This window comes from Symsagittifera roscoffensis, chromosome 2 (assembly GCF_963678635.1).
Source record: "Symsagittifera roscoffensis chromosome 2, txSymRosc1.1, whole genome shotgun sequence".
In the NCBI taxonomy this organism is placed as follows: Eukaryota; Metazoa; Xenacoelomorpha; order Acoela; family Convolutidae; genus Symsagittifera; species Symsagittifera roscoffensis.
The window spans coordinates 22,581,397-22,653,485 of NC_087063.1; the positions used below are offsets into that span (position 1 = coordinate 22,581,397).

The window sequence follows — 72,089 nt, forward strand, 5'->3', positions numbered from 1 at the left end:
GATACACCTCAGATGAAGAGGGCACTGTGGTAGATAATGCCGCAGACGAGCTCGAGCTGATAGCAGTTTCGAAACGCCCAACCAGATTGCTGCCACATGGTACGGTCGTCCGTACCAATCTGGAACCATCTGTGCAGGAAGCGACGCCTTTGAAAAAGATATGTTGTGTCAAGTTGATGGACGATGCTCATGCCCCGGAGATAATGAGTGGGCAAATGAACTTGGTATTTGAAAGCCAGGTACAGGCTGTCGGATCTCCTAAGGGCTCAACGAAATGACAGAATGACGAGCAGTCTGAAGAGATGGATCGAGAATGGAGCACCAGACAAAAGAGATTTGGAAGAAGACAGCTACAAAATCCTGAAGCAATTCTACCTGAAGTGAAACAACTTGTTGTACCTGAACAAGGACGGAATCGTAGCCTGTAAGCGCAAGGAGGAGGACAAGGTCCTTTATAAATACAATTCAATAGTGTTACCACAGTTGTACCAGACCGAATTGCTCTTTCGTTCACATGATCAGATGGGTCATCAAGGCGTGGACAAAGTGTACAACAGGATAAAGAAACGATTTGAATGGCCGGGATTGAAGAAGGCTTGTGAGAAGTGGATCGCAGCATGCCTGTCATGTCAGCAAGCGAAGGATCCCAGGAAACTAAGGTTCCCCCTACAGTCAATAGAGTCGTCAGGTTTCAACGAAGTGGTGCAAATTGATCATCAGAAAATCTGCATGACAGCAACGGGCTATAATCAGGTGCTGGTAATGATCGACCATTTTACGAAGTATGCGGAGGCAGCACCCCGCATGACAGCATCGGCGGAAGAAACATGCGATCATCTGATAAATGTATGGATAGCGAGGCATGGCTGCCCCATCACGTTCCAATCGGACAATGGCAAAGCATTCGTGGGCGATCTCACGAAGGAGTTGATGAAGAGGTCGCAGGTAGCGCAGGCCCACTCGACCACTTATCACCCGCAAACGAATGGCCTAGTCGGGGGCAAAATCGCACACTGGTATCGATGCTGAGAGTCTATTGCTCGCGTTACATGGATGACTGGGACAAGCACTTGCCGCAAGTGATGGGTGCTTACAACAGCACGGAGCATTCCACCACGGGAATAAGTCCGCACATGATGTTAACGGGTCATGAAAAAGCGCTCCCGTTGACGTTTTTCTACCCTGAATATGAGGGGAAGAGGACAGCACCGCAAACGTACGTGCGGGATGTTATTAGAAGACAGCAGGACCTCAATGACTTATGCAGGAGGAATACGCAACAGGCGCAGGTTAGACAAAAAAGGAGGTTTGACAAAAGGACAGCTGATGCGAAGGCCTACTCAGTTGGCGACTACGTCTGGGTGTTCCAGGAAGTGGTTCCACCAAAAGGAACCAAGAAATTATTAAAGAAATGTCGTGGTCCATTTCAGATAACAGAGGTGCACCAAGGAGGTCGTTTTTATCGGCTGAGCACTGGAAGAGCGGCTCATTACGAGAATATCAAACCCCACAATGCCTCGTCAGAGGATTGGTGCATCCCAGCGGACATGCAAGAGGGAGACTATTTGATAGTGGATCCTGCTTGTGAGGTGAATGAAAGGGGTACTCGCGACAAGAACGACGGGAATGAGGTGGTGGACGATTGCGATCTACCACTGGATCTCGAGTTGACTGAACGAGTAGAGGTGGACGATGAAACTCTACCCTATGCCGAAGAAGACTGGGATTGCCCGGAACAAACCGAATTTGACAAAGGAATACAGCCTGACTTTCCTCTCACTATGGAAACACGCCAAAGCAAGAGAGGAAAAAACCAGAAGAAATACAATCCGTATGGCGAGGACTTCGTTGTAGACAGGATAGTAGTCAGTGATGTCATAGACTCGCTGGTGGGACTGGACGAAGTGGCGATGCTAGAAGAAATCGACCTTGTGAACGATATGGATCAAGATTGGATCGACGATCGATCAGAACCGGAAGTGGAGTTCGAACCAGAAGCGGAACAGACTCATGAGCAAGAACTAACAAACTTGCGCGTGCTCGAATGATTTCATGATCTGCCGACAGATCCAAAAAAGACGATCCTGACGATTCAGGACGTCGATAGAGACGGCGTCAAATACATCAGTCATGACAATACCGAGTCCAACTGGGTCGCCCCAGATGGTCCTCTACGTGTTCCACAATCCAACCTTGGTCTCCTAGACTTTGGGCGATCGACGGGGACGTCGATGGATATTTTTGTCCGGGGAGTGGGGGTAGGACTCACCCACACCGAAAATCTCATAATAAAAAAATTGAAATGGGCAAGAGAAACCGGAGAACTAGAGACAGAGGGCGAGAATGCTAAGAAACCACCTTTTGGACGAATCTTTGAATCGTATTTTGATCTACCGAACCATTATTCGAACAATATCGTCATAACGGACAGCGATTTCATACTCACGGAACGCACGTGCGCCATAGCGATAACGGCGGATGTAAGCTTCAAAACAGCACTAGCAGCTGACTTTAAAAGAGAGTACAAGAATATCGAGTTTTTGTGGAAACAGAGGCCTGGTATAGGAGGAATGATAGCGTTGCCCCCTGTCGCATCACAGATACCAGGGAAATATTTGTGTTTTTTGGTTACGAAAGCTACTGATAGGCAACACATGAATCCGGAGAGCTTGGTATTGGCCTTGACTCGACTTAGGGATTTCCTGGTTGAGAGAGGTGTGACCTCTCTCTCGTTACCAGTTTATGATCCCAATAGAGGGAAGCTACACCCGAGAGAGTTGTACGCTCTTGTACATGTGATATTTTCAGAGACTGACATAGAAGTTTACTTACATAAAAAATACTATCTGAGCATATGCTAAGAAATGCGCTCGGCGATAAGTGTTTTTTTTTATTTAAGTTATTCGATAGGAATTGGAGTCAAGTTTAGGTTAGGTTAAGTTTTAGGTACAGTATTAGGGACTATGTTTTTATGTGATAGTGTAGGTGTGTGATGTTTATGTGTTTATGTTATGTTATTGTTATGATTATGTTTTATGTTTTATGTCATAAAAGACCTGGGGCACTCCAGGTCATCAAGGTGACAGCGCACATTCGTGCTACTCTCATAAAAGGTAAAGGTGGACGATCCACCCTGGTGCTAAATTTTAAATCAGAATTGTGAAAAGAATTTTAATGGAGAGTTTTAAAGAATTGATTGATGTTGTATCCAAAAATGATGATTCTAAGTCGCGACTTGTTTTTTAGATCTTGATTGATCGAAAATTGTTTACTGAACACTGAATCAGACGAGACAGAAAGGAATTACACGACACGACAACAAGAATCAAGACGATAAGAAATGGGTGACACGAACGAACTCATGGAATTTCTCTCAGCGAGTCTAGGAGCGACTCTAGACGAGATCTATCAGCGGCTGATCGATTGTGATTTCACACGAGAAGACCCGGGGTTGGCGATGTTTGTGGTCGCACTCCTCAATGCACTAGGACGAGAGGGTCGAGGGAATCGCCCTACAGAAGTCGTGTTGATGTTGGCCTTCGGTGAGTCCGGGACCGCCGAGAGATGCCGAAACCGATTGATGAGATGGAGGCGTGGAGAAATGTCTGGCCACGACCTGGCTCGTGAGCCAGGACTAGGTGAGCAAAGGGACCACCGGCTAGGTGAGATGCCCTTACCCGTCCAACCTGCGCAGCCACTCATCGGAGCGAAGAGACAACGTGATGGGCCAGGCCCGTCACACTCGGTCGACTCTCCAACAGCTGCTCCTCCCCCGAAGAGAGTGAGAGTGAGCGAGATAGAGATCCAGACGTCGGAGACGATTGAGACACTGGAGAAGAAGGAGAGAGATCAGAGCGAGCTGTGTGCCAAACTTCAGGAGTACAGGGCGATAGCTCGAGAGAGAGACGAATGGAAAAAGAAATTTGAAGATCTGCAGGTGGCCTACAAGGAGGATGAGATAAAGCACCTGAAGGAGCTGTATATGGTGAAGGTGAGCCAAGTGTCACCGGAAGTCCTAGCGAGCATGAGATCCTCGGAGGGATCCAACGACACGCGCCCCAAGACAACAGCGCAGGAGCTATGCGCATCGAGAGGACCTGAGGTTCTGGATTTGCGTGCATCAAGGGGGCCCGAGGCTCCTCAGCAGACACGACCGTCTGCTTCGAGTCAAAGGTTCACGATACCAGACCCTTCTGACACCTATCTAGCTCCTCAATTCCAGGAATCATTTAACCAAGTGGCCAGAGCCGCAATGGATGAGATCAACAGAGGCACTGAGCGGACACTGGTTAGGATCGTTCCTTCCCAACGTCGTGATCATTCATCAAATAGCTCGGAGCGAACAACCCGCACGATAGCGTGTTCTGCGCCTGGTGGAGTCTTTGAGAAGTCTCGCGTGGTAGACATCAGGAAGAATCTGATGGCACGTCATCAGTTCACGCAAGTGCCAGCCGAGCATCCTCGAGCCTGCCTGAATGACATGAGCTGGAACCCCGCCACGAACGACCAGGTAATTCCCCCAGGGAGTCGCCATTTGATCATTGGAGACAGTTTGGCGAGAGATCTGAATGAGATCTTCGTCTATGGTCAGACTACCATTCTGTCCTTTGAAGGAGCCTCAGTGGCTCAGGTCATCAAAATGATGGAATTCCAGAGCGAGGATCATCTGGATACATTAATAATAATGCTGGGGACCAATGACGTCTCGAGAGCCCCCGTGACTCCGGAGAACAAGTGGGAACCTCTATTGGTGTGTCTCTTGCACGAATTGAAAGAAAAGTACAGACCCAAGCTCGTGATCTTGTGCACGATACCACCAAATCCTTTGGTGGGCACCATAGCTGCAGATTTCATGAATGGCAACGTGACGCGGTGGAATGAAATGACCCGCAGTCTGGTGAGAAACAACCCTGGCGAGTTGCGACTCCTGGATCTCGAGAACATGCTGCGCATGACTGACCACATCGCGCTCACTAAAGATGGAGTGCACTTCAATACCCAACGAGGGAGGCATTGGATTAATGATGTGTTTCAGACGCAATTGAGGGAAGCGGAGCAAGAGTCGAGGGCGACCGGTTCTTTGGCTCGGACCAATTCGACCGGAGAGAGTAGAATAAGGGCAACCGTGCCCGAATCCCTTGCCAACCGTCTAGGGCCCTTGGCAACGGAGACGGCTGGAGCCGCAACCGTTGCTCCAAGTTCAAACGTGAGAGACAGGCTAGGGACTGCTCCTCCTCCCAGGCCGCAATCGATTGGAAGCCGACTCGGGAGATCAGTTGAACAGAACAACAGGAATAACTCCCAGACCGCGTCTAGGAGGAACGATCCGCCTGCCACGACAAATCCTGCTTCGATAGCAGGACCGTCTACAAGCCCCGTGCCAGCGGAGGGAATCGAATCAGGCAGCGGGCTGCTTTGGAATAGATCAGATCCTAGTCATTGGGGTCAGTATAAGACGGACATGTCGGCGAAGTTGAACATGAATACCTTGACGTGTCGGGAGGACGTGATGAGAATGACTGGCGGAGAAAGTCCTACAGTATCGCGACTTTATCGGATACCGGGCGTGGATTGGCTGCTAGCAGAGCAGGAGAAATTCAGCTCCTCGACCTCACTCCGACATGTAGACTTGAATGGATTACCTCATGACAATACCTTTGGACCTTTGAACACCCGGTCGCTCACCGATGTTCGAGATAGGACCCGGGAAAGGACACCACCTGCTCGCAAGGGCAAATTCCAGACAGAGAACAAGCCCAATAACAAACATCACAAGATGTACAGGCAGTTTGCTAAACCACCCGGTCAGACGCCTGGCGAGTATTCAAGGGACTACCCCCGAACGACAACGGTGGTTGGAGACGATAAGAGATATCCTGCTGAATCGTTTCGGCTCTGGAGTACAAGGGCACCAGGCTATGGTGAAGTTCGAGAAGAGGCGTCAGAGAGATGAAGAATCAATAGATAAATTCTTGGACGACCTTGAATTGCTCAGGAGGAGAAGCAACCCGGATGAGAGAATATCCGAGCGAAACTTGGCGATTGCTTCGAAGTTCATGGATGGAGTAAGGAGTGAGGAGTTGAAGACGATGTTGGCCACTCACTTCACCCTGTCGCTTGACCAGGTACCCACGCCTGACGACTTGCGTATGAAGTCACGCGAGTATTTACTCATAAAACCGAGGGCGCAAAACCGTTACAGCAATTATGGCAACTATAGCGGGACAAACACTGGTGCGAATTCCAGTTGGTACAAACCTCGCGATGACATGGACAAGAGGAGGTCGTGCGCGAATTGTGGTTCGATTGACCATCACGTCTCTGCGTGTTCTGCATACAAACAGAACATGAAGGCCATAGGCTACTTTCTCGAGGACGCCGACGCGACCGACGAGGATCATGAGGAGTACGTCAGAGGGCTCATCATGAAATATGGTCCGAGGTGTTTCTTCTGTAATCTGGAGGGACACTTCAAGTCGGATTGTACTCAATTTTGGGACGCAGTAGCGGACGCGAAGCATCCCCGCCACGAAGAGGCGCTTTCGGGTGTCAAGGCCAGTCGAGCACGTCTGATGAACGAGGCTGAATCTCGGAGAAAGGAGACGACACCGAGCACCTTTACGACCAAAAAGGTTAAGACATGGCCTGACGAGGTGGTAGCCTCGAACCTCGAAGCAGAGTCGTCTAGCCCACTCAAGGTGGATTACGGCCTGGCGGCAAGGACAGCGCTGCAGAATGTCAAACAGGACCTAGCCACGAAAGAAGTGGAGCAATGGGTAAGGTCGGAGCTGGAGAGCACAGATCTTCGGGAAAGTCTTAATGTCCTGAGTAAAACGACAGAAGCAGAAGACAAAGAGGAACCCAAGAAACAGGGACTAAAACTGAACGTTATATCTGGTAAGACTTTCGGCATCACGAAGGCGGGGACAAAAATAATGTCCATCATCTCAGTCGCAGGGCACCAGGTGGTCAAGAACTTGAGTGAGCCATCCGAGATTACACTAGTCCACCTGGACATCTATGCCGACTACCTGAAGGAAAAGGATCCCAAACTGGACTCCAGGGCATTGCGAGCGCTGCTCACAACGGGAGGTCCGAGGCTGATGAAAGTGGACGGACATTATATCCATGTCCATGGCCCTTACCCGATCCTGATGAATGTGGATGGCATCAATATCTACACGAAAGCTCACATAACTGATGCGAACGATCAGGTTGGCCGGATATACATTGGTCAAGAGGAGCTGAAGGTTAGACGAATCGGACACAACGCGATGCTCGAACAAGATGCGGTGAATATTGGTTGTGAGGCCGATCTGGCCGCACACGTTCTGGACGTGCAAGGCAGACAACTTTCAGTAAAGGGACTGCTAGACACGGGAGCAGTGGTTAGTGTCATGCCAGTCAAAACTTGGACTGACATGGGTTTCGAAAGGTCGGATCTCATACCGACAAACATCAGGTTGGCAGCTGCCAATCAGGGAGCGATCTATGTTACCGGACGAACCCCGATCATTTCACTGCAGCTCGGAGGAAGACATCTTTGGATGAGCTTCCTAGTAGTAGAGAATTTGGACAAATCCGATCAGTTCATCTTAGGAAGGGATTTCGTTCGCAACTTTGACGTCACGATCGATCTCAATGACGGATTGATTAGGATCAAGGATCCTGAGATAAAGTATGAGAAAAAACCCCTTAATAAGATCTTAATTAATCAGGCCAAGGTGCCGATTTTTCTGGATCGAAAAGTTAGAGTAAAACCAAACCAAGCCGTAGTAGCGACGTTTAGGATGAGGAACTTGAATGAACTCAGCAATGACAGACAGGTGTGTCTGGTACCGAATCCAAACAGTAAAAGCTCGGCTATTTTAGGAAGAAGCTTCTCACTCACTCAGAGCGGACTGTGTGTGAGTGTGTTATTGAACACAGAAGCAACAACAGTGACAATACAGAGGGGAAAGAAACTTGGCTACGCTTTGCCTCTGAACACAGACTTTCAGAGTGTGGAGAACTTGAAAAAGTTTGATGTAACTAAATGTCCATTGCATGCGAACCAAGAATGTATAATGAAAAGAGTGAATGAATTGAAATCTTCTAGGAAATTGTTTTCAATGAAGTCGGAAACAGATGATGGGCTGTCTAGTCGTTCCAACTTTCCTGAGAGGCCGACGAAAGCAGAGTTAGCAGCGAATAAGCCTGTCCTACCTGAGATAGAACACCTGAAGGGTAAAATATCAGATAAGGAATTAGATTCGCTCAGAGCGGTGCTAAATCGGAACGCAGACGTTTTTTCAAAGCATAAGGCCGACATAGGTTGTTGCAATTTTGTAGAGCACGAGATTGAGATAGAAGAGGGCTCGGTACCTCATAGGGAAGGGGCGAGAAGAATGACCCCAAACAAGTCAGAAGCGTGTAGGAAGGAAATCGAGATGTTAATGGAGTACGACATGATCGAGCCGTCGAAGTCTCCATGGGCTTGTGGTGTGGTCATGGCGAAAAAGAAAGGGGGACAACTCAGATTTTAGTGTGATTTCCGTTATCTGAACGCAGTGACTATAAAGGACGCATACCCGATTCCCCGCATCGATGAGAGCCTATCCAAGCTGGGAGACGCGAAGTTCTTCACGACGTTGGATTTGGGCTCTGCATTCTGGCAAGTGCCACTTAGAAGGCAAGATCGAGAGAAGACAGGCTTCGCGTGTGAGCTGGGACTGTTCCAGTGGAAGAGGATGCCATTCGGATTGTGCAACGCAACGGCCACATTCCAGCGACTGATTGCCCAGGCACTCACGAGCGTCACTAAGAAATATGGGAATCTCATCATGTGTTATGTCGATGATGTCGTGATTGCAACACCAACCTTGGAAGACCACATAGAGAGGTTGGAGGAGGTGTTTTCTTGCATGAAGCAGGCGGGTCTGAAATGTAAACCCTCTAAGTGTGAAATCCTCAGGGATTCCATAAAGTATCTGGGCCGCCTGGTTGACAAACATGGAGTGAGACCAGATCCCGAAGCGGTTGAAGCGGTGCTGACCTGGAAGGCACCTAAAACAGATACACAGCTGATGAGTTTTCTGGGATTCGCAAATTATTATCGAGAGTTCATCAAGGGGTATGCTGACAAAATATACCCCATGCAGAGGTTGATGAGAAACAAGGGCAAAAAGTTCACTTGGACTGATGAGGCACAAGTTTCATTTGAAAACATCAAGCGTGAACTTTGCGAGGCACCGGTCCTCGGCATGCCAACAGAGAAAGGGACGTTCGTACTGGACACGGATGCATCAGTGGTTGCGATATCGGGCATACTTCACCAAGAGCAGGAGTGGAACGGGAGAACGGTTCTTCGTCCGATAGCTTACGGAAGTAAAGTCCTGAGTGATACTGAGATGAAGTACGGCGCACCAAAAGCGGAGATGTTTGCTGTGATCACGTTCGTGGAAAAATACAGGGCCTACCTGGGGAGTGCTCTTTTCAAGTTACGTGTGGATAACCGTGCCCTTGCCTGGCTGAAAACCTATTCGATGGACCAAAGCTATATTGGTCGTTGGATCGTGCGCCTGGATGGATACCACATGATCATAGAGCACCGTACTCGTGACAAGCACCAGAACGCAGATAGCCTCAGTAAAAAGACAGAATTTTATGAGCGCCTCGAGGAGAAACAGGCTAACCAATCAGAGATCAAAGACGGGTTTTCCTTTCTGGATAAAGAAACCTACGACAAGCTGCCACTTACTAGGTGGTTAGATAAGTCAGGACATCCTATACCTGGACACCCTGAACTTCCAGTGGAAACAGCCGCTAAGATAAAGCTTTTAGCCAGAGGCGAGCCCGTTCCGTTGGATCTGCTAGTCCGATCCAACTTGGTGCAGCAAGAACTAACCAGGCTGGGTATAAACAGCATGGCTCTATTGAACAGGACGGTGAACGTGGCGCCGGACGTCATGGGAAAACTCCGTGACTTGTTGGACAGGGAAGTGGATAGGCATGATCGTGAATGGATGGAGACAATGCAGCGGTTGACTGTCACCGAGAGAACAGAGAAGAGGCCAGTGTCCATTCGCAGCCGAGGCGTTGAACGGGATTGCAGGTCGATCGTCAACCAGCTGGTGAGCTCGATGCCGAAAGAGGTCTTGTTGAGAACTTCGTTCACTGAATATGGAACATTGAATCAGAACCAAACTACTGAGGAAGTCAGGATCAGGTCGAAATCTAGCTTCACGAGGAGAGTGCACTTCACGGATGCAAAAGAGGAATACGAGCCAAGCCCAGATTGTTCGTCCGTGGACGAGACAATGTCCGGGGAGTCTGACACCTTCGAGCCAGTCAAGGACGACTCGTCTGAGGAGTCAGACACCTTTGAGCCCGTGCAGGACGACTTGTCCGGGGAGAGGTTGACTAGACCACCTAGGGGCAGAATTTTGTCCGGGGAGTCGGGTTCGAAGCGACCGATGGACAGAGTTTTGTCCGGGGAGTCAAGAAACATCTCAGACAACTTGGAATATGATGTTGGGGAATCAGTCGACTCAAGTGTTGACTCGAGACCCCAGTCCTGGGACAACACGTCTGAAACAGCTTCCAATTCCGATAAGTCAGAGATCGCAATCCACTCCTTATTGGTAGACTGGAAGCAGCGTGGGCTGGACCGAGAAACACATCAGGATCCAGACAGGGACAGATACACCTCAGATGAAGAGGGCACTGTGGTAGATAATGCCGCAGACGAGCTCGAGCTGATAGCAGTTTCGAAACGCCCAACCAGATTGCTGCCACATGGTACGGTCGTCCGTACCAATCTGGAACCATCTGTGCAGGAAGCGACGCCTTTGAAAAAGATATGGTGTGTCAAGTTGATGGACGATGCTCATGCCCCGGAGATAATGAGTGGGCAAATGAACTTGGTATTTGAAAGCCAGGTACAGGCTGTCGGATCTCCTAAGGGCTCAACGAAATGACAGAATGACGAGCAGTCTGAAGAGATGGATCGAGAATGGAGCACCAGACAAAAGAGATTTGGAAGAAGACAGCTACAAAATCCTGAAGCAATTCTACCTGAAGCGAAACAACTTGTTGTACCTGAACAAGGACGGAATCGTAGCCTGTAAGCGCAAGGAGGAGGACAAGGTCCTTTATAAATACAATTCAATAGTGTTACCACAGTTGTACCAGACCGAATTGCTCTTTCGTTCACATGATCAGATGGGTCATCAAGGCGTGGACAAAGTGTATAACAGGATACAGAAACGATTCGAATGGCCGGAATTGAAGAAGGCTTGTGAGAAGTGGATCGCAGCATGCCTGTCATGTCAGCAAGCGAAGGATCCCAGGAAACTAAGGTTCCCCCTACAGTCAATAGAGTCGTCAGGTTTCAACGAAGTGGTGCAAATTGATCATCAGAAAATCTGCATGACAGCAACGGGCTATAATCAGGTGCTGGTAATGATCGACCATTTTACGAAGTATGCGGAGGCAGCACCCTGCATGACAGCATCGGCGGAAGAAACATGCGATCATCTGATAAATGTATGGATAGCGAGGCATGGCTGCCCCATCACGTTCCAATCGGACAATGGCAAAGCATTCGTGGGCGATCTCACGAAGGAATTGATGAAGAGGTCGCAGGTAGCGCAGGCCCACTCGACCACTTATCACCCGCAAACGAATGGCCTAGTCGGGGGCAAAATCGCACACTGGTATCGATGCTGAGAGTCTATTGCTCGCGTTACATGGATGACTGGGACAAGCACTTGCCGCAAGTGATGGGTGCTTACAACAGCACGGAGCATTCCACCACGGGAATAAGTCCGCACATGATGTTAACGGGTCATGAAAAAGCGCTCCCGTTGACGTTTTTCTACCCTGAATATGAGGGGAAGAGGACAGCACCGCAAACGTACGTGCGGGATGTTATTAGAAGACAGCAGGACCTCAATGACTTATGCAGGAGGAATACGCAACAGGCGCAGGTTAGACAAAAAAGGAGGTTTGACAAAAGGACAGCTGATGCGAAGGCCTACTCAGTTGGCGACTACGTCTGGGTGTTCCAGGAAGTGGTTCCACCAAAAGGAACCAAGAAATTATTAAAGAAATGTCGTGGTCCATTTCAGATAACAGAGGTGCACCAAGGAGGTCGTTTTTATCGGCTGAGCACTGGAAGAGCGGCTCATTACGAGAATATCAAACCCCACAATGCCTCGTCAGAGGATTGGTGCATCCCAGCGGACATGCAAGAGGGAGACTATTTGATAGTGGATCCTGCTTGTGAGGTGAATGAAAGGGGTACTCGCGACAAGAACGACGGGAATGAGGTGGTGGACGATTGCGATCTACCACTGGATCTCGAGTTGACTGAACGAGTAGAGGTGGACGATGAAACTCTACCCTATGCCGAAGAAGACTGGGATTGCCCGGAACAAACCGAATTTGACAAAGGAATACAGCCTGACTTTCCTCTCACTATGGAAACACGCCAAAGCAAGAGAGGAAAAAACCAGAAGAAATACAATCCGTATGGCGAGGACTTCGTTGTAGACAGGATAGTAGTGAGTGATGTCATAGACTCGCTGGTGGGACTGGACGAAGTGGCGATGCTAGAAGAAATCGACCTTGTGAACGATATGGATCAAGATTGGATCGACGATCGATCAGAACCGGAAGTGGAGTTCGAACCAGAAGCGGAACAGACTCATGAGCAAGAACTAACAAACTTGCGCGTGCTCGAATGATTTCATGATCTGCCGACAGATCCAAAAGAGACGATCCTGACGATTCAGGACGTCGATAGAGACGGCGTCAAATACATCAGTCATGACAATACCGAGTCCAACTGGGTCGCCCCAGATGGTTCTACGTGTTCCACAATCCAACCTCGGTCTCCTAGACTTTGGGCGATCGACGGGGACGTCGATGGATATTTTTGTCCGGGGAGTGGGGGTAGGACTCACCCACACCGAAAATCTCATAATAAAAAAATTGAAATGGGCAAGAGAAACCGGAGAACTAGAGACAGAGGGCGAGAATGCTAAGAAACCACCTTTTGGACGAATCTTTGAATCGTATTTTGATCTACCGAACCATTATTCGAACAATATCGTCATAACGGACAGCGATTTCATACTCACGGAACGCACGTGCGCCATAGCGATAACGGCGTATGTAAGCTTCAAAACAGCACTAGCAGCTGACTTTAAAAGAGAGTACAAGAATATCGAGTTTTTGTGGAAACAGAGGCCTAGTATAGGAGGAATGATAGCGTTGCCCCCTGTCGCATCACAGATACCAGGGAAATATTTGTGTTTTTTGGTTACGAAAGCTACTGATAGGCAACACATGAACCCGGAGAGCTTGGTATTGGCCTTGACTCGACTTAGGGATTTCCTGGTTGAGAGAGGTGTGACCTCTCTCTCGTTACCAGTTTATGATCCCAATAGAGGGAAGCTACACCCGAGAGAGTTGTACGCTCTTGTACATGTGATATTTTCAGAGACTGACATAGAAGTTTACTTACATAAAAAATACTATCTGAGCATATGCTAAGAAATGCGCTCGGCGATAAGTGGTTTTTATTAAGTTATTCGATAGGAATTGGAGTCAAGTTTAGGTTAGGTTAGGTTTTAGGTACAGTATTAGGGACTATGTTTTTATGTGATAGTGTAGGTGTGTGATGTTTATGTGTTTATGTTATGTTATTGTTATGATTATGTTTTATGTTTTATGTCATAAAAGACCTGGGGCACTCCAGGACATCAAGGTGACAGCGCACATTCGTGCTACTCTCATAAAAGGTAAAGGTGGACGATCCACCCTGGTGCTAAATTTTAAATCAGAATTGTGAAAAGAATTTCAATGGAGAGTTTTAAAGAATTGATTGATGTTGTATCCAAAAATGATGATTCTAAGTCGCGAGTTGTTTTTTAGATCTTGGTTGATCGAAAATTGTTTACTGAACACTGAATCAGACGAGACAGAAAGGAATTACACGACACGACAACAAGAATCAAGACGATAAGAAATGGGTGACACGAACGAACTCATGGAATTTCTCTCAGCGAGTCTAGGAGCGACTCTAGACGAGATCTATCAGCGGCTGATCGATTGTGATTTCACACGAGAAGACCCGGGGTTGGCGATGTTTGTGGTCGCACTCCTCAATGCACTAGGACGAGAGGGTCGAGGGAATCGCCCTACAGAAGTCGTGTTGATGTTGGCCTTCGGTGAGTCCGGGACCGCCGAGAGAGGCCGAAACCGATTGATGAGATGGAGGCGTGGAGAAATGTCTGGCCACGACCTGGCTCGTGAGCCAGGACTAGGTGAGCAAAGGGACCACCGGCTAGGTGAGATGCCCTTACCCGTCCAACATGCGCAGCCACTCATCGGAGCGAAGAGACAACGTGATGGGCCAGGCCCGTCACACTCGGTCGACTCTCCAACAGCTGCTCCTCCCCCGAAGAGAGTGAGAGTGAGCGAGATAGAGATCCAGACGTCTGTACTTTTCTTTCAATTCGTGCAAGAGACACACCAATAGAGGTTCCCACGTGTTCTCCGGAGTCACGGGGGCTCTCGAGACGTCATTGGTCCCCAGCACAAGAAGGAGAGAGATCAGAGCGAGCTGTGTGCCAAACTTCAGGAGTACAGGGCGATAGCTCGAGAGAGAGACGAATGGAAAAAGAAATTTGAAGATCTGCAGGTGGCCTACAAGGAGGATGAGATAAAGCACCTGAAGGAGCTGTATATGGTGAAGGTGAGCCAAGTGTCACCGGAAGTCCTAGCGAGCATGAGATCCTCGGAGGGATCCAACGACACGCGCCCCAAGACAACAGCGCAGGAGCTATGCGCATCGAGAGGACCTGAGGTTCTGGATTTGCGTGCATCAAGGGGGCCCGAGGCTCCTCAGCAGACACGACCGTCTGCTTCGAGTCAAAGGTTCACGATACCAGACCCTTCTGACACCTATCTTGCTCCTCAATTCCAGGAATCATTTAACCGAGTGGCCAGAGCCGCAATGGATGAGATCAACAGAGGCACTGAGCGGACACTGGTTAGGATCGTTCCTTCCCAACGTCGTGATCATTCATCAAATAGCTCGGAGCGAACAACCCGCACGATAGCGTGTTCTGCGCCTGGTGGAGTCTTTGAGAAGTCTCGCGTGGTAGACATCAGGAAGAATCTGATGGCACGTCATCAGTTCACGCAAGTGCCAGCCGAGCATCCTCGAGCCTGCCTGAATGACATGAGCTGGAACCCCGCCACGAACGACCAGGTAATTCCCCCAGGGAGTCGCCATTTAATCATTGGAGACAGTTTGGCGAGAGATCTGAATGAGATCTTCGTCTATGGTCAGACTACCATTCTGTCCTTTGGAGGAGCCTCAGTGGCTCAGGTCATCAAAATGATGGAATTCCAGAGCGAGGATCATCTGGATACATTAATAATAATGCTGGGGACCAATGACGTCTCGAGAGCCCCCGTGACTCCGGAGAACACGTGGGAACCTCTATTGGTGTGTCTCTTGCACGAATTGAAAGAAAAGTACAGACCCAAGCTCGTGATCTTGTGCACGATACCACCAAATCCTTTGGTGGGCACCATAACTGCAGATTTCATGAATGGCAACGTGACGCGGTGGAATGAAATGACCCGCAGTCTGGTGAGAAACAACCCTGGCGAGTTGCGACTCCTGGATCTCGAGAACATGCTGCGCATGACTGACCACATCGCGCTCACTAAAGATGGAGTGCACTTCAATACCCAACGAGGGAGGCATTGGATTAATGATGTGTTTCAGACGCAATTGAGGGAAGCGGAGCAAGAGTCGAGGGCGACCGGTTCTTTGGCTCGGACCAATTCGACCGGAGAGAGTAGAATAAGGGCAACCGTGCCCGAATCCCTTGCCAACCGTCTAGGGCCCTTGGCAACGGAGACGGCTGGAGCCGCAACCGTTGCTCCAAGTTCAAACGTGAGAGACAGGCTAGGGACTGCTCCTCCTCCCAGGCCGCAATCGATTGGAAGCCGACTCGGGAGATCAGTTGAACAGAACAACAGGAATAACTCCCAGACCGCGTCTAGGAGGAACGATCCGCCTGCCACGACAAATCCTGCTTCGATAGCAGGACCGTCTACAAGCCCCGTGCCAGCGGAGGGAATCGAATCAGGCAGCGGGCTGCTTTGGAATAGATCAGATCCTAGTCATTGGGGTCAGTATAAGACGGACATGTCGGCGAAGTTGAACATGAATACCTTGACGTGTCGGGAGGACGTGATGAGAATGACTGGCGGAGAAAGTCCTACAGTATCGCGACTTTATCGGATACCGGGCGTGGATTGGCTGCTAGCAGAGCAGGAGAAATTCAGCTCCTCGACCTCACTCCGACATGTAGACTTGAATGGATTACCTCATGACAGTACCTTTGGACCTTTGAACACCCGGTCGCTCACCGATGTTCGAGATATGACCCGGGAAAGGACACCACCTGCTCGCAAGGGCAAATTCCAGACAGAGAACAAGCCCAATAACAAACATCACAAGATGTACAGGCAGTTTGCTAAACCACCCGGTCAGACGCCTGGCGAGTATTCAAGGGACTACCCCCGAACGACAACGGTGGTTGGAGACGATAAGAGATATGGGAAACTGAAGGCCCCAATAGGCGATGGCCTTTTTGCAGCTTATGATCCCTTGGATATGAAGGCTGCCAAGTATCTGATTGAGGCCGGCTCCGATTATCTCTACACGCCCCGTTCTCTCTTTTGGCCCGATGTGATTTTCTTGACGGCGCCTAAATTGGACTGGGGACAAGCAATCGGCATGATGATAAGTGTGCAAAGGGTGGTCAGTATGGAGCCACAGGTAATAGTGGTTGCAGGCTCAAATGATCATCTGCAAAGCAGGGGCTTATTGTCACGTCTGACGGATGGGTCGATCCCGAGTAACGAGGTTATAGGGGAGGCGATAATGACACTGCTCTCGGCGATGGCCGAGGTAGAGGCAGCAGCAAGACAACGCTTCACCATGAATGTGGTGAAGGTGATCTTTGTATTGTCACCAGGCTACGCTGCGTTGCCAGAACCCCTTCAATTTGTGTACACAATGGTCACAACGATAGCAGAGGGGATATTCAACGTGATAATTCCTGCCCCGAACAGAGTAGTAGACCCAGATAATTACTACCCATCCCGATCTGAGCTTCCCGCTGTTTGGGCTGACATTTCCAATGCCATACAAGGGCTCAGAGATTGTAGCACGACTCGGTTGGTGCTAGATGAAATTCTGGGGTTGGAGCTGTCCAACTTCGCCAGATTACTGAAGTTAAGACCAGGGGTAGATGACGATCATCTGTTAGTACAACAGGTGGCTGATGATCTCTGGTTCAGACAGATGGATCTTGCAGAGAATGAGCAGGGAAGGATGATCAGAAAGAACATGACGTCAGCGGAGGAGGACCTCATGGCAATGGCTTTGCGTACGAAGCCGCACAACAACGTATGGTTGTATTTGTCACCGAGGCTGTGCACCTTGGGTGAGGACGCGTTCGAGCATGCGCCGGCAATAATTAAAGAGATACGCGTGTATCTGAAGAATCTATTTGATGCCCGGGAGTTGGCTGGACGCAAGATGTTGAAACTGATGCAAGACGTTAACACGATGTCGCTGGACAAGTTCCAAGCTGACGTGCTGGCCACGAAGGCACAGTATGAACGATCAGATGCTATCTTGGGTGGAATGGGAGTGGGATGGACGCCATCTTTCCTATCGACGTGCTATCCGAAGGCATCTAGGAACCTGATCGCGAGTTTCGTCAAGGACATCAGGAAGTTGTCGATTGGCCTGGTGCTAGCCTTATACGTGACATTTGGTCATGAACACTTTGTGAAAGGACCGGCAAACCTCTTTACCCAAGCGTTGGCAGATTTGAGATTGGATGGACTCCTGACTCTGATTGCCATGACCTACGGTCGACTGGGTGACTTGCTTGTGCTGTTGCGTTACCCTGAACAACTGCAGGGACCCAGTCGTGAGTTCAATGCACAGTTGGAAACCGCCTCGCTCAAGAAGATGAAAGACTGGAGGACTCTCCTGCTTCAATACCTCTTGCAACAGAACAGAAGCGTCACGGGAGAAGACAAGGTGGCGACGAACGCAAGCGAATGTAAGCAGTATTGTGGCATGCCCTTACTGACGGACTTGGCTGTCTCGATGCGGATTGATCCGTTGGCTCCGGTCCACGGGCTGAGGGAATTCGTCACAGTGGTGTATGGACCGGTGATGTCTTTTGCGTTCCCGGATGTGCAAGTTAAAGCGTACAGGAATTCGGTGTTGTACGTCAACCTGGTCTCAGTTGTGGATTGTTCCGTGCTGAATTGGGTAGAGCAGAGTGAACTGAGAAGGCTGGCTAGCGACGATAGGCTGTTCGGAAGAATAGCAGAGCCAGGCTGGGTGTTGATGGACTTCAACAACCACTTCAAGTGCCGAATGGGCCGTGAGGATCTGTCCCACATCCAGTTTAACCCAAAACTTTGGAATTTGAGACCAGTGGTGAAAGATACAGGAGAGGCTGTGGGAGTACCTCAATTGCCAGGAGCCTACACCCACGCGAAAGAGAATCAGCAAACATGGCTTCCTGGGTCCAGGCCGCTGCCGGACCAATGCCCTCGATATCCACCGATGAGGAGGATGTTGTTGGGAGTCACATCTCCCATCATTGCCCCTCGCATCGGAGCAGCTCGTGACGCAGAGAAGAGAATGCTGAAGTGGAGTGGAGGGATGGAGCCGCGCTTCATCAGCTGGAACGCTGCCGCCGCGCACACGTTTGACTTCTCATTCCCTGATGCTTGGAGCAGGAAAAAGATCAAGGCACTACCCTCCAGGAGACCAGAGGTCTCGGCTGAAACGTGGAACGAAGTGTATTCTCCCACGGATGACTTATCGAGACTGAAGTGGTCAGGAGAAGCGAAGGTAGTGATGCTGGAGGTAGCAAGGGAGAGCAGAGGAGGCTCATATATAACGATAGAAGACCTGGCTCCACATGGCGAGGAGTTAGTAGAATTCCTGGTGGATGGTGAATGGTGAATTGTTTTATCACGCAGGAGACATGACCGTCCCGGCTCGGCCGGACTCGGACATAGCCTCACGACAAGGACCTTCAGGACCCAGGCCGAAACTTGATGCAGGTGATGATGAATTGATGGATCAGGACGATAATGATGACGAGACCGGAAGTAAGACTGAAAAACCGGGAGAGACCGATCTAGGAGCGTTGGAGAGGGACTTGCTAGAATACCGGTTCAGTGAAGACGACGATGGGGAAGTCGATGGGAGTTTATTGCTGATGGCACCATCGTCCTTCATGTCTCCTACAAAGGAGGCATCGGCCGATCTATCTCCGATGGACCCAATAAGCCAGGCTAGAGAGTGCCGAAGCAGGGATCCGCAGAGACTGCTTCATGAATCACCGAGGAGGAGGAAAATAGAAGAGTCAATGAAGATATCATTCCTCAGTACGTTACCAGAAGAGGAATGGGAAAGATATCAAATGGAACTGGAAGGCAAGACAGGAGCAACCTGGAGCCGAGTGAACTTCATGGAAAAATCATGGGACGTGATACGACGATATGGGACACAATCCATAATGAAGTTGGGATTGAATCAACCCATCATGCGTGAGGTCCTGGAGAAAATAGTGAACTCCATGGAGTCGGATGTTCTGACCGAGTCAGTTACAGAAGACAGTGCCGATGATCAGCAGGGCACAAAGAAGTTACTTGTTAGACGAGCCAAAAAAGGGCTGAAGAGACTGAAAGGAAAGACAGGGAGTCGAGTCGTGAACCAGAGGGTGGTGAAGTCAAAAGCCAAGACCGTGGTGACCTCTCTGATTAGTACGGGTCGGTCAGGCGAGAGCGGGCAAGGAGATGGTGCGACACCAGCCGGGGGAGAAAAAGAAAACCTGATACCCCCTATGCTCTTGGTAGGTCTGACCATAACCGCCACGAGGTCGAAGAAGACGGCGCGAACCCTGGCAGACACTAAGTTAGAAATGGAAATCCTCAGTCAATGTGGATCTGGAGGACTTGAAGATTATAGACCCTCGCGAATCAACATGGCCAAGTTAAAACTGGAAGGACAACTCGACGTGGTCGAGTACAGTCGAATAACTGTGCCGGAATCGGTCCACATGGGAGATCCGGCAGGGGGTTATGTGGAGATGTTGAAAGCGAGGAACTCCGCGAGAGGGCACCTGATGGCTTGGAGCGAGAAGCGAGTCATGCAGGAATATCTGAAAGAGCTCACGGAGAATTCGAACTTAAATCGAAAAGAATACGGAACGGTAATGTCCTCTAAAGCGAACGAAGTCGGATTGGAAAAATTGCTAGAAATCTCCTGGAGGGCGGCCCTCCAGAGATACTTCGACGAGGCGATGCATGCACCTGCTACGGTGGCGGCATACCTGGCTCATCCTTGCGTGAGAACTGATCTGCAAGTACGGTTGGCTTGGTGCTTGATGGGCATCAAGAGAGCGGAGTATGAAGCCAGTAATGATTCGAAATCACGGGAACAGGAACTGGAGTTGATGGAAGCTCTGCGAGCGTTGATTTCGAAAGACGATTCTGCGATAGCATGGGCTAAGCGTAAGGATGCCCTTTGCTTTGTCAGGTTCGTGGTGGATCGTATCCCCACTCCTGTTTTGGGAGAATGCATAAAGATCATTCGGCAGGAGGGAGTTGATTGTGAAAGGAACTTCCTTAGGGCACTCCTGGAACTATATCAGGACATGCCATTGACTGTGCCAAGCAAGGAGTCGAGTGATATGGAAAGCTATCGCAAGTTGGAAGAGGTGAGAAGATATTCCAACAAAGAATTGAAAGTGAGCCGAGAGTTGATTGAAGCGGTCAGAGGACAAAAAGAGTTTGCAACACTAGGGAAACTGAAGTCGTTCCAATATGTGTCTGGCATACCGGGGATGGCGTATAATCCCTTCGTGAATGAAGAAGCCAGGGAAGCGTACTTCGACTATGAGCAAGTCATAGTACTCAATTTCTGGGTCGAACGTATTAAAGAAACTGGGATGCTGATGGTGGAACAACCCAAGCTGGGAATTATTTTGGAAGAACGAGTGGTCGAACCCTCGGTTCCCGAGCTAAAGGGGCAAGTGAGTTTTGATTGTGGTTCTTGGGACGGTCCCTTGAAAACCAGTCTAGTGACGATGTGGGAACTCATGAAGCCTTCTTGGTGCCCTCATCCTAATGCCGGTTTAATCTGGGACATGACGGCGGATATCACGTTAGACCTAGATGATGACGCGAGTTCACATGATCTGGCCATGATACACCATCTGCTGGCCATGAAGTCGACGAAGCGGAAGAGCAATCCATCCACGGAGCTGCCTGAGGAAAGTCCATCGAGCGATTGGTTGAAGCAAGGCACATGCTTGGCTCAACAATGTAGGATGGAAGGGCGTGTTTGCAACTTGGGACACTGCCTGATTACGCTGAGCGAGCAGCATCGACAACTGGCACGATTGTACGGAAGATTGAGCATGTCAGATAAGAGTGCCATGGAGTTGGTTGCAGACTGCCATGGGGTGACGGACGTGAACCTGATCACAGCCTTGGGATTTTGTAGCATGACGAGTTCGATAGAATCACTCGAGCGCCTGGAGCGTGCCCATGAGCTAGTGACGTCCCTCAGCGTGGAAATATTCCCTTGAGCATTACAAACAGAGCAGAAGATTGGAGGCTGGCGAGAAGCTCTAGAAAACGAAATGAATCTGAAGGATAGTGAAGCCTATCACAGACCTACTGGTTCAAAATATATGGTGGGTTCAAGCTCCGCGCCATATTGTAATAGCAAGTATCCTACGCACATGGTAGTGATGGATGCTAGGACGCAACAAGTGTTGGTTGACCAACTTTTCTCTGTGCCAAAGTGCGTGAGGTTGGCCAGAATGTCAGAAAGGTCATATGACTTGTTGGCAAAGATCTTTCGGGCAGTCCCGAAAAGATCTGAAGGCAAGTTGCAAGACGTTGTGGGTGAAGAGTTCATGAGACTGAACGAAGGTAACGTGAGTGAGTTCCAGAAACAGAAAGCGAGTGGAGCGTTACCCACTGAATTCCCCACAATAGAAGAAAAAGACGACTTACACAGAATTCTGATGGAAGTGGAACCGTTGCTGGGAGCCTCAGGGTATCGGACCCGAAGGAACATAGTGAGGACCCATGGGGAGTATCCTTGCCACTGCTTGGCGCAGACGTTGTGGTACCCCAAACGCGGGAGTCTGATCCTAGTATGGGACGTGGAGGAGTTGTACTCCACGGGGTTGCCCGATCAGAATCAACAAGTGTCAATCGTGGTGGTTAGCGCCATGCTAGCAGTGAGATGGCTGGAGGCTAACGCGGACACAAGTCAGCAGGAGACGGCCGTGCCGACTCCTGAACAGCTGAGCAACGTAAAAATGAGTCGTGAATTGGATCTTTTCAGAACCACCTGCAAGGTTCTGAGGATACCTAAAGCCATTGAAAGAATATGGTCAAGGCAAAGATTGATGCCTTGGTTCCGTGCAGTGATGACATCTTGGATGTATGAACGCGCGAAGCGTCACATGTCAAGGAACACGGAAGCCTATCAATCTTTCCAGCTAGATATAGGACCAGGAGCCTATAAGAGAGCATTCTTGACGCACAGAAACGCGGTCACCACAGCGGTGAAGCGGGTAGCTGGAACGCCTTGTGTTACTGAAGAGGAGAAGAAAGAGGTCTTAAGAGCTGACCTAGAACGAAACGTGAGCCTATGTCTTCACAACAGCTTTTGCAGGAACCGGGAGCAGAAGGTGAATGTGGACTTGCTACTTTGCTGCAAACCGAGGCTGTTGGAACAGGAGAGTTGGGGCACATGCTGGAGAAAGTGTTGGAAGACAGCGAAGATCAAGATGGAGAAGTGATGAAATGAAGATGACCAAAGAAGAGAAGAGAAGGAGAGAAAACTTGATTGTATTTGTGTGCTAAAACTTAAACCAATCAACCAAGTTTTGATTATTGAACTTGTTAAACTTTTTGTTTTGATTTAGTTTGGTCAGACCAAACTTTGAAAACTGTTGCAATTGTTAAAATTGTTGAAATTATTGATTTTAGTTACTATTATCTATGTATGTATATGAGGAACCTAGGTGAGTATATTTACCTATTTATTCACGACTGAAGTTTTTAACCTGTGTAAGACACAAATTCACTGTGTGGCGACATGGCAAGTTTGAGTAAACTCGCTCTGGAAGGGTGGGTAACTCAAGAACTTTCCTAGCCACAGAGTTTCTTAGTTTTAATATTGAAAGGACCGCATAAATGACTGATTATACTTGGTGAGTGAAGTTAAGTTAATTTTTTCGGGTGCGTGGCCGTGCCACGTCCCACTTTTTAATCACGAAGAGCGAAAAGAAGTTTTATGGCAAGACGACGTAAGTAGTCAGAAAAGAAATTTTATAAGGGACACTCCTCATGGTGCAAATTTTGTGAAAATGTTGAAAGGCAGTGAGATGTAGTACGATGCCATTTGTGAACACGTTGTGAGTTGAGGTGGAGTAGATAAATTTCAATTTCTTATGCAATTTGTAAGATTGATTACAGAAAACTGGATAACTACTTGACGATAACCCGGTGTTATGCGATCAATAGGGACATTGATGGAGACTTGTCCGGGGAGTATGTGCCATTCTGCCAGATGACACAGCACAACCTTCCGGCGACGTAAAAAAGGACGGCTAAAGGCCTTATGAACAAAAAAGTGTTGCGAAGGAGTGTCAGAATGTTCTGGAATTTTTAATTTTAAAATTTCGATTGAAGAGTGAACATTTCTGAGAAATAGAAAAAAGACGGCCATTTTGAATGAAAAAGACGAGAAAAGAACAACGACAGATATTGTGAAGAACAGTCGTATCAGAGACGAAAAAATACGAAGCCTCTTATCGTGGCGATAACACACGATAAGAACCTTAGCGACGGAAATTTGTGGAGAAGGAAGCTTCAGTGGGGGAAGAAATATACCACGGGACCCTCCCGGGACACGAAATATAAGAGATAAGAGTGTATCTCAAGAATATTACGGGAGCGGAGGCTTGGTCCCCCAGAGACTGTCTATGTGAAGGGACTGTATAGACTGACTGTATAGCTGCTATAATGTCATAGATCTTAATTAACACCGTTATTGTTTAATTTTTCAGAGTATGAGTAGCTAGAATAAGGAAAGGGTCAATCCATCTCCAATGGATTTAATATAGAACTGTCACACAAAAACATATTAAAATAGGTTGTTTGAGCCGTGTTTTTAATGACAATCATGTAGTCTGAGGATCCGAGACTCAGCTATGTGGTTGTGTTCGCATGTAAACGAAAGCTGATCAAAAGTCGTTTGACTGATGGCCTGAAAATGGTAACTTTTTTACTTTGCCCTAAACAGACCAGAAAATCAACTGGCAAGGCCGAGACGGTGAAAAACGAGTAGGATTAAGGTAACTGACGCCTGCCAGTCGTTAATAGGTACTTTTTCTACGCTCCGTCGCTGTGTGATATTTGGGCGAATGTTACATAGACGTTTTTATGGCGCTCCTGGGTGGGCCTGTTAAAGGCATGCAACCATCATGATCAGCAAGCGTTTCAGCGACGAACCCTCCGCTCCGGGCGTATGCCCGAGTTAGAGGTCTTAATGACCGTTGTTGTACTAGGGGGAAGGTGCGTACCCTCCGTCTAGTACACTTTAGCTTTTTAACTCAGTTAACACCGAAAATTCCGGGGGCCGGAGGGTTAGGTGGGAAGTCATGAACCCGCTTGTCCCGAGGTCCCGGGACCAAAAACAACTAAAGAGAAAGCGTAAAACCAAACAAAAATAGTGTATAACCAAGAAAAAGCCAAAAACAAATTTATTTAAAAACAAAAAAGTACAAAAAACAGTAAAAAATCCAAAAAAGACCAAAAACAGTAAAAAACATAAAGTGACAGTTTATATGTTATTTCCGGACGGGATGTGATCTGACTTTCCTATTTGTTGTTGTTTCAGATTGATTTATATCGTTTCTGATAGAAAGGTTGTGTGTTTTGGTGAAGGGTTGGATACCCTCCCTCGAGTGTAATTTGAGTGTTTAAGCACGTTAATGGTGATTTTGCCGGTGACCGGAGGGTAGAGTGGCAAGCTGACCGACGTGTTCCACGCTCATCAGGGACATCAAGGGCAACATCTGCAACGACTGTTGGGTATCGTTGAAGCAATTTTAGTATCGTTATTTTAGAAGTAGACCTACTTTATTTCTTATTTTAGAAGTAGACCTACTTTATTTCTTATTTTAGAAGTAGACCTACTTTTTTTTCTTATTTTAGAAGTAGACATAGTTTAATTTTTATTTGAAAGTTTGCATCAAGCTAATCACTGGTCATTTTAAGATTTTACGAATTTGAACTGTGTAGTCCGTTCGTCAGTAGTTTGCGCTTCGAAAACTTATTTAGTTTTTAACAAGTTTATTAAGCAATGTCCTAAATTTTTGAACCCCCGAGCTAAACCTTTTTGCAACTCCGAGAAAATAACTAACAAGAGCAAATGACCTATTTTGAGAAAGTTTTGCATGCAAAACATAATTTTTCAGACCGACTTGTGGCTTAAAGATGTCTGAAAAATGAAATTGCATGAAAAGATTGGTCAAAATGGGACGATTGATCTTTTTAATTATTTCTGTCCGTCCAAACCTTTTGCAACTCTCTATATGCAGAGAGTTCAAAAAATTAGAACAGGCTAAATTATTTAAAAAGGTCAACTGACTTATTTTAGACAATTTTTGTATTCAAAATTTTTTTTTCGGACAAGAAGGCTGTCTCAATGTCACCTAAAAATTAAAATTTCCATGCAAAATTAGTTCAAATTTAGCAGATTGCTCTTTTTAATTTTTTTGTCTGCTCCATATTTTTGCTGCAAATTATAATAAGTAGCAAAAGTTGGAACAGACAAGTAATTAAAAAGAACAATCTGACAATTTTGAGCATTTTTGCATGCAAGTTTAAATTTTCAGGTGACCTTGAGTCGTATTTTCTTTCTGAAAAATTAGCTTTTGGATGCAAAAGTTTTCTGAAATAAAATAAGTAGCAAAAAGTTCGGAGAGACAGAATTAATTGAAAGGAGCAGTTAGTGCTTTTTGGCGCTTTTTTGCATGCAAAATCTGAAGCCGAACAACCTTGACTTGCTGCCGTGGTTATAGGCCGCCGTGATCATAGGTTTTCAGCGAAACTCGGGTCTACTTAACAATCTCCCCCCTATTGAATCTACTAAAGAATCTCCACCCCTGTAAATAAAAACTGTAATTTCGCACCAGAGCATTGTATGTAAACTCGAATTTTGCTGCATTCTGATTGGTCGAAATTTCGCTGCAAGTAATCTTATTAACGACCTCTTCCCCATTGAAAGGGAGATTGTTAAGTAGACCCCGTAACTCTGCTTTATGAACTTCCGACGTTATGTTTAATTTAGTTTTAATTTCCCATGATGTCTAGACAGTTGCTCTTTTAAATTAATTCTGTCTGTTCGAACTTTTTGCAACTCTCCATGTCAGCTTTTTTGAAGTTATAATTAGTAGCCAAAAGTTCGGGCAGACAAAATTAATTAAAAAGAGCAATTGACCTATTTTCGAGAAATTTTGCATGCAAAATCTAATTTTTCAGTCCGATTTTGTGTCTCAAGGTTGCATGAAAAAGAAATTGCATGCAAAAATCTGTCAAAATGGTACGATTGCTCTTTTTAATTATTTCTGTCTGTCCGAACTTTTTGCAACTCTCTATATAATAAGGACGTCCAATATAGAGAGTTGCAAAAAGTTCGGACAGACAGAATTAATTAAAAAGAGCAACTGCCTAGACATCAGCGGAAATAAAAACTGAAATAAACATAACGTCGAAAGTTTATAAAGCAGAGTATCACTCAAAACTTATAACCACGGCGGGCAACTGTTTCAGAAGCGGCGAATAGTAAACCTTGAAACAGGAAGATTATTCAAAAGTGGCTAAAGTTTTTCTAAATTTTGAATGATTTGGTCATCTTCTTATTTCCGTTTTTTTTTGGAACGGCCTAATCTGTTTTTTTTTGTTCAAAATAACCTTAGATTTCTATTTTTAAACTAATTTCGCTATATTTTATAGTAAATCTAGATGTTGATCGCAGTATTTAAAAATTAGGCTAGCATAATCATCGGATAATCGATGATCTTGCTTTTCGAATTTGGTCTGACAAAAAGTTCAAGGTTGTCCGGCTTCAGATTTTGCATGCAAAAAAGCGTCGAAAAGCACTGATTGCTCATTTTAATTAATTCTGTCTGTCCGAACTTTTTGCTACTAATTATACATTTGTTAGAAACTATAAATTTTTAGCAAAACTGAGCAACCTAGTTTCTGAAGCTTGGTTTTAAAAAATTTTTATTTCATTTTTAAAAGTGCACCGAGAATGGACGCGGACGAAGTCAATGAAGCTCTTTTGAAACTGAACTCAAACATGGACCAACTGTTCCTGATCATAATCGGAATGATAGTCTTCTTTATGCAGTGTGGTTTCGCTTTCTTAGAAGCGGGCGCAGTGCGAATAAAAAACACGACTAACATTCTCATGAAAAACATGATGGATTGTGCTATAGCTGCTATTGTTTACTGGGCGATTGGCTATGCCTTGGCCTTCGGAAAAGAGTCCAACACTTTTATAGGATATTCTTACTTTTTCTTGGCGCATTTTCCTACGAACCAAGTGGCCTTTTACTTTTTCCAGTTCGTGTTTGCTGCAACAGCTGCTACAATAGTATCGGGAGCGATGGCTGAACGAACTAACATTTACGCCTACTTCGTTTACAGTATATGTATCACCGGATTTGTTTACCCGGTCGTGGCTCATTGGGTTTGGGATCCCAGAGGTTGGCTGGCTGCAGAGGCCCCATGGGATGGTGTATTCTATATGGACTTCGCAGGAAGCACAGTTGTTCATGCCGTCGGAGGCATTGCAGGCTTGATGGGAGCAATCGCTTTGGGTCCTCGTATCGGACAGTTTGACGCCGAGACGAAAGTACGTTCCAGGATCCGAGGACATACGATTCCCTTGATGTGCCTCGGAGGAATCATACTCTTCTTCGGATTTTTTGCCTTCAACGGAGGATCGCAGCTCGCAATATCAAACGAAGGTGATGGCGAAGTGGTTTCAAAGGCAATTTTGAACACTATTCTTTCGGGATATGGAGGAGGAATAGTGGCTATTTTGGTGTCCAAAATCAGAACTAATAAATTCAGTTTGCCCCAGTGTATCAACGGAACTCTAACTGGAATGGTTGCAATTTGTGCCGGATGCAATGTCGTGGAACCCTGGGGTGCTCTGGTTACAGGAACAGTAGCCGGGATGACATTTGTAGCCTGGAGCGAAGGAATTTTCTACGCTGGCGTTGACGACCCTTTAGACGCGGTCGCGGTGCACCTCGGCGGGGGTTTGTGGGGAATAATAGCCGCGCCTCTTTTCGCCACGAGACTAGGGGTTTTCTATAATTGGGATGCCAGGGCATTTCAGTTTCTGCTCTGGAATATAATTGGAGCTCTGGTGATCTGTGCATGGGCTTCGGTCCTCACAGGAGTCATATTTTGGATTATGAGATTCGCTAAAGTTTTGAGAGTGAGTCGAGAAACCGAAACGATGGGTTTGGACGAAGTAGAACACGGTGAGAAAGCTTATGAACCTGATCTAATAGGCGTTCTTCAAGAAATGAACGAAAAACAATCACGACCAAAATATTCTTCTAAAGAAGAACTGGGGCAGGCGAACAAGAACTTCAAAGCCGAAGAACTCTAGACTGACGAAAATTAGTGCAGCGGTGTCAAAACCTGCGAAACAACCAACAATTTGGACGAATAAAGAAAAAGAATTATCTTAAAACAGTTTTTGTATTTTTTTTCGAACTGCTTAATTCCACTTCCCTCCGCTATTGCTGTTATCTTATAAAATATAAACTTTGTAGATTTTTAATTTTATAAAGGTTTTCATAAAATCATTACAATGAGTAGTGTATCCGCTTTTTGTTCCGACTATTAAAAATGGGGAGGAACTTTGTATTCGGGTGTGTTTTAGTTTTAACTTCTTTTTTTAATTTGTTTTCCAGGCATATTCAGGTACCACAAATAATCATCGGAATGGGTCGAGTCATAGATCATATTAAAGCCTTTTCAGTCGTGACTTGAGCGATATTAAATAAATTTCAAGATTTTGCCCCAGTGTCGAGCAAGAAATGGTTTAATATTTTTGATTTTTGTTAAATTTCGAGCGAGTAAATCCATCTAGTAAAGATCGTTCTACATGAAAATTAGTACTATTGACTGATGTTTTGGAAACTTTTTCAATGATCTCAAAATTTACACCACCAAATCTAAGATTAAGTTAAATTATAAACTATAGGATGGTGACTTTCTCTCAACATAGGTTGCGCCCCAATTGACGTATGAAAGCAATGTTAAATTTATTAGACTTAGAGAAAGTCTTTTTTTTTGTTTTTAAAGTTTCTCTGATTTTTTTGGTAACTATGGTACCAAATCTGATATAAGTTTTAATCGAAAGAACAAAGTATCCCTTACATTAGCGAACTCTCACATTTTTGTACCGAATCCGCTATGGAATGCGCTATGATAAATAGAAATATTTGACATATAGACCCATTTTTAGACCTCGTTTAATTTCCCAAAAACGACTGTGCCATTTCTGAAACTTGGAAATCAATCAAATGGAGATAATTTATTAATCTCTCCTGAATAAAATTTTCTCCATAAATAATCCGAATACCGAGAATGGGAAGGAAGTTTGTATTCAGGAGTGTTTAAGTTTTTTCTTTCTTTTTCGTTTCTGTTTCCACGCAAAGTCGAGTTTCAGAATTAATCATTGGAATGGATCGGGTGATATATCATAATAAATCCTTTTGTGAAAGTTTTGAGATTTATTTCAATTTCGAGCGCGTAACGCAATCTAGTGAGGCCCGTAATAAAGAATTTAACTGTTTTTCAGGTTTTTAGGATAAAAATTTTACCTTACAAAAGCAAAATTTAGTTTTGGATGTTTCATTTTGCACTAAAGAATTTTAAAAAATTGCGCAAAAAAATTAGAAAAAAAAGTTTTAAGTTTTTTTTCTTCAATTTTTGAAGACAAATGTTGTCGCTCATGCCTAAATGAACAATTTTTTTGCGATCGTATCGTTCTGGAATCACAGCAACCGGCTGTCTTTTTTGTATTTCAATGGACTAATTGAGCCGTTGAAACGCTTCTTGTTCAGAGGAAATTAAACGAAAAACTTTGCTCCAATTCAATTTTGATAATGGAACTAATATCGTCTTAAACAATGATTCAAATCTCACACTCAACTCAACGACAAACCTGCTCATATCATGGAAAAACCTTAGTTGTTTCGACTGCTTTTTAATGTCCCGATAAAAAAATCAATAAAAAAAACTGATAAAACATACAACAAACAGGTTTTTTTCTTTCATTTTATTGCCTGACACGATGTTAAGTATAAACACGAGTGCTCGTATCAGGGCTGCGCCCTGAACGTTCCAACTGTCCATAAAATGGTCTCGAATAGTTTCCGGTCAATGAAATATTGACAAACTAAGAATTTTAAACTGAATATTAAGAATCTTGTGTTGAAATAATAATGCCTCAATTGAGTTCGGAAAGATTTTGTGGTGGGTGCGGGATAATTTGCCACGCTTAAATAATGCGCGTTAAACTTCCAGCATCAAAGTATCACAGAGCTTTTGTCATGTCAGTCTGTTACTGAGTGGTTCACAACAAATTTTTCGTCAAGATAATCTAGTGGTGCGCACAACACTTCTGATACTACGAAGATCCATGGTTCGCTCCCCGCGAAAAGTTTTTTTATAAATGGTCTGAATAAGAAAACCACCCCAAGCGTATATATTCTTTACTTTCTTCGAAAGTTGGAACAATCAAACTGCTCGTATCAAAACAAAGCAAAAAATTTTCCGAGTGCTTCATATTCAAGGAACAAGTCATCTCAGAAGAAGTTTAGAATTCGATGAAGTTTCGAAAAAAAAGATACTAACACTGACTTCCCCGAAAAATGATAAAAATGATTTCCCTGAAAGATGATACTCTGAAAATTGATACAAACAAGGAAGTGCAAAACTCAATAAAGTGTCAAGAAACTGATATATAAAGACTGAAACAAAAAAAGATACAAACTCTCCCACCTGTATGTGAAGTACTAAGTAATGTATTTTTAATGCTAATTGTTGGCAATATCGGTGAGCAATTTAACCGGTCAAAAACTTGCATGTTAGTTTAATTAGTATTTTTTGGTAATAGTTTTTGCGTGTGGAAGTTAGTGAAAAACAGAAAATTGACGTCAAAAAGCGCAATTGTAGGTTAATTAACTTCGTTTAATTTCGCTGACCGAAAAGATATTGCCAATAAATTGGCAATAACTAAAATTAGCGTCTAGCAAAGTATTACACCATTTCAAAGCCTTTTGAAATGTTGGTGACATCTTTTGAACAAACCGTGTTTTCAATTGAAAGTCAAGAAATAATGCATGCTCAAATGTGTGTTCATAAGTTCTTTTGAAATTGTGAAATTCCAATTGATTCACATTCAAAATTGGCAAGTATAAAAAAATTTCATGTATGGACAAACGACGTTTAATCGAATCGGATTCGCGTGGAGAAGATTACATAGCTTTGGCCGACTGTTTGGGAACATATCACGTCAAATTTATTGTGGAACGAACAAGTTGTGATATTACCACACAGAAATGTGTTGGTTGGTACAACCATACGATGACATATATCCCGGATTGTTTGGCCAGGAATGAAATAGATGAATGAACAATTAATGTTGCATAAAAACCGTTGGTTCTGTATATTATATTCTGTCCTTATCATTTGAAAAAACATGTTTTCAATTGAAGTCACTTGTGAGCACTCTATCATTTTTCTAATCTTTAGAACTTACGAAAAAAAATGTTCTTTCAATAGAAATTACCTAAAATTCTTTTCAATTTACCGATTGTTCAATGGTCCTTAAAAAGGTGTAATAAATCAAAATAGCTTATCTCAAAGCAAGTTGGAACAATTTTTTCGTTAATTTGCCGCGTACGCGTCATTTGGACGGATATATAGCGCAATAATTATCCCAAAAGCGCAGTTTTTAAATTTTTTTAAACTTTCTGTTAGAAAAAAATGGCAGCTGAACTTCCTTTTCAAATTTGACATCAAAACGTCAAAACTTATCAGATATTAAAAAAACTGTCAAAATGGCCAGCACTAAAGATGAAATTTGTCTGGAAAAAAAGCCACACTAAAGACAAAACTTTTCTACAAAAAATTAGAGCTTAGCCGCTATGCAGGTAAACATCCTAGAGCATAATTTTTCGATTGAAACCGTTACCTAAAATTCGAAGGGATATATATTTTTAAAAAACTTTGAAAAATTAGAAAAAAAAAACGGTCAAATTTCAGTTCAAAAATTGGAATATTTCGAGTGTTTTAGAGCCATTTTTGAGGTCTGGGGTATTTTAAAGAAAAACGTAAGTTTCCAATCGCCAAAACTTAAAAATGACAAAATCGTTTGAATCGCCAAACCTTAAAAATGAAAAAATGAACTAAGTTTATGGCTATAACTTTTTCTACTAAAAAAAAACAGGGTGTATCCGTTCATGCAGGGAGAATTTAGAACACCAGTTAGTGCGATTGAACACTTGATCTCAGATTTTTGGCAAAGTAGTTTTCGATGAAAAAGGAAGTTTCCAAGAAACGATAAAACTTTCAAGCGTTGGGCATCATCTAAGGCTTTTTGTTAACCCCCGGTCCAGCTCAGTGCAGGACCCACCGTGTGGGAGGAGGCGGATGACTCTGGGACCCTCCAACCGTGACCGAAGTGGGATTCAAACGCATGACTATCGTGATGAGAGACGTGTGCCTAAGGCTAGAAATCGTTTTCTACAAAAATAAAAGCGTAGCAGCTTATGCAGGGGAGATCCCCTCATCATGTTCTTTTGATTGTCTTAATGTCAGGATTGGCAGAGTAATTTTTGATAACCAATTTTGTCGACTAGGATTGGAAAAAAAACATGGCAACGTGCTCTTGAATTTTGTTTCAGGCAACGTGCTCTTGAATAATATGATGATACGTATTTTAATCGCGTGGTTTTATTCCAAGAAACGTCGTAGTTGTTCGTGCTGAATCTATTTCTTCGCGGATTTGCTTTTATTTTTAAAATACTCGTTACACGTTTACAAAACGAAAAGAAAAGAAGATTGCTCGTATATCAGGGCAAAGCCCTGAATGTTACGACTGTCCCTCAATCTATATCGAACAGTTTTTGGGGAAAAAAATTGCAAAAAATTATAAATTTTGGACAATATGAAAGATCAAGTGTACAAGTACAAAGTATTACGAAAGATTAGCTAGCCTCAATCTATTTTAAACGATTTAATTGTCCAAAATAATTTGTCCGCATAAATAGTACGCGTTAGGCTTTCTGAGTTATGGATAAATTCTTCAAAGCGCGCATAAACTAGTTCAGAGCATGACCAAATTGGCTCTTTCAAACTCCAAAAACTTTGATGAAAATGACTGTCGGTAAAACATCTTTTGAAATTGGATTTCAGGTAGTAGATATCTTCAATGGGGTCTCAACATTTTTTGTTGAAACTATTATTTCGATCGCCAAAAATTGACTGAATAAAAAAAAACTACCCCAAGCATAAATAATTCTTTTCTTTGAAAGTCGGAAAAATTACGCTGTTCGTAAAATAAAGTTGCAAATGACCCAAAAAAATCTGCTTTTCTGGTAGTTCCAAAAAAGGGATTTTAAATTTTACATTATTTTTCTTCAAAAACGGAGATTTTAAAACTTCAGTTCTTAAAATTTCACAGAGGAACTAAAAAATACGTATTGATCAAATTTCTCAAACTAAGTGATTTCGATGAAAAAGAGCTGTCATGAAAGAGTCTATAATTTGACTGACATTCCGGCTAAAAGTTTTTCTGTGAAACTTTTTTTGCGTTGCATTCGTTAAAATAGTTTACTTTTCCAAATATCTGTTAGTTATGTTTCCGACTTACAAAAACAGTGACAGAAAATTTCAGCTCAGTGTACTTTTAGTGATTCTTTTCGATTTCTAACTGTTTTGACCTTAATTTTTTTATATCACATAGAAGAGTTACTAGGTTTACCTCAAAACACTGAAATGATAAGTTTGTCGGCTCCATCTTAAAACAAAATTTCTTCAGTTTTGTATTTTTACTACTAAATCAACAAAAACTGTCCAAGTTTTAACTTCTTTTTTGTGAAAGCAACTGGCCAAACACAAAATTTTTGGGCCGTTTGCTAAAGGTTTGGACAAAACCATTAGTTTTTTGGCGGATACTCTTCCTTGAATTAGTATATGTTGGCGTCAAAGGCATTAAATTGGATTTTATCAGAGGAGGGATCTTTTTAGTGGACAAAGTAGCCAAACCCTGAAGAAAGGGCCCTCTCAACTGTAAATCTGCCCGGTTTTACATTAAATTTATTATGATTCAGTAAAGAAACAGATTCAGGGGGTAGGGTGATGGGGTTGAAAATGTTGATAACTATGAGTTTTAGTAAGTTTCAACTTGATTTAACACATATGGCAGAGATAGATACTGGTCTGACGAACCAATTTCTTGGGAAAAGTAGTTACCTTGTAAGTGAAGGCATAAAAAGTCTACTCAAATTTCTTGCGGAAAAAAAAGCAGAAAATCAGACTAATATTACATATATAGAAAATGGAGAAAAAGACTTGTGCATTGAAAAAAGAGATAATCGATTCATAGATTGCAACCTGCACTTCGCAATCTCAAGCAAGAAAACGGGATATATTAGCTCTAAAAGCCAAAAACAAAGTAAAATAGAGAAAAATCTTTGAAAAACATTTGCTAAGAGCCAGTATCGAACCTATGACCTGCAGATTAGAAGTTCTGGTATGTGCGCCACAGCCGTTTGGAAACTTACCAACACTATTTATTGATGAAGCAGCTACAATTGCTAATAACTTGCTAATTCTCTTCTGAGCACAAGTAATTGAATGTACCGGGATTGAACCTGTACATTAGGAGTCTCACGTCATCGCATCTGCACCACAGTCGACTGAAAAATTACTAGAAGTCCAGCGTGATTTTGGTCTTGTCTTTGAAAATTTTTAAGAACATGTTCAGAGTCGAAGATAACGCGTAACTTTTGGAACTATGCGTAAGATAATGCGTAACTAAAAAAATGGGAACTTTTGGACACTTGCCAAGTCCATAGCTGATTCCATCAAAACAAGGATAGCCGGTTTGCTGCGCAAGCAGCACAAAATGTTCCGACCACATTCTCAGAATTGTACGCCGTGTGATGATAGAACTACAAGAACGCGTAAAAATTTAGTTAATTTAGGCATAAACGACTACAATTGTTCACAAAAAAAATAAACAAAAAAAGATTTTTTTTCTTCATTTTTTGCACTTAAAAGTTCAAATTGAAGCTTCCAAAACTAGAGCTCTATTTTTAGTAAAATCAATTTTAGCCTAAGTTACTACTTTTCATATAGAAGGAAATTTATTCGATCGCTTTACTCGCTGGAAATTTGACAATAACTCAAAACCATTCAACCATATTTTCTCGACAGTGAGACAAGTTTTTTAAAATTTCTTAATATTGCTCAAATCACGACTGAAAAAGCTTTAACTCGATCCATTCCGATGATTATTTGCGGTACGTGATTTAGCGTGGCAACAAAAAAGAAAAAACACTGAAACACACCCGAATATAAACTTCATCGCTATTTTCAAAATTCGGATTAATTATGGAGAAAACTTTTACTCAGGAAAGATTATTACAACATCTCCATTTGATTGATTTCCTAGTTTCAGAAAACGCACAGTCGCCCTTGGAAAATTGAACGAAATCCAAAAAAGGTCAATTAATTTAACTTAATCTAAGATATGTCAGTGTAGTTTTCGACATAATTGAAAAATTTTCCAAAAAAAACGGTCAATATTTCAAAACATGAACTCTTTCTACATTCAATATTATTTTTTTATATATAAAAAAATAATCACGGCTGAGTTGTCATGCGAAGAAAATTCTCAGTACCTGCATTTAAAATTGAACCTTTTATTTCAGATTTGGTTGGGTAGTTTTCGACAAACGCCTCCAAAAGTCAAATAAAAAAAAAACAGTCGTGTATGGGAAATTGCACGAGGTCCAAAAATGGGTCAATATATCAAATGATTCTATTTGTTTTGGCGGATTCCATGGCAGATTTGGTACAAAAAATGGAGAAATTGCTAATATAGGGGAAACTTTGTTCTTTCGATTGAAACTTATTTCAGATTTGGTACCGTAGTTTCCAAAAAAATCAGAGAAAATTCCAAAAACGAGAAAAAAGGACTTTTGCTAAGTCTAATAAGTTTAACATTGCTTTCATCTTTTATACGTCATTTGGAGCGCAACAGATATTGAGAAAAAGTTCCCAGCCTATAGTTTTTAATTAAACTTAATCTTAGATTTGGCGGTGTAGTTTTTGAGATAATTGAAAAATTTTCCAAAAATCTGTCAATATTTCAAAACATGAACATTTCCAGATTCAAGATTGTTTTTTTATACAATAATCAGGGATTAGTTGTCATGCTTAGATAGTTCCCGGCACCTGTTTTTTAAATTGAACCTTTTCTTTCAGATTTAGTAGAGTAGTTTTCGACAAAAGCCACCAAAGGTCAAAATTAAAAAAAGACTTTGTAGGTCCAAAACTAAGGTCCTTCAAAAACTTAGAGCGTCGCTACTTTTGCAGAACAATTTCAATTTCCTTTTCTTTTCAACTAGGACACTAACACGAGATTTGACAGGGTCGTTTTTGAAAAATTTAAAAAAGGACATTTGCTGAGCCCAACATAGCTTTTCTACAAAAATTAGAGCTTAGCCGCTATGCAGGTAAACATCCTAGAGCATAATTTTTCGATTGAAACCGTTACCTAAAATTCGAAGGGATATTTTTTTTAGAAAACTTTGAAAAATTAGAAAAAAAAACGGTCAAATTTCAGTTCAAAAATTGGAATTTTTCGAGTGTTTTAGAGCCATTTTTGAGGTCTGGGGTATTTTAAAGAAAAGCGTAAGTTTCCAATCGCCCAAACGTAAAAAATGACAAAATCGTTTGAATCGCCAAACCTTAAAAATGAAAAAATGAACTAAGTTTATGGCTATAACTTTTTCTACTAAAAAAAAACAGGGTGTATCCGTTCATGCAGGGAGAATTTAGAACACCAGTTAGTGCGATTGAACACTTGATCTCAGATTTTTGGCAAAGTAGTTTTCGATGAAAAAGGAAGTTTCCAAGAAACGATAAAACTTTCAAGCGTTGGGCATCATCTAAGGCTTTTTGTTAACCCCCGGTCCAGCTCAGTGCAGGACCCACCGTGTGGGAGGAGGCGGATGACTCTGGGACCCTCCAACCGTGACCGAAGTGGGATTCAAACGCATGACTATCGTGATGAGAGACGTGTGCCTAAGGCTAGAAATCGTTTTCTACAAAAATAAAAGCGTAGCAGCTTATGCAGGGGAGATCCCCTCATCATGTTCTTTTGATTGTCTTAATGTCAGGATTGGCAGAGTAATTTTTGATAACCAATTTTGTCGACTAGGATTGGAAAAAAAACATGGCAACGTGCTCTTGAATTTTGTTTCAGGCAACGTGCTCTTGAATAATATGATGATACGTATTTTAATCGCGTGGTTTTATTCCAAGAAACGTCGTAGTTGTTCGTGCTGAATCTATTTCTTCGCGGATTTGCTTTTATTTTTAAAATACTCGTTACACGTTTACAAAACGAAAAGAAAAGAAGATTGCTCGTATATCAGGGCAAAGCCCTGAATGTTACGACTGTCCCTCAATCTATATCGAACAGTTTTTGGGGAAAAAAATTGCAAAAAATTATAAATTTTGGACAGTATGAAAGATCAAGTGTACAAGTACAAAGTATTACGAAAGATTAGCTAGCCTCAATCTATTTTAAACGATTTAATTGTCCAAAATAATTTGTCCGCATAAATAGTACGCGTTAGGCTTTCTGAGTTATGGATAAATTCTTCAAAGCGCGCATAAACTAGTTCAGAGCATGACCAAATTGGCTCTTTCAAACTCCAAAAACTTTGATGAAAATGACTGTCGGTAAAACATCTTTTGAAATTGGATTTCAGGTAGTAGATATCTTCAATGGGGTCTCAACATTTTTTGTTGAAACTATTATTTCGATCGCCAAAAATTGACTGAATAAAAAAAAACTACCCCAAGCATAAATAATTCTTTTCTTTGAAAGTCGGAAAAATTACGCTGTTCGTAAAATAAAGTTGCAAATGACCCAAAAAAATCTGCTTTTCTGGTAGTTCCAAAAAAGAGATTTTAAATTTTACATTATTTTTCTTCAAAAACGGAGATTTTAAAACTTCAGTTCTTAAAATTTCACAGAGGAACTAAAAAATACGTATTGATCAAATTTCTCAAACTAAGTGATTTCGATGAAAAAGAGCTGTCATGAAAGAGTCTATAATTTGACTGACATTCCGGCTAAAAGTTTTTCTGTGAAACTTTTTTTGCGTTGCATTCGTTAAAATAGTTTACTTTTCCAAATATCTGTTAGTTATGTTTCCGACTTACAAAAACAGTGACAGAAAATTTCAGCTCAGTGTACTTTTAGTGATTCTTTTCGATTTCTAACTGTTTTGACCTTAATTTTTTTATATCACATAGAAGAGTTACTAGGTTTACCTCAAAACACTGAAATGATAAGTTTGTCGGCTCCATCTTAGAACAAAATTTCTTCAGTTTTGTATTTTTACTACTAAATCAACAAAAACTGTCCAAGTTTTAACTTCTTTTTTGTGAAAGCAACTGGCCAAACACAAAATTTTTGGGCCGTTTGCTAAAGGTTTGGACAAAACCATTAGTTTTTTGGCGGATACTCTTCCTTGAATTAGTATATGTTGGCGTCAAAGGCATTAAATTGGATTTTATCAGAGGAGGGATCTTTTTAGTGGACAAAGTAGCCAAACCCTGAAGAAAGGGCCCTCTCAACTGTAAATCTGCCCGGTTTTACATTAAATTTATTATGATTCAGTAAAGAAACAGATTCAGGGGGTAGGGTGATGGGGTTGAAAATGTTGATAACTATGAGTTTTAGTAAGTTTCAACTTGATTTAACACATATGGCAGAGATAGATACTGGTCTGACGAACCAATTTCTTGGGAAAAGTAGTTACCTTGTAAGTGAAGGCATAAAAAGTCTACTCAAATTTCTTGCGGAAAAAAAAAGCAGAAAATCAGACTAATATTACATATATAGAAAATGGAGAAAAAGACTTGTGCATTGAAAAAAGAGATAATCGATTCATAGATTGCAACCTGCACTTCGCAATCTCAAGCAAGAAAACGGGATATATTAGCTCTAAAAGCCAAAAACAAAGTAAAATAGAGAAAAATCTTTGAAAAACATTTGCTAAGAGCCAGTATCGAACCTATGACCTGCAGATTAGAAGTTCTGGTATGTGCGCCACAGCCGTTTGGAAACTTACCAACACTATTTATTGATGAAGCAGCTACAATTGCTAATAACTTGCTAATTCTCTTCTGAGCACAAGTAATTGAATGTAACGGGATTGAACCTGTACATTAGGAGTCTCACGTCATCGCATCTGCACCACAGTCGACTGAAAAATTACTAGAAGTCCAGCGTGATTTTGGTCTTGTCTTTGAAAATTTTTAAGAACATGTTCAGAGTCGAAGATAACGCGTAACTTTTGGAACTATGCGTGAGATAATGCGTAAGATAAGTCGAAGATAATGCGTAACTAAAAAAATGGGAACTTTTGGACACTTGCCAAGTCCATAGCTGATTCCATCAAAACAAGGATAGCCGGTTTGCTGCGCAAGCAGCACAAAATGTTCCGACCACATTCTCAGAATTGTACGCCGTGTGATGATAGAACTACAAGAACGCGTAAAAAATTAGTTAATTTAGGCATAAACGACTACAATTGTTCACAAAATGAATAAACAAAAAAAAAGATTTTTTTTCTTCATTTTTTGCACTTAAAAGTTCAAATTGAAGCTTCCAAAACTAGAGCTCTATTTTTAGTAAAATCAATTTTAGCCTAAGTTACTACCTATCATATAGAAGGAAATTTATTCGATCGCTTTACTCGCTGGAAATTTGACAATAAGTCAAAACCATTCAACCATATTTTCTCGACAGTGAGACAAGTTTTTTAAAATTTCTTAATATTGCTCAAATCACGACTGAAAAAGCTTTAACTCGTTCCATTCCAATGATTATTTGCGGTACCTGATTTAGCGTGGCAACAAAAAAGAAAAAACACTGAAACACACCCGAATATAAACTTCATCGCTATTTTCAATATTCGGATTAATTATGGAGAAAACTTTTACTCAGGAAAGATTATTACAACATCTCCATTTGATTGATTTCCTAGTTTCAGAAAACGCACAGTCGCCCTTGGAAAATTGAACGAAATCCAAAAAAGGTCAATTAATTTAACTTAATCTAAGATATGTCAGTGTAGTTTTTGACATAATTGAAAAAATTTTCAAAAAAAAACGGTCAATATTTCAAAACATGAACTCTTTCTACATTCAATATTATTTTTTTATATATAAAAAATAATCACGGCTGAGTTGTCATGCGAAGAAAATTCTCAGTACCTGCATTTAAAATTGAACCTTTTATTTCAGATTTGGTTGGGTAGTTTTCGACAAACGCCTCCAAAAGTCAAATTAAAAAAAAACAGTCGTGTATGGGAAATTGCACGAGGTCCAAAAATGGGTCAATATATCAAATGATTCTATTTGTTATGGCGGATTCCATAGCAGATTTGGTACAAAAAATGGAGAAATTGCTAATATAGGGGATACTTTGTTCTTTCGATTGAAACTTATTTCAGATTTGGTACCGTAGTTTCCAAAAAAATCAGAGAAAATTCCAAAAACGAGAAAAAAGGACTTTTGCTAAGTCTAATAAGTTTAACATTGCTTTCATCTTTTATACGTCATTTGGAGCGCAACAGATATTGAGAAAAAGTTCCCAGCCTATAGTTTTTAATTAAACTTAATCTTAGATTTGGCGGTGTAGTTTTTGAGATAATTGAAAAAGTTTCCAAAAATCTGTCAATATTTCAAAACATGAACATTTCCAGATTCAAGATTGTTTTTTTATACAATAATCAGGGATTAGTTGTCATGCTTAGATAGTTCCCGGCACCTGTTTTTTAAATTGAACCTTTTCTTTCAGATTTAGTAGAGTAGTTTTCGATAAAAGCCACCAAAGGTCAAAATTAAAAAAAGACTTTGTAGGTCCAAAACTAAGGCCCTTCAAAAACTTAGGGCGTCGCTACTTTTGCAGAAAAATTTCAATTTCCTTTACTTTTCAACTAGGACACTAACATGAGATTTGACAGGGTCGTTTTTGAGAAGTTTAAAAAAGGACATTTGCTGAGCCCAACATAGCTTTTCTACAAAAAATTAGAGCTTAGCCGCTATGCAGGTAAACATCCTAGAGCATAATTTTTCGATTGAAACCGTTACCTAAAATTCGAAGGGATATATATTTTTAAAAAAAACTTTGAAAAATTAGAAAAAAAAACGGTCAAATTTCAGTTCAAAAATTGGAATATTTCGAGTGTTTTAGAGCCATTTTTGAGGTCTGGGGTATTTTAAAGAAAAGCGTAAGTTTCCAATCGCCAAAACTTAAAAATGACAAAATCGTTTGAATCGCCAAACCTTAAAAATGAAAAAATGAACTAAGTTTATGGCTATAACTTTTTCTACTAAAAAAAAACAGGGTGTATCCGTTCATGCAGGGAGAATTTAGAACACCAGTTAGTGCGATTGAACACTTGATCTCAGATTTTTGGCAAAGTAGTTTTCGATGAAAAAGGAAGTTTCCAAGAAACGATAAAAATTTCAAACGTTGGGCATCATCTAAGGCTTTTTGTTAACCCCCGGTCCAGCTCAGTGCAGGACCCACCGTGTGGGAGGAGGCGGATGACTCTGGGACCCTCCAACCGTGACCGAAGTGGGATTCAAACGCATGACTATCGTGATGAGAGACGTGTGCCTAAGGCTAGAAATCGTTTTCTACAAAAATAAAAGCGTAGCAGCTTATGCAGGGGAGATCCCCTCATCATGTTCTTTTGATTGTCTTAATGTCAGGATTGGCAGAGTAATTTTTGATAACCAATTTTGTCGACTAGGATTGGAAAAAAACATGGCCTTGTAGTATAACTGAACAGGAACGTGTAAATAAGTGAACAGGAACGGTACAGCCTAAAAAAACTGTCTGACTATTGAAAGTGAGCTATTAGTTTTGAGCTAACTGTGATCAACTATATGGGACTTTTTTAAAAGAACGATCAAAGATCAAGTGATCTCGAGCGACATCAGTGCCTTCGAGGCGATTAACAAAGGTAATTCAATGTCCTCCGACAGCTATTGTAAAACATATTTATAACAACGATAACAATATTTACTAGCGTTGCTCCTTGCCTGTCAAAATATCAAAATCAATCCAAGCGTTCAAAAAAAAACTTGTACATAAGTAAAAGACTTCTAAAAAGAAACAAAGCTGGCTCATTAAAACAGGCAAAGTATTCATAACAACAACTCAAAATAATCAGGTGAATCAATTCTGTAGAAAAATTTTGACCGTTCAATTGTTGCCCCAGTGTGCAGATATCGCAAGAGGATATGAAAAAAACTGTTTGAAGGGTTCGTGGAATACCTATAGAGAGATCTTAGTTTCCACAAAATTTTCTAAAAAACTAAAAGAAAGACAAAAAAGAGATACAAAAACAACAAGAAAATCAGAATTCTATACTTATTACACGAGGTTTCTTATGTTTTCAATGAAAACTAATTCAACATTATTGGTACTTAAATTGAATATAGGGTCGCTACGGTGTCGCGACTTAGAACTAAAAACATATCTGAAAAAGCTTGAAAACAAATCGACGATCGCTGACCTTTTAAATCCTGATTTTCCGAAAGTGATGATTTAAATAGTTTGAATTCAGAAAGTTAATGGAGCACAATAGAAAGGAAAAAAAAAGCGGAGGGGGGTTGCATTGTACGTTCTAAAGTCTCACACTTTTATTGCCTCATGAATGAGTCAGATCTGTAAATAATTGGAACAGGCGTCAATTGATTCAAATTAGAACTCCTGAAGTGATATATCGCAAGCTCATTGAGTGATATAACTTTGAAAAAATTCAAGTTGTTTTCATAACTTGAATTGATTCTCAAAAATTTAAGGTTCTCAAGCAAGCTTAATCGGCTCATCCTCAAGGTGATAAAACTTTGAAAAAATTCAGTGATGTTTCACGGCGAGAATCGGTTCGGAAAAGCTGAAACTAGTCGAGCAATCAAGCTCAAATTCAAACTCTATTTCCATATTCCAGTCGAGCAGCTAGAAAAAACTGCAAAAGTTTGAAGCTGAATTATTGCTATTTCATGACAAAAGAGAGGTTTGGTGTATTTAATTTGCTCGTTTTAGAAACGTAAAAACTCAAGTTCAGACAAAAATTTGGCGGTTACTGTCTAGCCTTGAAGTTGATTCAATTTGAACTTGCCTAGAGTGCTGATTTTGTAAAAAAAAAAACACGAGGAATAGTCTAGAAGCAGAACATTCTTATAGTCCAGCTGAGAGTAATTTATAATTGTTAAATTGAGCCCATAGCAACTCAAAACGACCTAAAAATAAATAATCAATTATAGGATATCGTTGCAACAATTTAACTACATCAACACATTACTCTAATTTCAATACAGAGGCAAATATGCGCTCCGCAAACACAAGTGAAAAAACAAAAAAGCGGCTAAAGATTAAATAAAAAAAAAGAAAGAAGCCTCAAATTTGTAAAACTTTTGCTATGTGACGGATTCGAACCTGCGACTTTGGAGTATCACGTTCTAGCATTTGCACCACATGTTATGGAAAATATCGCAACACTAGCTACAATGATGCAGTTATAGATGTTAATAAATTGCCAATGCTATACGGCAAAAATGCAACCAAATATAAATAAAACAAGACTGCTCGTATCAGGGCGAAGCCCTGAATGTTCCGACTGCCTTTTAAGTTTTGTGGAGCAGCAGTAATAACATAAAAAAATTAAATGAAATAAAATAAAATGAAAATTTTTTTTAATTTGAAATTTTTTATGAAAATCATCCCCCCACACGCCATATAAAGTACAAAAAGAGAGATTTCGTTCCTTGTAACAAATAAATTATGGCAAATAAGCTTCGTTCAACCAATTTGGAACGATTTATAAGACGGATTAAACCTCCGCTTACGCGTTAATAGCGCGAATTATATCGCGCGTTAATTATCCCAAATTGGTCAAAATGGCCGAAATGGCAATCTTTAAACCCTCATAACTTTACGAAAAATGATCACAGGTGAAATATTTTTTCAAATTTGAGCTCAGGACAACAATACCTTTTGAATGATATAAAATAATTCCGTCAAAAATGGCTAGTTAAAAAGTCTGAAGAAAAAAAAACCCACCCCGAGCACAAATATTCCGTTACTTTTGTATCGAAAGTCGGAACAACTAGTGCTAAGTGCGGCTTTGAACTTCAACATGTAGCATAAGAATTTCGTGTCCTTTCCTTTCCATTAAGCAACAGACGCTTGACTAATGGAAAACACAAGTCTATCCGGCGAAACTGCCACCAAAGATAAACAAGACTGCTCGTATCAGGGCGAAGCCCTGAATGTTCCGACTGGGCATTAAGGTTTATGGAGCAGTAATATCATTAAAAAGTTAAAAGTAATAAAACAAAATGAATTTTTTTTTTCAAAAATTTTAAATTTTTTTATGAAAATCATCCCCCCACACGCCATATAAAGTACAAAAGGATAGATTTCGCTACTTGTAACAAATCAATCATGGCAAATAAGCCTCGTTAAACCAATTTGGAACGATTTCTAAGACGGATTAACTCTCCGCTTACGCGTTAATAGCGCGAAATATATCGCGCGTTAATTGTCACAAATTGGCCAAAATGGCAATCTTTAAAGCCCCATAACTTTACGAAAAATGATCACAGGTGAAATATCTTTTCAAATTTGAGCTCAGAACAACAATACCTTTCGAATGATATTAAAAAAATTCCGTCAAAAATGGCTAAATAAAAAGTCGAAATTTGTCTGAAGAAAAAAAAACCCACCCGGAATATTTGTGCTCGGGGTGGGTTTTTTTTTCTTCAGACAAATTTCGACTTTTTAACTAGCCATTTTTGACGGATTTTTTTTATCATTCAAAAGATATTGTTGTCCTGAGCCTAAATTTGAAAAGATATTTCACCTGTGATCATTTTTCGTAGAGTTATGAGGGTTTAAATATTGCCATTTTGGTCATTTTGAGCAATTTGGGACAATTAACGCGCGATATAATTCTCGCTATTAACGCGTAAGCGGAGATTTAATCCGTCTTATAAATCGTTCCAAATTGGTTGAACGAAGCTTATTTGCCATAATTGATTTGTTGCAAGGAACGAAATCTCACTTTTTGTACTTTACATGGCGTGTGGGGGAATGATTTTCATAAAAAATTTCAAATTTTAGAAAAAAAAATTTCATTTTATTTTATTTCATTTAATTTTTTCATGCTATTACTGCTGCTCCATAAACCTTAAAAGGCAGTCGGAACATTCAGGGCTTCGTCCTGATACGAGCAGTCTTGTTTTCATTTAAAATTCAAGGCTATCGTTAAAACTAGTAGTTAATCGCTAAATCAAGTCAATATTCAACAGAATTGCCAAATCTAGCAATTACCCGTTGACTTCCGCGATACACAGTAAGTCGAAAACCATGTCTGACGGAATTATTTGACAATCTTGAAATTCAATTAATCGTCGTCTCCAGGTAAACATTAGAAAAACAATACTAAACTTACAGCACAATAACTTGCAATGGACGGTATTAAAGAAGGATTTGCTATTTTAACTTGTCACCAACTGAGCATGTAATACCAATTTGTGTTGTGATACCTATTTTTGCATTAAAAAACAACAGAATTCGAACTGCACAACCAAATTGGTCCTAAAAACAGTTCCTAGTCCTAGATCCGATTTCTATTCAAAATGAGCGAGTTGCAAATGAAAAACTATCTTTGCAATATAACGCAGGAATGTTTCTACGCAAGAATGAAATCGATGCACACGTAGAAAGAGGAATTTGGAACAGCCCTACGCGTGCGCACGAATCTCAAATAGAAAACAAACGCACAAAGAACCGTAAATTGTACAAATTGAGCACAGATACAAAGGGTAAAAACACAAAATGATATGGATAATTTCGTGAGATCATAGTTAGAAAGACAAATGAACGAAGTGAAACAAAAAATAAAGGAAGATATAAATAAAACCATAACTTTATAAATGCATATGCAAAATACCTCTATAAGTTTAAGTATCTTTAGCATTAAAGTTAAATTTGAGTTTTACTGCGACACAAAAATTGCTTTTAACTTATTTTCTATAAAAACGATTGTTGCACTTGTTAAATCTCGACTCGACTTCTTTAATTGTCGAAACAGTTTTTTCATTTTTTGCAGTTTGTCCAAGATTGTGACCTTTATATCAAACTTGAGTTGTTCTTCAACTCGAAAGAGTTTCCCGCGCTTTTCAGAAAGGATACCGAGTGATGGAGAGTGTATCTAGTTTGGCGCATGTCACCATTTGGTAAGATTGTCATGGAGGAATTCGACGCTGTTCTAACCACCATTAATTGATCTCCTGGGTCGTCGAAATTGCTGAACTGCTGAGAGGGGTATGTACTGTTGGTTAGACTACCATTGGCAGCTAGATCTCTCTTCGCTTGTAGAATTTTGCTTTGGGTCACCTCATCAAGATTCATTCCAATGATTTCCTGGAATATAAATTTTGTATCAAAACTATCAAGTGTATACAGGGGCGGATCTAGGATTTTCTCGAGGGGAGGGGGCGGATTTTCAAAAAATTTTCGAAAGTTTTAACGACCTTTTTTTAGGTCGACCGAATTGATTTGAGCTCTCCCTAAGCACGATTTAGTTCCTGTTTTGGCCAAATTTTCTGCGCCGCAGGCAAAAATTTAAAAAAACAGTCCAAAAAAGGCACTTTTTGGAAAATTAGGCACTTTTTGGAAAATTTTGACCAAAAAATCGCGTTTTTTCGGCGTGCGCTCCACCCTCAAAATTAGTATACATTGGCGCCAAAGGCGCCTTTAGAAAAATTTTAGGGTCGGTCTGCCAAAAATGGATTTCTTAAAAAGTATCAAAGGGGGGGGGGCCTTTGGGTCGGCAGGGGGTCATTTTTTTATGAAATCTAAAAACATCATTTTTGTGTATTTCTATTGTTTGTATAAGAACTCATGTTGCCTTCCGCCTCCACGTGCAAAAGATTGTTTATCTAATCGTTTATTTAAAATTCAACGTAAGGTCTTAATTGGATTCGATTTATTCATATCTAAATGCAATTTAAAATTTAGAGAACGTTTTTTGCGACAGCTGTTCGGCAAGCAATCACAATATTGGTATTTACTTGATATTATATTGATATATCAAAAGTGATCGGTTTATGCCAAAAAACTGAAAAAGCGATAAACCTAACTTTTTATAGCTTCACTTTTGTTATAGCTTCACTTAAGCAAATATTTTCCGAGCGATTTTTTTTTACTTTTTGATTCGTTATATTTAGATGATTTCCAACTAATCGCAAGCATCATCAGCGATCAATCAATTCGGTTCAAATCAAATACTTAGGAATAAACTAACGTGATCTGCTAGATGTGCCAGCTCTCCCGTATGTAAAATATTTCTCGACATGAAACACTCAATCGCGTAGCTACATCCGATACGGTTCAAAAAAGCCGCAACACTTGTATCTGCGAAATCTCCGTGATCTCCGAAATTCAAATCTAAGTTGTCGTCCTGTGGACCCGGAGAGGCTGGCGGTGTCTCGGCCAATGCGGGGGTGGACGGTGGCGCGTTGTTATCTTCGGAGTTGTGTTGGTTCTCATTTTGATGGTCGGTTTTAATGAGAGAAGAGAGGGCTGATTCGTTATCTCTAGAACAGAATTAAATATGTTACTTTATCTCTTTCAGCTATACTTAAAAAACTCAAAATCAACAAGAAAAATTAAACCCCCAAAAAAGTTCTTCAAAATCTAATTTAAACTGAAAGTTTTTGCTACTGTTAAGAAAGATTTTTCTTACCTTTCTACTTCATTTTATTTAACACCAGTCAAAAGCTACTAGATCAAACTGAAAAGCAATACGGCAGATTTCAAAAGCGCCTTCAAATAGCTGGCTGAAACACTGGAGCACATCAAATGAAGAGGATAAAACTCACTGATTGTTAGCTGACTGTGTAGATCCCAAACTCCCTTGCAGCTCCTCAAACAAGGCCACATCTCCATTATGCACACACAGTTGCTTATAGAGAGCAGAGACCAGATTGTAGTAGTACTGTCCCTTCACTGGAATGTAGAACACGTCATTGCTGCAATTAGGGTCACTTCCATCGCCTGAAGATGTGGTGTCATGCTTGCGTCTCTTGGCTGAAGTAGGACTGCATGCCATTGCCATTGTCATTGGGTCGCGCAACGCAAGCGATTTCGATCCTATAAAATAACATCAGAAAATTAATGATTCACGGACAGCTACTAGATCGAAATGAAAAGCGTCTTATTTTGACAGACCGAATCTAAGATATTTCTAGGACTCTTTTGGAACCATACCTTTCAAATATGAGGGATCGAGTTTACATCGAGTAATAAAATGCTTCGGTCAAAACCTTCCAAACTGGACATTTTTGGGAAAAAAATAAGCAAACCGAGACAATTTTTCGAAAATTGTCTTTCAAAAAAACCCGGACTTCAGTGAAATTCGAAACCGTCCCTGCTTACCGCGTTTCTCGCCTCTTTTATGCTGTGTGCTTGGATTCAGTGCGTTCTCCTCGCTCTTTCTGTCTCTGCTCGGGCAGGCACATATCCTCACTTCAACTGCCCTCCTGCCTAACACGTGACCATCACGCTCCAGTGTGAACACCACCTGAAAATATCAAACAAGCTCAAATTTAGTTCAGACCAAAAAATCTGTTCGCTTAACCAATAGTGACAGAAAGTTTTAAAAAAATCTATTTTCAAACTTACATATCATCGCAAATTAATGGGATTTTTCGATAATATCTGCTACCAATTATTTTTTTTCTTTCAGTTTTGAATAAAAAAAACACCCGAGAGCTCACAGGCAAGTTTTACAAAGAGGCGAAGCTGAGCTTTGCACCACTTTCAATAAAAACCAGGAAAGCCGCTAAATCGGAAAAAAACGAAAACGTCGAAAAAACTAGATCTATCAAAATGAATTATTAAGTCACATTCACCCTGAAAACCCAAACACAAAAAACTTTATTTAATCGTCATATGAAAAAAATACTAGGTCAGTAAGCCTTCACACACACGCACATAAAACTTTTTTCGCTTGTCAAAAGATGCAAAATGAGGCACTTAAACCAATTTTATATAGGCACAAACCTATCAAGAGGAACAAAAGGAAAAGAAAAAAACAAAAAAAGCCAAAAATATTGTTGTCATGAAAAACTATGAATTCTTTAAAACTTTTAGCATTTTGTTCGATCCAGAGGCGAGCTTAAAAAATGTTTTCCTGAAAACTACTCAAAATTAGGTCACTATGCCAAAAAAAATAAGCCGAAATCATTTGGGCTGAATAAAGTTTTTAAGCAAAAAACAAACACAAAAAGAAAATATACGAATCAAGGCTAGTAAAATTACTAAGAGCAGAAAAAATCTAAATATTAAAAGCAACTATAATGTAAGTTGCGTAACGCAAAAAAAAATCAATTCTATTAGCGTGTAACGCACCTCCGGTGCTTCGATTGTTTAACAACTCATAAAAAACCGCATATATTGGAAACAAGATCTGCATTCTTTGAGTATACTCTGAGAGCACTCAATTACAGATGTGGTAATAAAAAATTTTATAGTTTTTTCAACTTTTTAAATTCAAACTTTGAAAAACCATTAAATTTTGTGAAGTTATATACATTCAAAAGTAAAAAAAAATGAACTGAGAAACGTGACATCTCGGAAAGTGAAACAACAGAGCATTCGCATTTGGACGCAAGATTTGAAACCCCTAAGAGTACTCTGATAGCCCTCCCCCCAATCTACAGGGTAGGGAATCTCAAACTTTGGAAAATTAATTCAAGTTTTCTGAAATTTTTTTTGAAAAAATCACAAAAAACGTCATATCTCGAAATCTAAAATGATTTGAGAATTCATGTTTTGAGGCAAGATTTGCAACCCCTGAAAACCTAAGAATACTCTGACAGACCCCACAACAAACTTGCAAACTTCAACTTAAGTTTTCTAAAAAGATAATTTTTTAGAAAGAATTTTTGCACGCTTAAGCCATATCGTATTAAGCCATTTTTGCACGCTTAAGCCATATCGTATTTGCACGCTTAAGCCATATTCTAAAAAGAATTTGTGCACGCTTAAGCCATATCGTATATTGCAATGCTTAAGATTTTTTTCCGCTTTTCCAGTTTAAATTCAAGGTTTATTTCATCAATATTGAAATTAGCAACCCAATAGTGGGATGCTGTCAGCGTTTCACCAGGTGTTGTGATTCTGACCTCCATATATGAATAACCAAATCTTTTTAATGCAAAATAATACGTTGAAAAAGCTTAAACATGGCGAGATAGTAAAGACCGTATTCAAATATATAATAGATAATGTGGCAACTCAGCCGACAAAACATAGGCAGACAAATACTACGCCGACAATTTTGTTTGAAACGGAATATTTCCCGTTTGAAAAAAAAAAACAGTTCCTGTCAGATTCGATCATAAGAACTTTTCCGTCCCAAGCGTATACGCTACCTCCATGTCAAGTGTGCCGGGACGCAAATAAATATGAATATATTTTGAACTGAGTGAGTATAAATTTACCATCTCTAATTCTGACCATTTTTTGAACGAAAATATTCACGAGAAAAAAGTCTAGAACCCGATTGCAATACGCTTGCTTATCGCAAGGGTTAAAAATCTTTTTAGGAACTGATAGAAAATGTGGACATATAATCATTGTATGAACCTGTATGGGTCTTCGGTTGAGTCCCCCGACACAGGAGCCATAGCACATGAAGTTGTAGAGGAAGACGACGAAGTCAGTTCCGACTTGGGGTGAGTCGAAGGGGACTACGACTGACTGTCTGCCATTGACTGCGTCCTCCTGGTACTCGGCTGTCGGGTGCTCACACCTGCAATTCATCAGACTAGTAAGTACATTAGAAAAAAAACTTAAGGTCAACACAGGACATAATTAAGATTCATTTTAAGGCTGAGAAGACATATTGCACCTTCAACTGCAATTTAATTCCCATCAAATATATCAGGCAATATTGTTTTCATCAATATGGCTTTTGCATAATTTTCAAAATTTCGTAAGACCGGCATCCTTTCAGAAACCCTTAAAATCCAGAAAACTTTCCACCTGTTTTTGCCACGGGGTTGTAGCTCATGTCATTGGGTTCTGAATCCTCTTATGATGACTGAGATTAAAAGAGTACCTGATGAGGTGGCTGGGCGCTGGATGTCCTTCATTGAAGGAGTCCTTGCTGTGTCCATGTGCATGATTGGGACACCTGGTGACCACCTGTTTCACGTGTTCCGGCTGTTTGAACACACTCATCGCACGCAAGTAGCACCCCTGGGGCACCCTGTGCACTGTCTGGAACTTGACTGGACAAGTGGCCGCCATCTTCACGTACAGCTTCTGCGTCTGCTCCGAGAACTGAAACAACAACAATTTGTTGTCTGACTAACTGAACCAACAGAATCGAATCGATGTAACAGATCAATTACTTAACTTCTGTTTAAAATCATGATTTACGGGTTTGGTTTTAGAAATAAATACCCTATTTACAGTCACTTTTACAATATATTTCAACTTGCCGAAAATTTTTTTAGAAAATTAAATGCACTACGGCGATTGTAGTTCGAAAATATTATTGAAGCTGCGGTGTGAAGAATCGGCCAGCTTTTTTTAAAGTCTCAATTGCTTGGCTCGTGCGAGTTCATCTTTCACATCTTTTGAAAAGAAAATGTCCCAATTAGTGTGTGTTGTTAAAAAGTATTCGCCCTGTCCTTACCGTCCATAGGGCTCCTTTTCCGGATGACATGGCCACATTCTGTGAAGAGCTGCCATAACTCATGGTGAACCCGAACTCCCCTGGATAGTCCGAGACAGAGGGAATCTGGCTGGTAGTGTCTGGACTGCATCGCTGCTAGAAAAACACTAATCTGTTAATAACTAATTAAAACGAAGTACGTAAAATCAGAACACAACATTCACAGCATAATAATTGATAATAATGTTTTCTTCTCAACATGCAAAGCACAGGCTGCTCAAATCGGTTTGAGAAAAAGTGACATAGCTTTTTGACTACCTAGTTTTTTTTGACCAAATTTTTAGCGTAGCAGTCGGATTTTGGAAAAAAAGCTGGCCAGAAAATGCAACTTTAAGCACTTTTGGAAAAAATTGACTCACAAAAAAATTTCTCAAAAGCTTTTCTACGCGCGCTCCCCCTCAAAATTAGTTTAAATTTGTGTCATAGGCGCCTTTAGAACAATTTTAAGGTCGGTCAGCAAAACTTTAGGGTAAAAATGGATGTTTTAAACGACAATTGCTAGGATTACCTTGAAAAAAGCAGTATTTTTGAGAAAGCGACCTTGGAAAAAAGTGACCAGGTCACTCTAAGTGACCAGTTTGAGCAGCTTGACAACGTATGCTCATATTTTAAATACTAAGTCTCGAAGCGTGTATAGCTTGCATAAAAAAAGTAAAAGCGTCTTGCAAAACCCATAAATACAACAATTTTGTTTCGGTTTTTAATAGAGTACATGCTGCGTTTACTTTTCGAGCAGAAACTAAAGAACTTTTCTAGTTCTTTCGTGCAGAATATAAATCATTAATTCGACTTCATTCAGCTCTCACTTCAATTTAATTGCCCTGAGATAGACCATATAGCCAATTAAACGGCACATCAATGCACATAAAACATACAACTGAAAAATAAAATGACTCATCAAAATACAAACGTTTAATTCATGTTAACAAACTCAGGCAAAAAAATTAGTTAGAACTCGATTCCTTTATAGCTTGCATGTATGATGACATACCTTCCAGAGCCTGTTTGTTTTTGGAGTAGCTGCAACCAAGAGAACAGCAATGTGTAAATAAAAAATTAACCACAATCGTCGTTCAGAAAAACTGGCAATGTATAATTTCAGTTTAAAAATACATCAAATTAGAGTTAATCATAGAAGAATAATAATGAAACATAATTTTCTTACAAATGGCGGAGTAGATGCTTGGGACAAGTCGAATGGCTGGATTGCATTATTCATCGAAGTATGATTCATCCCCCCTATGAGACTCATAGAACCCCCCGAATGAGGTGGCAGCACCTCATTTGCCCCTCCCCCGCTCAAGTGAGGGTTATTTGACGAGGACACTACTTGGGACATACATGTCGGGGGGAGGGGTGCGGCGGCTGACATGGCTTCTAACGAAGGGGGGATAGAGGATTGTAGGTAGCAGTAAGATGGTTCTGAGAATGGAGGGTGGGAGTTGAGTGCAGCAGCAGCCGCCGCGATTGAATCTGGGCTGGATTTGAGACGCATCACGTCAATTGTGTTCGCTGCATTGGAAGAGGGAGTCATGTTGTTGTTGTTGCTTGGTTTCCGAATTACCGACTCTAAACCAAAAAATGTAGATGATCAAACACCAATAAGTAGACCTGTATATAGAGACTCAAAAATGCTCCCAGGTCGAGAAATTATTTGTTTAATATTTTCTGAAACTTTTCTCAATTCACTAATGATTTTGTGAAAAAAAACTTCAATGAAAAAAGTACGCGAAATTTGTAAATTAATTTTAAAAAAATTCTAACCTTCAAATTCCAGCTCGATGTGCTGCGGGTAGTTGGACAACCTGAAACGAACAAACTATTTGTTTTTATGACTAAAACCTTTTAAAAAATCAAAAAGCTCAATTAGGTTATTGATCTGACTACTTCACGAAGGGAAGGACCTTTGGCGTATAGTCTGTCTCTTTTGCGGGTCGATTTTAGTTACCTCAGTGAAAAGTTTTCAAATGTGCCATCATAATAAAGCCCTATTGGTATTAGAATTCCACTAGAAAAAAAATCAAAAAGGCTGTCGAGAAAACGGGTCAGAAATTCCCTTTTTTTCAGACTAATTTCTTATTCCTTCTTAATCAGTTTATTCCTCATTTTTTGCATTGTTTTCGCTAATATTAGCTGTTGTTATATCTTATTAATCAACTCTAGAATCTCTTACCCCAAAGAAAGCAACCGAAAAATGGATGTCGTAAAGTAATACCAAAGGGGGACCCTTTGAATCACAACGGCTCCATATTATTTTAACTTTGAGGAGGAGCGCTTGTCAAAAGAGCGATATTATAGGTAAATGTGCAATCTGTCGGTCAAAACCTTCCAAAAAGTGCTCAAAACGGTCTTTTTGTCCTGTTTTTTCACAAATTCAACCTCAAGACCCTCCCCTCGGAAAACCTAGATCTGCCGCTGAACTCGTTGATTAGCACACATACTCTGTTAGGTGTTGCATTGCAGCTGGGTTGAAAGACATCTGCGAATTTGAGTTGTTGTTCATTTGTTGGTGGTGTGGGTTGTTTGGGTTGAAGAAAGACCAGAGAGAGGGTAAGTTGGGCTGCTCAGAGGTCAGCATAATTCGAAGGTCAGTCACAGTCAAGGTCAAATATTCAAACTCTGATTAATGTAATACAACAGGTGAAGGATGAAGGTAGAAAGGCCGAATTAATAAACAAAAGAACGATATCGGTTGTAAGCAAACAAGAACGCTAAGAACAACAGCAAAATCTGAAAATTCAGACAGGTTTTTGTTCGATTTTGTTATAATTAATAAGTGAAATGAAGATTGGTGAGTGAAATGAAAATGATTATATTATCTCAACAATCCGTGTATCTAATTCGTTTAAATGAGTGGTTAAATAAGTGCGATATCAAATGCTATCGGAATATTAATTGGTTATGATCTAGATTTTGAAGAAAAATAAATAATTAAAAAACGTACATGAAGTTGTGAGATTGCATAATAGATGATTAATGCTGTCAGAAATACAACTTGGTCCGTTTCAGAGCAAAAACAAAGAAAAATATAGTTATATGCTTCAGACGAGATGTAAAAGTAAGATTGGACTATGTAAGTAATTTACGACAAGGTACCAGAAAAATACTTGTTGAGTAATTCGATATTTTGGCTTGATTGCAATTTATTCTGCTCTAAAACCAATATGTGCTCAAATGTTTTTTCGCTAGATATATATTTGCTCAATCATTCGAATATATTTAAGTTATTTTATACTTAAACAATTCAATTATTATAAGCCAATACGTGGTGTGTCGTACACACGTGCCGCCGTGTGCCAAAATTCCGCTGAGGGGTATTAGTAATACTAATCAAAGAACTATGCAAAGGCAATAAAAAATATCACGTTCGTATGCTAGAATGCAGATGGTTTCTCTTCTGAGCTTGTGATCGTTAATTTCAGCAATAAACTAAAATGAAGGTTGACTTTTAAAATTGCATGCAAATCTCATTTATATCAATTTGAAGCAAATCAGATTACATGCACTTTTTGATTTTTTTTGTGTGGATTAATGTTTTGAGTTGAGAAAAATTTTATAATGGTCACTTTTCAAGCTTCAAGCAGCGTAAAAGTAAAATTAGAGGCTGAATTGAAGTTGGTTTGTTATCGATTTTTTAGCCGACGGAGCGAGCGTTGATATTTGACTCAATTGATACACGAGGCTAATTACTTTCATTAAGTTGGCTTTTGGTAATGCCGAAGTTACTTTGCGAACAGGTATTTTGCTTTTCATGGCGCATTAACTAATTGCTTGATTTGTCCAAAAGGAAATTCAACGCTGAATGCTCCTAATTGCTTTAATAGATTTCTCCTTATTTAATTAGTATATAATCAAACTTAGCTTGAATGAGTTTGAGTTTAATTTCGTGTCATGCGAAAATGAGCCTCAAATTTCATAGCAAGTCGCGCCATAATTAATGATGCTATGATTAAACATGACGCAGTTGTACACAAGAGTGTAAATGCCAAACATGTTCTTACTTACCAGCGGGATTCCCAGAAAAACCTATACTCCTGGCGAGTAAGGTAAACGGAACCAGCAATTTCAGCAGATGGCTGACATGGCGCCACAGAATTTGACACATCACTGTTGACGAGTTACGATCATGGCGTATATTGTGATTAAAATCTTTTTTCGTTTACAATCCGAGCGATTGCTCCTTGTTGAAATCTTCATTAAAAATGAAAATTTCCATCATAGTCTAATCTAACCCATATAACGTATTTTTATGTGTGTTTTGAAATGACGATCCAGGATTGTTCAAACCTGGTCTCTGCTTAACTAATTTTTCCAGTACATAAGCGATATTTTCTACCACGTACCATTGGGGACAGATCCATTTTCAAGATCCAAAAAAAAACAATGCGCTTTTTTCATTCCGAAATTTCCTCTAATATCTATCGCTGAGGAATCTGCAGCTAGTACTTAAACACACTTCGTATCTCAAAACCAATTATCCTCCTACAAAACTACGCATACAAGAGACATTAAGCAGTATTATACCGTTCTCAAGATACTCATCGCAGCCTATACCAAGATAAAGATAACGTATGAAGTTCTTCGTTTTCGGAAAGCAATTAATGACTCACCATAAAACTCTTAATGACCGCAGATTATTCATTGCACATTTCATAATCATTAAGATAACTTGTGACTGCTACTGCCGCAACAAATTCTTTTAGCTCGATAAACATCAATGTATTGTGCGGCTCGATAAACCTCAATGATATTAATTCTATTTTCAAGCCAGAAACATCACCAAATAATGTATGAAAACGAAAGCAATTGATCAATAAGTCGGAACCAGTGCAAAATGATTGCAAAAGTAATTCTCAGAAAACTCACATTTTTTAAAATTGGAGCGAGGCACCTTGGCTCTCATGTAAAAAACAGTGAAAATGAAAGCACAGATTAAGCCACAAACAAGAATTAACGGTTTCTCTGCAAGTCGCACCAAAGGTTCTAACCAATGGTAATTTAAATAAAAAAGTTTCAACTCGGAGAAGCTGAGCTACGCACCACTTGCGACACAAAACCCGAAAGCCGCTAAGTAAAAAAAATTCAAACCCTTAAAGTCGAAAAAACTAGACCTTTAAAATGAATGAGACTAGTTTTTCAACAAAAACATGCCAAAATAATAGAATGTGCAATCAGCTCCGAAAGAAAACTTTTCAAGCGGTAACAAAGCCGAACATACCTTAGCAGAAACCCTTTAAGCTGAAAAAAAATCAACAAGACTTCAGACTTATAAAAAGTTATTTAGTCACCCTAGCCCTCAAAACACTCACGGTCACGCAAAAAAAATTATTCGCTCGTCAAAAGACACAATATGAGGCCATCAAGCCGATTTAAAATAAGCCGAAATCTATCAAGCCAAAAAAAAATCAAGACTTCAACATTCAAAAATTAATAAGTCTCTCCCGCAATCAAAACCCACACACCTATACACAAAACAAAACTTTTCGCTTGTCGAACGACGCAATAATTTAGGCCGAAATAGCCGGGCAAAAAAAACTGAAAAAATTAAGACTTATTCAAAATTATTAAGTCCCCTCGCCCTCAAAACACACACACGTGCACACAAAGACTTTTTCGCTCATCCAACAATGCAATATGAGGCCTCAAATTTCATAGCAAGTCGCGCCATAATTAATGATGCTATGATTAAACATGACGCAGTTGTACACAAGAGTGTAAATGCCAAACATGTTCTTACTTACCAGCGGGATTCCCAGAAAAACCTATACTCCTGGCGAGTAAGGTAAACGGAACCAGCAATTTCAGCAGATGGCTGACATGGCGCCACAGAATTTGACACATCACTGTTGACGAGTTACGATCATGGCGTATATTGTGATTAAAATCTTTTTTCGTTTACAATCCGAGCGATTGCTCCTTGTTGAAATCTTCATTAAAAATGAAAATTTCCATCATAGTCTAATCTAACCCATATAACGTATTTTTATGTGTGTTTTGAAATGACGATCCAGGATTGTTCAAACCTGGTCTCTGCTTAACTAATTTTTCCAGTACATACGCGATATTTTCTACCACGTACCATTGGGGACAGATCCATTTTCAAGATCCAAAAAAAACCAATGCGCTTTTTTCATTCCGAAATTTCCTCTAATATCTATCGCTGAGGAATCTGCAGCTAGTACTTAAACACACTTCGTATCTCAAAACCAATTATCCTCCTACAAAACTACGCATACAAGAGACATTAAGCAGTATTATACCGTTCTCAAGATACTCATCGCAGCCTATACCAAGATAAAGATAACGTATGAAGTTCTTCGTTTTCGGAAAGCAATTAATGACTCACCATAAAACTCTTAATGACCGCAGATTATTCATTGCACATTTCATAATCATTAAGATAACTTGTGACTGCTACTGCCGCAACAAATTCTTTTAGCTCGATAAACATCAATGTATTGTGCGGCTCGATAAACCTCAATGATATTAATTCTATTTTCAAGCCAGAAACATCACCAAATAATGTATGAAAACGAAAGCAATTGATCAATAGGTCGGAACCAGTGCAAAATGATTGCAAAAGTAATTCTCAGAAAACTCACATTTTTTAAAATTGGAGCGAGGCACCTTGGCTCTCATGTAAAAAACAGTGAAAATGAAAGCACAGATTAAGCCACAAACAAGAATTAACGGTTTCTCTGCAAGTCGCACCAAAGGTTCTAACCAATGGTAATTTAAATAAAAAAGTTTCAACTCGGAGAAGCTGAGCTACGCACCACTTGCGACACAAAACCCGAAAGCCGCTAAGTAAAAAAAATTCAAACCCTTAAAGTCGAAAAAACTAGACCTTTAAAATGAATGAGACTAGTTTTTCAACAAAAACATGCCAAAATAATAGAATGTGCAATCAGCTCCGAAAGAAAACTTTTCAAGCGGTAACAAAGCCGAACATACCTTAGCAGAAACCCTTTAAGCTGAAAAAAAATCAACAAGACTTCAGACTTATAAAAAGTTATTTAGTCACCCTAGCCCTCAAAACACTCACGGTCACGCAAAAAAATTTATTCGCTCGTCAAAAGACACAATATGAGGCCATCGAGCCGATATAAAATAAGCCGAAATCTATCAAGCCAAAAAAAAATCAAGACTTCAACATTCAAAAATTAATAAGTCTCTCCCGCAATCAAAACCCACACACCTATACACAAAACAAAACTTTTCGCTTGTCGAACGACGCAATAATTTAGGCCGAAATAGCCGGGCAAAAAAAACTGAAAAAATTAAGACTTATTCAAAATTATTAAGTCCCCTCGCCCTCAAAACACACACACGTGCACACAAAGACTTTTTCGCTCATCCAACAACGCAATATGAGGCCTCAAATTTCATAGCAAGTCGCGCCATAATTAATGATGCTATGATTAAACATGACGCAGTTGTACACAAGAGTGTAAATGCCAAACATGTTCTTACTTACCAGCGGGATTCCCAGAAAAACCTATACTCCTGGCGAGTAAGGTAAACGGAACCAGCAATTTCAGCAGATGGCTGACATGGCGCCACAGAATTTGACACATCACTGTTGACGAGTTACGATCATGGCGTATATTGTGATTAAAATCTTTTTTCGTTTACAATCCGAGCGATTGCTCCTTGTTGAAATCTTCATTAAAAATGAAAATTTCCATCATAGTCTAATCTAACCCATATAACGTATTTTTATGTGTGTTTTGAAATGACGATCCAGGATTGTTCAAACCTGGTCTCTGCTTAACTAATTTTTCCAGTACATAAGCGATATTTTCTACCACGTACCATTGGGGACAGATCCATTTTCAAGATCCAAAAAAAAACCAATGCGCTTTTTTCATTCCGAAATTTCCTCTAATATCTATCGCTGAGGAATCTGCAGCTAGTACTTAAACACACTTCGTATCTCAAAACCAATTATCCTCCTACAAAACTACGCATACAAGAGACATTAAGCAGTATTATACCGTTCTCAAGATACTCATCGCAGCCTATACCAAGATAAAGATAACGTATGAAGTTCTTCGTTTTCGGAAAGCAATTAATGACTCACCATAAAACTCTTAATGACCGCAGATTATTCATTGCACATTTCATAATCATTAAGATAACTTGTGACTGCTACTGCCGCAACAAATTCTTTTAGCTCGATAAACATCAATGTATTGTGCGGCTCGATAAACCTCAATGATATTAATTCTATTTTCAAGCCAGAAACATCACCAAATAATGTATGAAAACGAAAGCAATTGATCAATAGGTCGGAACCAGTGCAAAATGATTGCAAAAGTAATTCTCAGAAAACTCACATTTTTTAAAATTGGAGCGAGGCACCTTGGCTCTCATGTAAAAAACAGTGAAAATGAAAGCACAGATTAAGCCACAAACAAGAATTAACGGTTTCTCTGCAAGTCGCACCAAAGGTTCTAACCAATGGTAATTTAAATAAAAAAGTTTCAAACTCGGAGAAGCTGAGCTACGCACCACTTGCGACACAAAACCCTAAAGCCGCTAAGTAAAAAAAATTCAAACCCTTAAAGTCGAAAAAACTAGACCTTTAAAATGAATGAGACTAGTTTTTCAACAAAAACATGCCAAAATAATAGAATGTGCAATCAGCTCCGAAAGAAAACTTTTCAAGCGGTAACAAAGCCGAACATACCTTAGCAGAAACCCTTTAAGCTGAAAAAAAATCAACAAGACTTCAGACTTATAAAAAGTTATTTAGTCACCCTAGCCCTCAAAACACTCACGGTCACGCAAAAAAATTTATTCGCTCGTCAAAAGACACAATATGAGGCCATCAAGCCGATATAAAATAAGCCGAAATCTATCAAGCCAAAAAAAAATCAAGACTTCAACATTCAAAAATTAATAAGTCTCTCCCGCAATCAAAACCCACACACCTATACACAAAACAAAACTTTTCGCTTGTCGAACGACGCAATAATTTAGGCCGAAATAGCCGGGCAAAAAAACTGAAAAAATTAAGACTTATTCAAAATTATTAAGTCCCCTCGCCCTCAAAACACACACACGTGCACACAGACTTTTTCGCTCATCCAACAACGCAATATGAGGCCTCAAATTTCATAGCAAGTCGCGCCATAATTAATGATGCTATGATTAAACATGACGCAGTTGTACACAAGAGTGTAAATGCCAAACATGTTCTTACTTACCAGCGGGATTCCCAGAAAAACCTCTACTCCTGGCGAGTAAGGTAAACCGAACCAGCAATTTCAGCAGATGGCTGACATGGCGCCACAGAATTTGACACATCACTGTGGACGAGTTACGATCATGGCGTATATTGTGATTAAAATCTTCTTTCGTTTACAATCCGAGCGATTGCTCCTTGTTGAAATCTTCATTAAAAATGAAAATTTCCATCATAGTCTAATCTAACCCTTATAACGTATTTTTATGTGTGTTTTGAAATGACGATCCAGGATTGTTCAAACCTGGTCTCTGCTTAACTAATTTTTCCAGTACATAAGCAATATTTTCTACCACGTACCATTGGGGACAGATCCATTTTCAAGATCCAAAAAAACCAATGCGCTTTTTTCATTCCGAAATTTCCTCTAATATCTATCGCTGAGGAATCTGCAGCTAGTACTTGAACCACACTTCGTATCTCAAAACCAATTATCCTCCTACAAAACTACGCATACTAGAGACATTAAGCAGTATTATACCGTTCTCAAGATACTCATCGCAGCCTATACCAAGATAAAGATAATAACGTATGAAGTTCTTCGTTTTCGGAAAGCAATTAATGACTCACCATAAAACTCTTAATGACCGAAGATTATTCATTGCACATTTCATAATCATTAAGATAACTTGTGACTGCTACTGCCGCGACAAATTCTTTAAGCTCGATAAACATCAATGTATTGTGCGGCTCGATAAACATCAATGATATTAATTCTATTTTCAAGCCAGAAACATCACCAAATAATGTATGAAAACGAAAGCAATTGATCAATAAGTCGGAACCAGTGCAAAATGATTGCAAAAGTAATTCTCAGAAAACTCACATTTTTTAAAATTGGAGCGAGGCACCTTGGCTCTCATGTAAAAAACAGTGAAAATGAAAGCACAGATTAAGCCACAAACAAGAATTAACGGTTTCTCTGCAAGTCGCACCAAAGGTTCTAACCAATGTTAATTTAAAAAAAAAAGTTTCAACTCGGAGAAGCTGAGCTACGCACCACTTGCGACACAAAACCCGAAAGCCGCTAAGTAAAAAAAATTCAAACCCTTAAAGTCGAAAAAACTAGACCTTTAAAATGAATGAGACTAGTTTTTCAACAAAAACATGCCAAAATAATAGAATGTGCAATCAGCTCCGAAAGAAAACTTTTCAAGCGGTAACAAAGCCGAACATACCTTAGCAGAAACCCTTTAAGCTGAAAAAAAATCAACAAGACTTCAGACTTATAAAAAGTTATTTAGTCACCCTAGCCCTCAAAACACTCACGGTCACGCAAAAAAATTTATTCGCTCGTCAAAAGACACAATATGAGGCCATCAAGCCGATATAAAATAAGCCGAAATCTATCAAGCCAAAAAAAAATCAAGACTTCAACATTCAAAAATTAATAAGTCTCTCCCGCAATCAAAACCCACACACCTATACACAAAACAAAACTTTTCGCTTGTCGAACGACGCAATAATTTAGGCCAAATAATTTAGGCCGAAATAGCCGGGCAAAAAGAACTGAAAAAATTAAGACTTATTCAAAATTATTAAGTCCCCTCGCCCTCAAAACACACAAACACGCACACAAAGACTTTTTCGCTCATCCAACAACGCAATATGAGGCCAATAGCCCGAAATAATACAAGCCGAACCCTATCACGCCAAAAAAAGGAGAAAATTGAAAATTTAGCAAATCTAGTTGTTATAAGTACAACCAACATAAAAAGCAAACTTCGAATAGGACAGACATTTAAACTGCTAAAATGCACAAAATGTGGTAACTTTAATGCTAAAAGAAGCTTCCAAGAACTGAATCTCGATGAGTCCGATGAACAAAGTTAATAGCGGGAAAAAGTCCAGTACCCGATTGCAATACCCTTGCTTATCGCAAGGGTAATATGTGGAGAAATAGACCAAGAGTTGGCTAACACAAATGAGTAAGAAATTGCATTAATAAACTAAAATACTACTTAAAACAGTTCTTTGCAAATAAATAACTTTTTTGTTCTACTGGATGGCTAACGTAATTCGCTCTAATTTAGAAGCAAAAACGTCAAACCAGTTTTTCTGGAAACTATTTGAAGTTTTTTCCTTCCACAGAGGTGAAGCGAAGATTGGCACCTTTTGAAAAATCATATACCAACTGAACGAAGTTACAGATGTGCATGCTGTTGAAACTTACCCGACCAAAAATAAGCAGACCAACAATAGTCCAAGCAGAAAAGTTCAAATCGCTGAAAAAAAATAGCTCCATGAATTCTGTGATTACAATTTTTTACGGAACTGAAGTCTAATCGATTGATTTACGACTGAAAAAGCGTTTATATGAAATATCACTTGAGCATATCGACATTTTGCGTGGCTCCTAATTCTGCGAGGAAGAAACCAAAACATTACCGAATACAAAATCCTTCCTTTTTGAAGTGGGAACATAAAACCGTACATCTTATAAAGTGATATTGATACACAAAGGTAAAGCGCAGCTTCGTACACCTTGCAATACTTCACGAACATAGCAATGTAAGCTACCAATGTAAGCTACCAAACATACTTCACGAACACAAAATCGAAACAAAAAACGCAACTGCGAAAAATTCGAAAATGCGTCTGGATTGATGTTCAATATGAGAAAAACAGTTCTGAAAATTCATTTGAAAAGTCTTTAGAATCAGCCAAAAGCAAAAGTTAGGAACATTACAATATTTTGAAGTGCCTAAAATTCCAAATTTTTAAGCCCTTTTCCACCATCCGGAAACAAACAAACTGATGTACGCCTAATTTTCCGTTCAAACGTCGCAAAATAAGGTCACCAAACATAGCCAATAAACATACGCCGAAACAACTGAGACAACTAATGCTTTGAACAAAAAACATAGCGAACGGACAGTTTGAAAGGAGTAAATGAACGCAAGAAAACAAAAAAAAACATCGACTTCTTTTTTCGGAAAAACTTCAGCTTTTGAAGATTAAAGAAAAAGAAAGACGACCTTAAAGACTCTGAGTTTATAGAACAATTTCTGATTGAAGGTCAAGACAATTGGATCAATCGATTGTTTGACAGTGGAGTTTAGCTTCATTTTACACAGAGGCGAAGTTACGCTTCGCAAACACATGCGAGAACACGACTAAAAAGCAGCTGTATAGAGTGCAATGATAAAAATTAGAAATAAGCCTCAACCTCTGAGATTCGAACCTGCGACCTAGAGTCTCACTCAGTAACCAGTCAGTCAAGGAAGCTTGATAGACACCAAACACTAGCCACAAGTAAAGCAGAGAACAGATGCTATGCAATTTCCAATGCTATTGAAATTTCCAACTAAGTGAACACTTTTAATGAACACAAAAAATCAGCTTCGTACTAATACACTAAGCTGACCGCAAGTTTAAGCAAATGAAATGAACTGAACTTAAAAAGAAGTCAATCCGCGGAAAATTCAAAATTGATAAAAAAAAATCAAAATTCCGGATAAAAAAAGAATTATCACGGCCTATATAAAAGTCTTCACTACGTTCATCGTTTCTTAGAAATATGGAGGAAATCACATACAGTAAATTAATAAATTAAAGAAACAAAAAGGAGATATTTCCAATAACAGCACTATTTAAGTGCTACACAGAGGCGAATCTGAGCTTCGCGCCACTTGTGATACACAATAAAGCTCCAAAAAACCAAAAGATTATGTGTCCTAAACGAAAATTGAAAAACATGAATAAAAAATGTTTACGAAATCGTAGGCTCAAAATTCAGAAAAACAGTTATTACGATTGTTATACGAGTCAATTATCTTCAAAACAAATAAGGATTTTGGAATAACTCCAGCCATTTCTTTCTGATAACCAAGAGATAAAAACGATAAAAAAACATTTCGGTCAAAAAATTGAGATCAAATAATTCCTACATGTGCTCAAAAACGGTTCATTAAATCTTTCAACCAAACAACCAGTATATCCAACAGGAAAAATCGGGTGTAAAGGCCCTATCCGCTATAGTATAAGGTCAAAAAATGAAACTTCAAAAACATGAATACAAAAATTACAAATTGACACTTACAAATTGACAAAAACTTGCAAAAAATCTGATTAAAATCTTAAAGCCTGAGAAAATAACGCAATTACATCAAAAATTATCAGTTATGAAACTTATACGCAACGGTAAGAGAGCTAAATCGCAACAAAAAAAATAACAAAAAAGCCATAAAATGAAATTAAAAAGCACGAAAACTTTTTTTAAAACTTCAGCCAGAAAGAACCACTTTCCTGAAACTCGTGCAGAACTTGCCGCCACGTTCATACGTAAGGATAAAAAAAATCGAGTCAACTTTGAAAATCTAGAAATTTATCTTTTTTTGGAAATTTTTTCTGAAATATTGAAACAATACATTGAACCATCAAATTGAATCAATTTCAATTAAAATTGCTGAAACCTAAAACGCACCTATTTGTTTAAAATTAAAAATAGTGTCCCGCACACTTAGAATAAAAATCAGAAACCATGCATCTGAAAAAAGCTGAAAAAAAATGCAAAAAAATTCTAGCAGAAAAATTCAAAATGTTTTTTATCTCCACAGAAATTTTTGGCATCTATGAAAACCAGAAAACCATGAACTATATTTACTCTCATCAAAATGAACAAACAAAGTAAAAATAACCTAGCATAAAATTAAAGAATTAATTACCCGGCAAGTAAGCCGACAAAAATTGGGTCGAAATCAATAAAGCGGATAAAAAAAATCAAGTTACATCTAACAATCCTTTTCAGCTGTAAAACAATTATAACTTCAATTGTTGAAGCCAGCTTTTAAATTACAGCTGTTAGCGTGCATCTTGGGTAGAAATAGAGATGCATTTGAAGATGACTAAAACTCAGTCATCCAGTGGACAAAGTTCCTTTCGAGAAAAAATCTAGTACCCGATTGCAATCCCCTAGCAATCGCACGGGTAATTATACTCATGAAAAGTTTGATATATTCACTACTGGTATATATGAAAGTTTACGATTTTCATTCAAGTGATAATGATAATTTGTTCAATGAAAAACAAGTATTGATTAACATCTGCAAACAAAACGTGCCAAACAATTCAAAGCGTTTTTCCATATGGAAAAAAAATCACCAACAAAAAATCGTCACGAAACTATCTAAGATCAACCAGAGCCAATTCCAAGAACGATGGAGTAGCTCACTAGCCGGATAAGGCAACATGCTATAATGGTTTTAGTAGTCAGACCATTTGGAGGGCCGTGAATTGTCCTTGGCTGCAGTAATCAATTATGTTATTAAATGTCCCTTGTCGTTAGACCTAGGCTGTGAAAAAGACTACAAATTGAATTTTTATGATTCAAACCACCATCTTGAACTCAATTTCGATTACTGGCTTTGGTTACCTGATCCGCCTAGCGAGAGACGTATACCGATAGCAATCGTAGATCCTTCCGTTCCGGTATTTAGGATAATCTCCTTAAATTTATTACCACTAAATCCCTCACCTGTTGTGATATATTGTCCCTTCGGATGGCTGTGGACAGCTATATCGTCGTTTATTGATAATGTTGTAAGCTGTTCGGATATTAATTAGCGCTACTGGCTATCAATTGTTATTGATTGTTTCCATAATTTATATGTCTCGAGCGGTTAAGACTTATCTTGCTTTTAAGGACGCAGGATTCGGTTCTTAACTTCTGGAATATCGCTAGTCGATCGGCGCAAGTTAGAGCATGATTCTCATATTTTATTCTCTTCAAGTCTACCCAATTGATTAGTAGCTCGGTATAAATCTCCTATGATTGGTCTTAATTACCATCAATGTTTACATAGTTAAGTAAATATATGATGCAGCTCTATTTTAAAATCAAGGTGAATTATGTAATCTATTAAGTTAGAATGGCTAATATAGAATGAATGACATCATGAAGGGATGTCACACAACCTCTCAAGAAGAAGTCTTCCCGGGTGGTTGAACTGTTTCATCAGATACATTTACAATAATTCACATAATAATTTAAGACTGCTTTTGATTTAGAATATGTACATTTATCAATAAGATATGGATCTATCAAAACTTATATCACAATAATTTAATATACTCATAGTATTAGAAGCACAGGTTATTACTTCAATTTTTAAAATGAGAGAAGATAAATTATTTTTAAATTAAATTGAAGATTTTTAAGCCACCTTGAGTCGGGGGTTTGGAAGTTTAGGAGATAGATGATAAGGTCAGATAAATGATACAATGATTTATTCAGTTGTCAACTATAACTAAATTTACACGGCCAGAACTGTCATGTGAGTAGCTGACTAGTTCTGATCGTCGTTTCGTTTCAAATTCTGGTATCGCTGTTTTCGTTCGTTGTTGCATGTCATTCTTTTTGCTCGTTTGATGCTGAAGTCTTTTTGAAATGAGGCGGTGTGATTCTAATCGTTGCCTCATAGATTGTGAATTGATTATCAACAGCTTAACAGTGATATGTTTTGTTGATTTATTCACGATTTGTTTTTGAAATTTTTCAACTAGCGAAGCAGTTTGTACCTTATTGTACTTGCTAATAAGTTGAATTGTCCTCTACTGTTCGTTTTCTATTTTTCAGAAGTCTTCTTGTCTTCTTCGTGTGGGCGTTTTGTGCCTTTGTTGGCTTACTCCCTGAAAGAAGGTGATAAAACTTTTTTTTTCCGTTAAGTCAGAGTTCCACTTGTTCAACGATGTTTTTGCATTGGTAGCGATCATCATCTTTTGTGTAGTGTCTGGTTTTTGTGTTTTCCATTCGTTTCTTATACTGCAGCTGCAATTCACTCCTATAGGCTATTCAGTCTATTTGCTTGTGCGCATGAGCAAAATTTGGCGTCAGTAAGAGTTAAAATTGATGAATTTCAGTTATTCATCAAATTTGTTGATATTGTTGATGTTTTGTTTAGCTTTTAAAGTTCGCGTGTTGATTTTCAGCATTGCTTTTAACTTTTCAGGGTTGTCCTAACAATTCTGGATCTTTGCTGGCACATTTGACTGTTTTCTTTCCGCATTTCTGCAAAGATATCCCTCGAAAGTTATTTTTCTTGTTTTTCCTATACTAATACATGGGAATGTTGAGAATTGATGTATGTCACCAAATTTTGGTCTAATAGTGAGCTGACTTCGTACACGTTCCTCGTTGGCCATTTGGTGGTCACTGGGCTCAAAAAAAGATACTGTTTCTTCTCCTCGTTTTTGGGGGCAGCAAAAGTTTTTTATTCCTAATGCTTAAACATGGGCAACAGGTGGATTTTTCGAGATCTTCATGAAGTTGTTGCCTCCTAGTGGACCCACTTCGTACAGGTTCATCATTTGGGCACTGGTGTTGAATGGCGTCAGAATTTTCAAAATCCACTCACAACTTTGGTGGGGGCACTAAATGTTTTTTATTCCTAATGTTAATACGTGGGCAACAGGTGGATTTTTCGAGATCTTCATGAAGATGTTGCCTCCTAGTGGACCCACTTCGTGCCTGTGTCCCGGTAGGGCTATAGGGATGATCCAGGAATATGAAATCGTTGTACCACGCAAATGGTGTCTTGGACGTCCGTTTTATCGGAAATCTCGAATTTGAAAGAAGACTTTTCTCGAATTTTTCTCTTTTTCTTCGACTTGACTTCGTCTTTTTTGATTTTTGTAACATCAGCTGGTTGCTGTTGGAGCTAGAAAGGGTGATAGTGAATGCATGAACGGTAGGGCGCGATATCGTGACATATTTCATGTGTAAATGTAAATTAGGCTGAAAACTCTACTTTCTTTCAATTTATCGAGTCCACATCCAATTTTTGGCATGGCTATCGCGTTTATTCCTTTCTGCAATAGCTGCTGCTTCATGCAGTTGAGGCTTCTTGACAAATCGTAGTATGTTGGCTTGTCAAAGAATTGTGGTTTAGTGACTAAATTGAAGATTGACTTATTTTCCCAAGGCAGAGAAACTGAAACTGATGATCCAACTATCGGTGTTTCAATGCTTTTAAGGGTTGGTCTGATACATGGGTATGCGCTGTTGATCTGCTTTGCTACTCCTTTTGCCATTTGAAAGTCACTTGAGACGCAGTGAGCTATAGAGCCAGGGAACTGTGAAACATCACCTTTTCCAACAAAGATATTTGGCTCATAGATTGCATTTACCGAATCTTTGCTACTGCCTGGTCCATCTTTTCGTTTGGTCAATTGTTTCGCTCGCTTCACGCTGTCCTTAATAATATTCCTTTTCGCCTCTCGTGGAGGAAAGTCTTCATTAGCCTCCTCCGCTTTCTTTCGTATATTTGCTTTATTGTCATTCTGCGCTGATCGTGGACTGAATGTAACTGGAGCCACTTCGTGTCCATCTACTGTTCGTAGGCGGAGTTTTGCGGTTGCAATTCGCGTGGTGGTATTGGGTGATATCTCACATCGTTGCTGAAGCGCGTTTGGCAAAATATTTTGTCTCGCGCTTCGACTGCTGCTTTGCGCTTCGTTCGCGATGTTTCTTGGGCCATGTTTTGTCCATCGTTTTCGAGATTAACTGTAGTAGGCATTGTAACCGCTGCCTCGTTCATTGGTTCGTCGTTAAGTAATCCATCGTTGTATTCAAACTCAGGTGGAGCTAATGGTTCTGGATCTGGGTCCGGTGGAAGTGCTGGTGGCGGCGGTGCTGCTATTGGTAGCGGTACCAGAGGTAATGGTGCAACTATTGGCGCTGCTGCGGGTATTGGGACTGGTGCAGGGGCGATTGGGGCTACTGCGGGTCCTCGAAGAGGTACTGACAGTCGGATTCGAGCAGGTGCATCGGGAAGGTTGCTTTGTCCCCCGTTCGCGGGTTGGATGTCGTCTAAGAGTTGGGGCAAAGAATCGTCGAAGAGTCCTGGTTCACTTCGATATTTACCAAGTGAGGGATCCGTTTCAAATTTGCTCGGATCAATGATTTCGAGATCTTCTGGTTGATGCTGTGGAACAACAGGTCTGAGACGAATCCGGTGTACGCATTGGGTGTAATTGGTTCCCATTTTGCGAATGATGTAGTTTGAATTTGTCAATACTTTTTCAACTCTGTACAATGGTATCCAAACTTGAATTGATTTGCTTCCAAAATCTGATTGGGTTGTCAACAGAGGATTTAGTAATAAACAAAATGAATGCTGTTTCAGTGGCTGGGCAAGTGCTTTTTGATCGTAATATCCTCGGTATTTATGGTAAGCAGAAATTAAGTTCTTTTTCGTTTCTTTGAACTTTTCTAACATCGCATCTTGCATTGCCGTAACAAAATCAGATTCAGCTGTTACTGTTTCAATTGCTTTCGTTGAGAAGCGGAGATCAAGTGGTTTTGTCGGTTCTCTTCCATGGAAAATTGATCTTGGGCAGCATCCAATTGATGAAGAGTATGAAGTCTTGTGGATAAATGTTGCCAGTGGGACATATTTGTGCCAGTCCGACCATTGTTCATTGGTTTTCAGCTTTAGGATTCGTTTAAGTGGTCCATGAGATCGTTCGACAAGACCGATAGTCTGCGGGTGTTTTGGTGTGGCATGGTTAAGTTGAATTTCGAGCAATGTCGCCAATTCGTGCATCAGTTCTGAAGTGAATGTCTTTCCAAGATCAGCTAGAATCTTCTTCGGGATATAACTATGAACAAAGAACATCTTTGTAAGTTCTCTTGCAACAGTATCAGCGCTGGCATTCGTCAATGGTGCTGCAAACAAGTATTTCGAGAATACATCGATTCCAGTGAGAACAAACTTGTAGACTGGTGACTTCATTGGTCCAACTATATCAATTTGCATCATATCGCCTGGGAAACATTGCAATGATGAAATTGGTTGTAGTGGTGGAATCTGATGCTTTGCCGTTGCTTGTTTGAGTTGCAGACACGTCAGACAATTTTTAATCGTATTTTTTAGAAATTCAGTGAAGCCGGGAAGGTAAAATCGTTTTCTAAACTCTTCTGATGTCCTTGTCATTCCAAGATGTCCGCCAGTTGGCGAGTTGTGGAGTCGATACACAACTTCTTTCCAACGATGTTTAGGCAGTATTGTTTATACTTCAATACAGTATTGTTTATACTTCACCTTTCCTGTGTCATCGAAGAAGTTTCGGTACAGAACGTCGTTTTCAAGTATGAGTCGATTAAATTGCTTCGCATATGTCTTCTTTCGACTGTTTTCGTACGTGAGGTTTGAAACTTGTTCGTTCCGTATCCAGTTCTTCACATCTTCGATATCAGGATCCTTTTCTTGTTCATTTTTCAGATTGAGAACTTCATGACTCAAATTCAGGTCATGAAAAATGTCAGCAGGATCAGGATATCCAACTGCGGCAATTAATGGTCCTGATAGTCGGACGAAGTTTTGTGGTTGAATAGTATCGCTATCGTCTTGCGTGTTGAGCTCTCGCATAACGTTTTCATAGAGTCCTAGTTCAATCAATTGCGTTCTCAGATTATCGTCAAGTTTCTTCTTTTCGGGAAAGATCTCCTCCATTGGTTGGATCAGTGTGAGAGATGCATCAGGTACTTTAGCTGTCGTGTCGATTTGAATCTC

General features: G+C 40.3%; 2 protein-coding genes across 3 annotated transcripts; one reads left to right on the top strand and one right to left on the bottom strand.

Moving 5' to 3' along the window:
- The first annotated feature begins 27,383 nt into the window (after positions 1 to 27,383).
- Positions 27,384 to 28,908, top strand: LOC134840263 (putative ammonium transporter 1). The gene has a single exon (XM_063856010.1). The coding sequence runs from the start codon at positions 27,461 to 27,463 to the stop codon at positions 28,835 to 28,837; it is 1,377 nt and encodes a 458-aa protein (XP_063712080.1). The 5' UTR covers positions 27,384 to 27,460; the 3' UTR covers positions 28,838 to 28,908.
- A 17,413-nt stretch (positions 28,909 to 46,321) lies between these two features.
- Positions 46,322 to 56,036, bottom strand: LOC134839250 (cellular tumor antigen p53-like). 2 transcript variants are annotated; one of them, XM_063854746.1, is made up of 10 exons: positions 55,270 to 56,036; positions 54,090 to 54,130; positions 53,491 to 53,894; positions 52,287 to 52,421; positions 51,705 to 51,928; positions 51,230 to 51,395; positions 49,016 to 49,160; positions 48,460 to 48,730; positions 47,883 to 48,174; positions 46,322 to 46,999 (listed from the first exon to the last, which is right to left on the bottom strand). In XM_063854746.1, exons 1-10 carry the CDS (start codon positions 55,287 to 55,289, stop codon positions 46,706 to 46,708), a joined length of 1,992 nt encoding a protein of 663 aa, XP_063710816.1. In that variant the 5' UTR covers positions 55,290 to 56,036; the 3' UTR covers positions 46,322 to 46,705. The 2 variants fall into 2 exon arrangements, with proteins under 2 accessions (XP_063710816.1, XP_063710815.1); XM_063854745.1 differs by having other exon boundaries at positions 54,767 to 56,036.
- Positions 56,037 to 72,089: the final 16,053 nt, after the last annotated feature.

Bases quoted from the DNA above. Each gene is read 5' to 3' on its own strand.
- LOC134840263 (XM_063856010.1), top strand. From the start codon at position 27,461: ATGGACGCGGACGAAGTCAATGAAGCTCTTTTGAAACTGAACTCAAAC.
- LOC134839250 (XM_063854745.1), bottom strand. From the start codon at position 54,903: ATGCTGACCTCTGAGCAGCCCAACTTACCCTCTCTCTGGTCTTTCTTC. The intron at 53,895-54,089 runs GTTAGAATTTTT...TTTTTGGTTTAG, and splicing joins CATCGAGCTGGAATTTGAAG to AGTCGGTAATTCGGAAACCA. The intron at 52,422-53,490 runs GTAAGAAAATTA...GTGTTTTTCTAG, and splicing joins AAGCATCTACTCCGCCATTT to CAGCGATGCAGTCCAGACAC.